Source organism: Cololabis saira, chromosome 1 (assembly GCF_033807715.1).
Source record: "Cololabis saira isolate AMF1-May2022 chromosome 1, fColSai1.1, whole genome shotgun sequence".
NCBI classification, from domain to species: Eukaryota; Metazoa; Chordata; class Actinopteri; order Beloniformes; family Belonidae; genus Cololabis; species Cololabis saira.
In genome coordinates this window covers 47273059-47345147 of record NC_084587.1, presented here as the reverse complement: position 1 = coordinate 47345147, position 72089 = coordinate 47273059, and the positions used below count along the sequence as shown (strand labels likewise).

Sequence of the window (72089 nt, the reverse complement as noted above, 5' to 3'; positions counted from 1 at the left end):
TGTAACGCGGAACCATAAATCAGCCTTAACTGGAAGTTACACGTGTCATTTGTTGATGTTTTTTCCAGGATTCTGATTGGCTGGCATGACGTTAACAGCGTTTTCATGCGGGTCCGTGTAAACAAGGATATTTTTGAAAACGTAGAGGGGAAAATATCCGTTTTTGTAAATACCCGGCTACGTGTAAACGTGGCCTCATTCTCTTTAAAACGGTTTCAGGTTCAAGTGTGAAACTGCGAGTTGTAACGGCCCCTAACAACATACAACTATGCCTTGTCTGTTACCCTTTGTGTTGTCCAGATTTCCCCATTAAGTTCTCCGTATAACTTCAAGCTGACAAGAAGTGTCTTCTTTCTTCATTTACCAGGTTGGCCATTGTTCTTCCTGAATCGATTAGTCTGGTTTCTGTTGTATTCTGTGGTTAAAAGATATAAACAAAACAAGGCACAAGAAATAATAATAATAGCATTAAAATTCAGTCATATTCCTTTTTTGACTCCTCTTTCTATACCTTTGTCTCACTTGTTTGACCCAGTCTCCTTTTTTTCTGCAGTTTCACTTCGCCTCCCTCTTCTCTCGCTCTGCACCCTTTCTCCATCGTTTTTTCTCCACTGGAATGTTTTCTCTGACGGTTGTCAGAGCAGTCAGTGAGGTGCATAGCAGCAGAGCTTTGATGATGTTCTTCTTTGCCTATCTGTGGTGCAATATGTTTTGAAACTCACCCTCCCTCTGAACACCTGCTGAGACGCTGCATGACACTGGAAAACATCCCACAATAAGGTCAAAACTCCTTTATCTTAGTTTTAGTTATGGATTTATGAACTCTCTCAGGATTAAACAAGTGATACACAGCTAAGCTAAGTCTGCCGTGCTTGCCTTTCTTTCCAGGACTACCTTTATTCACCGAGGAAAAGCATATTTAAGTGCAGACGGTATAATTTGCACAGAATGAAAATTAGAATTCAGTTTTAAAACCAAACATCCTGTTTTTCTCCCAACATTTTGTTTACGCGCATGAGTCATTGTGGTTTATGACAAAAAAAAAATGATTGAATGCTACAAATTAGGCATTTGGGTGGCTTTGCCCTGTAACTTCACTTTGTGATTAAATATGAGATACTTTAGGAGACTCGAGTGTAAGACACATGCTGAAAAGATGATGACTCACCCTGAAACCATGAGAGTCTGAATAATTATTATTTAACTTCCATGCAACATGTTAGAAATGTTGTTGTGTTTCCTCTACACTTGCCGGTGGGGCTCCTGAGTTCACGTTACTCTATAGGCTCAACTTTAGAAAAACACCACAAACAGACATACGTTACTTTCATGCATATCCGCCCACACGCAAATGCTTAGCAGCTGCATTATCACAAGCCAGAGAATGGCAACTTTAATGTGTGTGAAGAAACAGTTGATGTAAATCATCCATAATTTATTCACTGTAAATAATCAGTGAGTAGTTGCTGTTGCAGAGCGTGTCATGCACATACCCTTCTCATTAAAGAAAAGTTACACAAAACACCTCCATATGACTGGCAGGTCAGCTTGTGGGCCGGTATATTCTTGTGATAAACAAAATAAAAGTATGTCTTCTCAAATGAAATAAAAAATCATAGCTATTCTCTTTAGAAGACAGCTCTCCGTTTAACCGAGCCTTCATAGTTTTGTTCAGATGTATTTTGGGGGCAGAGTCAACAACTTGACTCCTCCTTACACGTCAAACAAAAAATTTAAAAAAAACCTTGTACTTGTCGGTCTGACAGAGAGAAAATACAGCCTCAGATGAACAAGAATACAAGATATATTAAACAGTTTTATGTTTTGTTCAACAAATACTTTGCTGAAATGTAGTTTGCAACTGTGAAAGACAAAGTCCAGTCCATGATTAGTATATATATACAGTATCTATATATGTACTATATACTATAATTACTTATACGATTAATTTGGAGAACTCTTTTTTTCTCCCACTTCGTTGAGTTTTGCAGACATTCATTTAGCTCTCTTAAGGTCATTTTACAGCATTTCAGTCCAGTTGAGGTCAGCATCATTGCAACACGTTCATTATTTTCTTGTTTAGCCATTTTTCGTAGAATTGCTGTAAACTCTTGAGATTCTTTTGTCCTGTTACATGACTAAGTTTCAGGCAAGCTTTAGTTGAAACATGCATGGAAAAAATGGAAAACACATGGACCACATGGAAAAATTTGGTCTTAGTCACCCAAAGTTTAATTAATTACAAAACTCTTGTGATTGGTTCAGATGAAACCTTTTAATATATATTTATCTACACTATATTTATACTTTTTTTAATTGGTGATTTTAATGAAAACATTATTAGCTATAAATAAAGGATCAATTAAATCTAAGTATTGGTTGCCATGTGGAAACATTCCTCGGAAATTACTTTTTGCAGTCTTATCTTTTAACATGCATTTTGTGTCAGCCATCAGATCAAGTCTATGGAGCGTTCATGCTTTCTGCAAGCCACATGTTCCTCTGGAATCCATTTTGCATGAATTTCATCATCTGTCCAAATCCGTGAAGGTCTGCGTAGACCCCTCTTGGATGGAAGCATGTGTCCATGTAGACTGAATGCCGCTAAGCAGGAGCCAGGAGGCAGAATCAACCTGTTTTGAGTAAAAGTGGTGTGGAAATGAAAGAAGGCATATTATGTTACGTTTTCTGCCGTCTAATTTTTATCTCTGGCACATCAAGAGTAGCTTTGCACCCAGCATCACTGCAAAAACATGTTTTTTTTTGTTTCAGAATGAGCAGATTTGGCTCAAGTGTTTTTTTGATTGATCAAATTCCTGGAACCTGCCGATGGGCGGAGCTAACGCACGACTCCTGTTGCCAGATGGACACAGATGTTTTCAACATATTGACGCATCATCAATGCTTCATTTTTTATGTTTTTCTGTAAATGACCTTTACGTCTCAAATCCTGGCAACCATGCAACTAAAGATGTACAGCGGCGTAAACAGCAACAGGAAGTCCAACGCTAATTACCTGCTGTTGCGTGACATTGTAAATAACGTCATCTTTCAACAGTATATGTCCGTGTTAAGAGCTATCGATGTGGAAAAAAATCCCTTAAACCTAGAAATAGAAACGCTAATGATGCTGTCACCAAGCTACTCATAGTTGCCTATCATGGTATGATATTAAAAATTGATCACTTTTTGCATGAGATGAATTTAAGTTTAATTTTGTGTTTTTCTTGCTAACTTTTAGACAAAGCACAAACGTGTGAGACAACTATGGCTCAGCTTGTGTGTCCCTTATGGTTCAGATTCACAAGCTTTTAGATCAGCAACAACCTTTAGCTTTACTCTTTCTGAAAATCCAGTGAGGTCCTGGGGCTCATCTATAAAATAGTGCTCAATGAAGTTTTGTAAAAGTTTTGTGAAGTTTTGTAAAAAAAATGTCCGTCGACGTCTGCGTCTGCATTCATTTTGGCCGATTCGACATGTATAATCCACTAGCCGTCGGCCTCTATGATCAATCTCATTGTTGGATTGCTAGCCCTTGACTAGCCAATCAGAGTTAACCAGAAATGGTGATGGTAAACTTACTAGCTAAACAGCGATGGTACAGACGCTGCACTACACTCTATCATGGCATCGGTCTTGATTTGGATTGTGTTTGATTGTGTTATATTTTCTTTATTAGTATCGTATTTTTGATCCTTCTTGACTTCTATCAGAAGTGAAAACACTGACTGATGACAGCAGCTCTGTTCAGAACTCTAGACTAGACTAAACTAGACTAGAGCCATCCATCATTTCTTCTTTCCTTTTCTTTTTGGGCGACATCACAGATTAGCGCCGCCGGCAGTTATGGGGATGTATTACGCGTCGCGCACGCACAGAACGTGCACTCCAGTCGGTGTAGGGTTGGTGTAGGAGTATTTTTTTGACGACTCAGGAGAAGGGAGATACCTTTCAGTCCGACTGCTTTTCTGGCGACAGTCGGCCGTCGGGTTGGCCAGCCTTTAGACCTTAGAAACATAACCAAAATGCTTTGATGGATCACACATGCCAGTAAGAAGTAGTAGCAGCTCCACCGCACCTTCGTGGATGTGCTCAGCCGTAAGATTGTGATTGTACAAACAAATTCTGCCCTCTATGACATCAATGAAGTTAAAAAAATGTTAAAATGTAAAAAAAAAAAAAACTCTTAAAAGAGACATTGAGACATGAGTACACTGCAACATATGTTAGCCTCGTCTTTTGAGGCTCCAATCATGTTTAAGCGGATAATTCATCTCAGCAACACTTTTACTGAGCCAAGATAATACAACAAAGCCTAAAATGACGACTTTGAAGGCCAACTTCGTTCATGTTCATGTTGTAAATAATGTTCCACTTCATGTGCATCCATGCTTGGATGAGGAAACCATGAATACATCCTAAAACTAATACATCTTGCCATTTTTCTCTGAATGTGTTAGCTGATTTTGTAATTGTGGATCGCTTGTCTCAAAGGTGACATCATTTTTCATGCAATGTTTTGCATCATTTGGTTCATCCATCATTTGGTTCAACCTGAAATCCAGATCAAGACTTGGGCTTCCATGCCCCGTGCAACGCTTTGAACTGAACAGCAGGAAGCAGCTCAAGGCTAGCAGAGCTAAATGTGGTTGAAAAACAAGTTTGAATATGACAACTCAGATCAATCCTTTCCACGGGTAAAGGAACATTTGGGTACTGCTGAGCACACACTGAATTGTTTGGTTTTGGCCACATCTAACACTGTGTGTACACAGCCACCCATCAGTCACGCTTTTCAGCTGGAGCGTGTCAGAACTGGCAGGATGTGGATATCTTAATATCACAATGGCTGCCTTTACAGGTTTTATGCTAGACTTTGAACGCCTGTCACGTCTCGCTTTTGTTTTTCTGGTGTTACCAGAGTCTGTTGCTTCTGTCCTATCCAGATCCAAACAGCGAATCAGTCATTCAACAGGGGCGATACATTTGTCTCATCAGTAAATGGATTTGCTGTCCTGCTGAGCCCGAGTCCATTTACTGTCGTCATTTTCAAATCTACATTGATCTGTAACACGTTTGGTTCAGCTCTAAATGCCTGACTGTGCCTTCATATCAAGTATTTTTCAGCATCATTTGTCTGATGCTGATTAAGGATGGCTAACAGAGTTTAAAGTTCAACATTCACATGTATTTCTCCCCCTTTCACCATCGTAAGAGAATCACTTGATATGTCAGCCATAATAACCTGACATGTTATTAATACTAATGAAATTGTTTTGGTGCTTTAATAAACATTTACTTTGACTTTTATTTCTTTGCAGTTAGTATGATCCCAAGATATACAACATGAAATAATACTGATAAGAGAAAGTATGAGATGCGTTGGGGTCATACTTAAAAAGTATGTAGAAAAACAGTTTCATTTTCCATATCGGTGCAACTTTCTCCGATTGGGTCTATTATCGTGTTGAATGGATGCGTCGAAAAGACAGTAAAATGTCAGCTGTAAAATAATGTCTGACACGAAGCGCGGTGGAGATGGTTCTGCAGATTCACACACTGGAGTGCGCTTGTTGTGTTTTATTAGTGGCGATACTGTCCTCTCCGAACGCACACACGCCGTCTGTCCGGCAAACATTTACGCAAATCAGTCTCAGTTCAGCCGAAAAACGGATTATACTACGCATCATAGACATTGTTTCTATGTTTTATTAAACTTTTAAGCCACCGAAAAACAGGATTGTAAGAGGAAAAAAAAACGCGGGCGACTGGGAAGGGAAAGTAATTATTCGTCTTCAGTTCTCACACAGCCACAGCTTATTTCGCAAATCCCTCGCTCAAGTTTCAAAAGACGATCGTGGAGTTTTGTTTTCCACTCTGTTGACAACCTTACCTGATTATTTTCACCGCTGATTTATAAAGACATTTCCCAAAGTTGAAATTAAAGTTTTTTTTTCTCAAATTGAGTGTTTTGAAAGGAATGTTCTTAACAAGCCATAACAAGCGGATGAATAGCTGGCTTCTCAAACTTTAAGGGTGTTATGCACCATGTCCAACTTCAAAGCCCGTCTTAACTCCACACTTTAATTGTATCTTCTTCAAGCCTGTCTGCCTGACCGCCATCTGATTCTGCTGACAACTGCACTCCTCTCTCTTCTCCATGCTCATCCCTGTATCTCTCCATTCCTCCTTTTCCGCCATCCTCCATCTGTCATGGCAGATACTCCTCTCTTCGTTTTCTCTTCTTTCCTGTAAAAGTCACCCCGCTACAACTCAAACACGAGCCCGAAATGACTTTTTCTGCACGAGCGTTGACATCTACGGCTCCATTCAAACAGAATGTTACTATTTCACACTTTGCCTGTTTATTTATCTATCGCTGCTTTTTTTTTTTTTTTTGCCTTTTCTCTCCGAGCCTACTAACAGACATTCACGCCTCTCTCCATATGGGCTTTAATTTGCCATTGTCCCCCAAGATATTCCTCGCTCAGGCTTGCGATAAAGGGATAATCACTTCAAAGAGAAGCTGGGGGGAGACTACCCCCTCCCTCACCGCTGAAAGGAGAAGTGGACAATACGCTAATTGAGAGGGGGAACTGATCACAGGGTCTGTTCAAAGGGACGCCTGGCCACACCAACTCCTCCCTCCGACGCACTTAATTTTATTAGTGTTTATGGTGATGCTTTAGCCAAAATTATCACTCCAACCCACCACAGTCTTTGAACTCCCAAATTTTGGGTTATTTGCAATTATCCACCCTCCACTCTGTTTTTTTCGGTGGTATTTCAGTGCAAGTATGGGATTTGTGAGGAGGAAAGAGTGATAAAATGAGAGAATTTATTGTCTGCATTGTGGGAACAGAGGCTGTGGGCTGTGATGTGATGCAAATCCAAAGGTTCTTATGAAAAAGCGACAAAAAAGGGTGAATGCAGGCCTTGTGTTTGACTGATGCAACTAATGATGCACCATCAAAGACTCCTTCAGTTCTGCAGTAATATAGCAAGCAAGGAAAAAGGAAACAAAAGAACAGAAAGAAATAAAACTTTTTTCCCCCCCAACAAATCCTTCCTTTCATTTTACTGTCAGGGTGTGAGTCCGCTATCTATTTCTGTGTGTTCTGATGACACCTCAGCTGATGGGAGAGGGGTGAATATACTTTCTCTGGCCCTTTAAAGCAGGCTCTAATTAAAGATGAGCTCCGTTTCCAATCTGTGGTGGCACACTAGATGTCTTTAATTTCTTCCAAACCACGAGCTCTCAATTAGCCTCCAGGTCACCCCGTTTTATTGGGGCTTTATAGCGCGTCCGTGGCAGCACTCTCATCCTGCATTGTGCTTTTAAAGCATTTGGGTCTCCCTGTGAAATGGTTGGGGCCTCAACAAAGGGGTCAGGGCCGGGTCAACATCAAAAAAAGAGGCTTCTTGTGGCTACTTTACAGCACCCTCTCCCTTTTGTCACTGCTGAACACAAGCGCGCACACTCAAGGGTCAACAGGTGTGGATTGGAGGGTTTAGCATCTCATATCACTTCAGAAATTGAAAGAGGCAAGAAATGTGCATTTGAGTTGTCGCTTTGGTGAAACCCACAGCTTGAGATTAAAGCAGCAAGAATAAAAACATGCACAACTTGAACAATCTGAGCCTAAACTTTAAATGTCATTAAAAGCAGACTGTGCAGAGCCTCCTGCCTGTCAGCGAAAAATTAAACTCGTTTTTCTTTAACTGTGCACTGATATGTGCAGCCTAATTCAATTTTGAGGTGGGATAATATCTTATCCCAAACATGAAATATCCCACTTTTAAGATTGCCCCGCGCTTCAAATATTACATTTCATACATCGTATATCTCAATTTTCCTTTCAAAGCTGACTTTAAAAGAGTTCGCGTGCAGATAACCCTGTGGCGACATGTTTAATAACTTTAATTGAGCTTCACTGATCAGCAGAATGCCCCTTGAACGTCACGGCGCCGACACCACTGACCCATTTTGTGCTCTATCTCGCAGGCAGTGGGCACGTCCCAGAGCAAAGCCTTGGAAGCTTTTTGTGCACTTTGAGTGCTGGATCGTTTGGATTTGAGGCAGCAATATTTGTTTTACAGAGCCCTCCAGTATAAACAGCGGCTATGAATGACTTCTTCATATTCGCACTGTTGCACGCACACATGCGCACACAAACAAGAGACACAGAGAAAGAGACAGCACTGTTTGACGCTTGGACGTTTTCTAGTCGCACCTTACAGAGTATATTTTTAAAGAGCAGACAGCATTCAGGGACTGGTTGGCAGGAAATCGGCGTAATCATCTGGACTCCTGCTGTACAAAGAAAACAAGATAAGTTGGATACTGAATACCTGCAGTGGCAAGAAAACGCATTGGAACTGTTTAAAGTGTAGTGGTTTCGGCATTAACTCACCATAAAATGTACTCTTCTTTTCATTTAAGACACAGATATAAACAACAATAGTCTGCACGTGCTGATATCAGACAATTATAATTCCCGCTGTCATTAACAAGCACACCCATTTTACATTCCTAGTGCAGGAGGGAAAAGTTAGGGATTCTGTTTCTACATCACCCCATCCCCACTAAGCTTTAGCTACCAGACAGCCAACTCAAAATGATCCTGTAAGATATTTTCGTAAACTTGGGAATTCATTTTTCCCGCCATGATGACAGGTGGTCCATGCCCTGAGACAGCAAAGGAAACCCAAAACATGACGGGGGAGAGGCACTCTAGTAGTTACAGAGGTGGGATTGGGTCCGGAGGACCCAGATAGTATTGACAATAGAGGTGAACCACTGTGGCCCCCTAAGCAAGGCCCCTAACCCCCCAACTGCTCCCTGGGTGCTAGAAAAATGTCAGCCCACTGCACCTAGTGTAGTGTAATCTGATTTGATGTGATGAGTTAAAAGCAGAGGAATAGTTTCAGTTGATTCTATGAAATAAATACTGTCAAATGAAGATGATTTGATTAGGTACTCCCTCTGCCATTTTTCGGTTGTAGGTTTGCCAGAGTTCAGTAATATAATTTGTAGAGAGCAGTGGTTTCCTCCGCGGTGTTCGGTCATGGCCACCCTGCTTGGTCAGTCACATGTGTATGGGAGAGTCATAGGCAGAGATGTTTGCCAGTTGCAGTGAATGTCTCCACGACCTTAAGCCGGGCATACACTGTGTGATTGTCGGCTCGTTTTGAAACGATTTTCCACCCGTGCGACTATTTTTTGGATCGGTTCAGATTTCGACCCAATCGTTGGTCGTGCCTCAAGCAGTATACGGGGGGTAACAACGAGAGATTAACACCTCACGACGAGCTCCCAATCACAAATCGTGTGCTCGCACACATTACAAATCATGTTTTAATAGCAGAAAAAAAAGACCGCATTTCCCACGTCTGCCCAGCCAATTCCTTGTCCAATCACGACGTTGTCTAATCTTTTTTCATTTATCGCCACACAGATTGGAACAAATTGCTAAAGGCTGATTTATGGTTCTGCGTTACACCAACGCAGAGCCTACGGCGTAGGGTACGGTGGCGGCGACCCTCACCATACGGTGCGCGTAGCCGCGGACCCTACGCCGTAGGCTACGCCGTCGATTTAACGTGGAACCATAATTCAGGCTTAAGGCAGCGCGTTTGTTTTTGCTGAGCCTCTTTGGTGTCTCCCACTTCGGGGTTCCTCCTCTTCCACTTCTTTTTGACGTTGCAGTTCCGGTACACAGAAGTCCGACGGGAGGATTATGATCGTATATTCAGTGTGAGCAGACGGGTCGCATCAGAGCATCAGAACGTACAGTGTGAGACCATTACTCGTGGGCTGCGAACTTTTGAACTCAGCGATCTAGTCGTGCAGTTTGAGATGGCGCTGAATCAAACGATTTAAAATATTGCACAGTGTATGCCCAGCTTTAGTTGTTACACGTGTTGTTCTTTGTCTCACTGAGGATTGTGCATTGCGTCTTTAGAGTCCTCTTGGCTGAAGGTCCACCTCCAGGAAGAGTTGTACCAGCACTAAACTTTCTCCATTTGTCGACACTTTGACTGTGAACCGTAGAGCAAACGTATCGAGGCATACAAAAAGGTTTATCCTGTCAGATACCATTATAAGACCCACCATATAGCCTGACATGTACCTTCCCACATATGTAATCCCACATTGGGTAAACACAGAGTGCATCAGATATGACTGGCCCGCTTGGTACTGTTGTAGTTCCTTCTATATCTTTCCTGCTATTTCTTTTTCATCATATTCAAACTGGGTATGAGCTCCAGTTTACATAAGATCTGGTTCATTTTCTCCTTTGCAATGTCTGAAGTCACTTTTTCCATTACAGTTTTGCGCAAAAAAAAATTGAATCCCTCCATTTGCGCTAAAAAGGTAACGTTAAAGGGGGTTGGTGTTTCCATTGAACCGTTTTTTTCCATTGAGCATATATCTCGTGACTCTCTGTATCTCGTCTTGCGAGACTTTTCTTCAAATCAACAAAAAAAAAATATGTCAACCTTGAAGAGGATAGACAAAAACATCGACAAATTATATTGCAGTTTGTACAGTTCTGTAGTCCCTTTTTCCTCAAACGGAGTCATATTACAGAGGAAGCCGACTAGGACATGCCCTGCCTATTCCAATCAAAGTTGGCCATAGCCACCAGTTATGTAGCTTCCACAGATGTTTACAGTGAAATATCCCATTTCAGATGCTGTTGGCATCATTCAAGATTGAAGATGCAAAGCGTTTATTGTCATATGTACAGTACGGAGCAAAACATTTTTATGTATTGTATTGAATGTATTTAATTTAAAAGAAAATAAAAAATGAAATATAAAAATAAATAGAATAAAATATATTGAATAACTATAAATAAACAATAAACTATGAATAATTAAAGTAAACTAAATCTAATCTAATTGAGCTGACGTTAGGTTCACCTACAGTAAACTGCTGCTTTCTTTGGTATCCTTGGTAGCATGTGTGTGTTTGTGCGTGTGTGTGTGTGTGTGTGTGTGTGTGTGTGTGTGTGTGTGTGTGTGTGTGTGTGTGTGTGTGTGTGTGTGTGTGTGTGTGTGTGTGTGTGTGTGTGTGTGTGTGTGTGTGTGTGTGTGTGTGTGTGTGTGTGTTTAAGTAAAAAGTAAGGAAATTTGTGTTTGGTATTATTTCTTTGTTGAAACAATGCTTCTTGGCATTAAATCTTATACCATTGTAAAGCCTGTTTATTTCCCTTTTAAATTGTGCCACGTTTGCAATGAACATGCATTTGTGGGCTGAGCAGCAGAGCTGAGTATGTGGGTTGGGCCCATGAAGAATTTGCTAAATCTTCTCTGCCAATGCAAAACCGCTTATTTTTCCATTGACTCTTGTTTGGTGTTTGGTGGATTGGATGATTGAATTTTGAAAAAACAACACATATTGGCAATTTCACAATTGATCCATTTAACAAACAGGAGCCTTGTTAGCTTGTAGAAGAACCAAACACAGCCACAAAAGCCTGCCACCTCCTCCTCATGCTGGTCACCAGCCTGGTCACACTGCTGTGGGATGGATCCCATCCTTCAACCAGCATTTGTCACAAGTCAGCCAACGTGGTTATGTTGGTCACTGTGGCAAAAACAGCACACCCAAGCTGTTCCAAAAAGTGTCACGACTGCTGGCAGGCCACCCCATCCTTTCGTCTCCCAAATTCTGGAGGAAGTCTCTGATAAACCTGCTCTGTGGGGGTGAGCGTTGTCATCTTGGAGGCTAGAGTTCAATCCCAGACTGTGGAGATATAGGATTACCACTGGTTGGAGAATCTCATCTTGATATTTCTCTGCATTGAGATTGCCTCTAATGATGACGAGCCTCACCTTCACACTGCTTCCACCAACGGATGTTACTCTTTCAGTGGAGCAATCAACATAGCGCTCTCTGCAGCTTCTCCACACTTTAACTCTACAATCCAACTGCTGTAAGCAGAATCTGGATTCATCGCTGAACATAACGTCCCTCCACATGCTCAGGTTCCAGTGCAACTGTTGCGACATTAGCGCAAATGGACCTGATGGTGAAGGGCGGCCATGGCAGGCCTCCTGGCAGCCCTATGAGATTGGAGATTGGCAGAGAGCTGTCAGACATATCGTCCTGCAAACCTTGACTAAGAATCTGTAGAAGACAGCCTACGGTACCTAACTGTTGACAGAGTGGGGAAACGGTCTTCTTGGGTTGTCGTCTTTGGGGCCTGTCTCTATGGGGCTTGGCCTTCAGTTTGGAGATGGTACAAGGGCTCACTCCAAACAATTCTGCTACTTGGTTTTGCTGAACACCAGCTTGAGGTTGCCCTATGGCACAGGCCCAATCCGGATAAGTCAAACATAGCCTGCCGCTTCTTGGAGCAGACACCTACTGACTAGGCACCTGATGGGCAGCAACTGGGGGCACCAGAAGCTCAAAACAAAAGTCAATAGCAACAGAAAAATAAGCTGTTTGGCATTGGCAGGCAGATTTGGCAAATTTTTCATAGGTGCAACCCACATGCTAAGCTCTGCTGCTCAACCCACAAATGCATGTTCCTGACAAATGTGTTACAGTTTAAAAGGAAAATAAACAGGTTTTTGAACGGTATACGTTTTTTTTGCCAAGATGCATCATTACAACAAAGAAATAATCTACCAAACACAAATATACTTGTGGTGGTATATTATGTGTTATGGAAAAACGCCCCCCCTCATCAGTGCCGTAGATGTGAAATAAAAGGGATCTGCTGGAGGCAAATAAAGCTGTCCCTGGGCAGAAGGCAGCTGTATCGTCAACATAGCTTCCAAACTCCTGTCATAAATGGTACTCCAGATGTTTAGCTTCATCAGAAGTGGCTTCACTTACTTTTTGGGATATTTTTTTTCTTTTTTCTTCCAGCACTGAATATGTAGGGTAATAGGTGCATTCAATAAGGCCACATGATATGATCACTCAGTACGTGCACATGCAGCGATTCAAACTGGTTGGAGATCATTTGCACACATCGTACTGACTTTTAAACTGCATGTGAACACCTTAAGTCAGTCAAGTAATCTGATCAGACTGGATTCATCAACCCGCTTGCAGCACCTAGATAAGCCAGTCGCAACCGCCTTGTTAATGCCATGTGTACGGAGACATGGATATTACAGTCTGCGCATGCTCGAGAATTTCCCCCGGGTGGGGTTTTCCCCCGGGGGAGGGGATTCACCTGGAAGTGAAAGGAGACGACGCAGGACGCAACCGCAACGCTGCCCAGTAGTAGCTCCCTGGGGTGTCGTGTGACTGCTTCAGGGGTGTCGTCAAAATATTTCCTATTCTGACATTTCATATATAAATACTGTATTTTCGCGACCATACGGGCGCCGTGTGAAAAGGCATAGCCGCAGTCTTGTGTCATATTTCTGTATTTAAAACACACACGGCGCACCGACCGAAACGGCACACACACAAGAACACACACACACACACACAAGCACAGGAGTGTGCGTATTTAAAAATACAGCGGGAGCAAAACTTTGTTTGATTGTAGGCTACTTTATTTCAGTTTTTACATTAATCAAACCCATTAAGTCTCATCCTCTGTTTCTGCATTAAAGAGCTCCGCTAAATCAGCTGTGCCAGTCCGAATTACTCGCTGTCAGAGTCACGTTCCGTGCCGTGCGGTGCCTCGGAAATGCACGCTTTTGCAAAAGCTCGCAAAATAATCCCAGCAGACACGTTAGCCCACGCATCAACAATCAATCTGCAAACTGTGGCATAAAAAAAACAAAATACGCCGTACCCTACGCCGTAGGCTGCGTCTATTTAACGCGGACCTAATGCCGCGTTCCATTTATCCTCGGAAGTGGGGATTTCCCAGTCCCCAGTCGGAATTTTCAACTGGAACGCCCCTCGAAGTGGGGTTTCCCACTGGGAAAGTGGGAGAGTCTTCACCACCCCCGAGTTACCATTCCAAGATGGCTGCCATTCCCAGTTCCCACTTCCGATTTCTGAGGTAAATGGAACGCGGCATAAACTCCGGAGCCGGCAGAAAGAAATCTCTAAATTTCGGAGCAAATTTCTTAACAGGCGTAGCTACAACTGTTAGATTTCATCTATTAAACCAACATCTTCCTAAATGATTTATTTCAGCCGGCGTGATTCTCAACAGAGCAGCGTCCCAGAGAGAGTTTCTCTCCCGGGGCTGACGCAGCAGCCTGAACCGGCGGACACGTCTCTTCTCGGGCTGTGAGCTGAGGTTGCTCCCCGGGAGCGGCGGCTCTTCTCATCTCCGAAAACATCGGGTCAAATTTCTTAACAGGCGTTATTTGGATAAACTGAGCCCCGGTTGCGGATCTTAAGGTTACCTTTATACCTGAAAAAATATGAAACTTAATAAAGTGCAATATTAACAGCGCTACAGCTGAAATTAAAACAGCTTTTGGCTCTCTGCTTCCTGATCAGGTTAGGGATGAAAACGAGGGGGAGTAGGAGAAATGGGACAGGCACCTGGGCCAAGTGCCCTAGATCTCAAGTGCCCTAAAATCTCCCCCTTCTTTTTTAGGGGTTAGGGAAGAAAAGAAGTGCGAGTGGAGAAAAGAAGGGCGAGTGAAGGAGAATTGGGATTGGCCCTTAGAATGCACTTTTTCCTTGTTGTTAAGCGGAGGTCAACCGGAAGTGGCTCTTTGTTGAAATGGTTACCATGGTTACCTCGGGTACAGCGCCACCTAGCGTCACGGAGTCAGCCATGCTCTGGTTACAGTGGTTTATTCAATCTGATTCAGTCTGATCTCAGAACAGCATGTGTGATCAGATAAGTTGATCCAATCTTCTGCATGTCATTATCTGATCAGATCTCCAACCACCTTGAATCGCTGCATGTGCACGTACTGACTATGTTCATATACTTTTTTATGTCATTTTATTTGTCAGATAGCTAATCTTTCGTATAATGACTTAATAGAATGTGATGAAAGCAAAACCTTTAAATTGGAAACATGTAGTCTATTAATTGTATTCATGGTGTGGAGGGAGGCAGCAGTGGGGGTCTAAATTACAATTTATAAAGGCCTTCGATCACAGAATATACTTATTGAACAATTAAAAGAGCCAGACTGGGAGACAATGTCACCCTAGAACGCGACACCAAGATTTGGGAATTAACAGACAAAGATGCCAACACAACTTTGAGGCCGCATGGGAACGGCACCGTATTAAGCTTATTTCTCTATGTCCAACTCAAGTATGAATTAATAACCACTTGGTGACCTCAGAGAAGTTGGATTTCATTAGTTGTCTTGTCCTGTACCATCATGAGAGTTTTGTGAATTTGAATCCTCTGACTTATTTAATTATATTCTCCTTTAAAGTTGATTTTCAACATCAAAGGGACAATATACCCTTTGAAGTACCATGGGATTGGATCACTGTCTAACCCACTCTTTAAGATTCTGTCACAATGACATTAGGGAAGTCATGTGAATTAAAAGACTAGAGCACAGCTCTTGCCTTTGCTCTGTGTCCAATTTCAATCAAAATGTCATGCTGTGCCATTTTCCCTGAATGTGGAACTGGCAAGTGTGTTACACTGACATCTTTGTGGCTAAAATTCTGTGACTAATATGCAAATTATTTGACAGTTACACTCCATATGATTATCAAATCAAGCCTGTAACTTAAAGAACAAGTTTTAGATCACTGAACACATTGTCCACGATTATATTATTAACTGTCTTCCGACTTATTCTGATAAATGTGTCACTTAGGGGGGGATGATAGGAGAATTAATAAAGTATAATGGTTCCAATCTCCCTCCATATCAAAATTAATAATTAAGAAAGGGGTCTTAAACAGGTGATGAACAGAATGTATTGTAAAAAAGTAATCTTTGTCAAAGATATTATTGCTTCCCCCTCAGCCACGGGGTGGTAAATCCACTCGAGGAAGTAGCAGGCAACAAAAGTATCGCTTTTGTTTGCTTTGTGTTTCTGTTGAAACTTTGTGTAGTAACAGTCGGACCGGGAGGAGAGCGCCATTGGCGCGGCGGATCAGTGGCCGGTGACGCGGCGGAGCCTCGGGGAGTCGGCTCGAGACCGCGCTCCTTTGATAAGGTCCTGGCAAACCCCTAAAACCCGCCGCGCCGGGGAAAAGTTCACTTAACGTTTATGGCCGCTTAAAAGGCGACCGTCTCCCTTAAGAAACGCATGACGGGAGACTTTATGTCATTTCGATCTGTCCTGCTTGGGTTTATTCCTAATCTCGGTCATTTGGTGCTGTTTTATTGCGAAGGACGGAGCGCTTTGTTTTGTATGTATCTTCCGGGACCAGGCCGGCGGTCTTTTCGCTTTGAAGTCCTGCCGTTAAACCTCCAGCCCGGTCGGTGCAGAAACAGCCGGGAGGACTTGTCTTGCACCGCCCGCCATGGCTTCTCCCAGCACTACCTGTAGAGGACCAGGCCACATTAAAGTAATGTGAGAGAGGGGACAGGGAGTGACTAGTTGTTGGACTACTTTCCTTTCACGTTTTCTAATTAAAGCGGCTATAGTCGGGAGCCTGCATGGATGGTAAAGCCTGAATTATGGTTCTGCGTTAAATCGACGCAGAGCCTACGGCGTAGGGTACGCGGCGACGCGCACCGTACGGCGCGCGTCGCCGCGTACCCTACGCCGTAGGCTCTGGAAAAGCTGTTCCACAGGCCCCCTCTCCCGGCCGCTTTCATGTGCTGCTGCTCCGCTTTGAAGTGGAGAAACGCGCTCTATGTTTCTTGTTTGTGGGCGAGAAATACGGTGAAATAGATAAGAAGCTTATACGTCTGCGTTTGTGTGTGTGTGTGTGTGTGTGTGTGTGTGTATATGTGTGTGTGAGAAGGAGACGGTGCAGCGTGAATGTATGAATGCGTAGCCCAGATAAAAGGCGAATATTTGTCGGGTGGTGCTTCTTCTTCTTCTCTTCTGGCTGAGGGGGAAAAAAAAAAAAAAAAAAGTGTGATGTATTCTTTCAGTCCGGGCCCCCCCTCTCCTCTCCAAATCTCCACCTCCATTCTTTTGAACCTCCTCCAGACTTTGACACCCCCAGTGATGTACATAGGCAGAGCCTGCCTGCTCTGAGGTCAGTTGTTGAATGGGACAGAGTACATTAAAGTACTGCGCTGTTTGTGCAGCCAAAATAGCGCACACGCGGAGCCGCTCACATCTCAAATAGTTGGGCTTTTTTTTGTTATTGTTGCTGTTGTTGAGCTGGACTAACGATCCGGAGAGTTTTGGGACTGTATTCGATTATTTAAATGGAGTAAGAGTTTCAACTTTTTTTTTTCCCCCGGATTTTGTCTTGGTTGGATCTGCTGTGCGATGGTATGTCTGTTTTCTACCTCATTTATAGGTTGTGTTTTAAAATGTTGAGGTTATAACAGCCCTAGTTGGGACATAATGCGGGATTTCTTTAAATACTATCGTTGCTGTTTGCTTTGAAAAGCGCTCCAGACACGAGCTTTGGCACTTTTTCTTGTTCGTGTTGGTAGTGCCGACACGTTGCTCGGCTTCTGCTCGGGAATAACACGAGTTGTAATAACACATATATGATAGTGAAGCTCGCTTCTCCCGCGGAGCTCTTTGCCTGCCTCTGATTCACGAAAACGGTCGTGTTTCAGAGCAGAATGTGTCGGTCTGTGCCTGTGTTTTTGGGACGGTGAAGACCAGCGTGGTCTCCGGCTGAAAACCAACCAGCATCCCTCCGTGATGCGGGATCGTCCGACACAGATCGGGGAATTAATTGGAGTTGAAGCCTGTGACATGGACTCGTTAGGAAAACACGTGTAAGCCAACAGTTGTGAGGAGGATACGATTTGGTTAAGAAGAGTGAGCCTTTGTGAAATGATTAGTCCTGTAAAAATGTTTTTTGATGTGGCAGATCAATCAATGCACGGGGAGGGGGGGGAGAAAGAAAGTAGGTTGCAGTTGATCTCTCATTTAGGTTATAAATAGATAAATGAAGCAGGAAAAAAAAGAAAAAAGCCTTTCATATTTCTTTTGCGAGCATAGATATGTACTTTAGTTTTCAGCAACTTGTGCTTTTTATTATTTTACCTTCTTTTCTCATAATTTTATTTCCTTTTATTTGCTATTTACTGTCTAACCGCTTTTAATGTTGATGTAAAGCACTTTGAATTGTGCTATATAAATAAACTTGCCTTGCCTTGTGAACCCGGCGAGGGCTTTTTTTTTTTTTTTTTTTTTGAAAGGGGACTGTTTACTTGATGTCTTTTTTCTTTTGAAGTTCAGCAGGAATCTGGGCTTTGATGAGATCAATACTTTGTGTGTGTTTCCAGAGTGAAGAGGAGCTGAGAAGCTCCCCCGCTGCTTTTAGAGAGTGAGGGAGGAGGAGGATTTTTAGGGGCTGCAGCCTCGCTCGGCGACTCTCACACGGTTGCGCCGGAGCCATCATGAGCAGCCTGGCTCTGCCGGAGCTCAGCGGCAGCTCCAGCTTCCGAGAAGATGCTCCCCGGCCGCCGGTGCCGGGGGAGGAGGGAGAGGGCTCCCGGCCTGCCAAAATGAGAGCCCGGAGCCACCACCACCACCAGCAAGGGAAGGAGGACTCCGCTCCGTCCTCGCTCCTGCGCGGCTCCGAGGACGGACTGGGGGAGCCGGAGGGCAGCGCGTCCCCGGACTCCCCCTTAATCCGCTGGACCAAGTCCCTGCACTTCCTCCTGGGAGACCGGGACGGGGCTCACCTCTTCAAGACCTTCCTGGAGCGGGAGAACTGCGTGGACGCGCTGGACTTCTGGTTCGCATGCAACGGGTTCCGCCAAATGGACTTAAAGGATACCAAAACGCCGCGAGTGGCCAAAGTGATCTTCAAGCGGTACGTGGAGACCAGCGGCGTGGTGGCCCAGCGGCTCAAGCCCGCCACCAAGACCTTCATAAGGGATACTATCATCAAGAAGCAGCAGGTCGACTCGGCCATGTTCGACCAGGCGCAGACGGAGATCCAGTCGTACATGGAGGAGAACGCGTACCGGATGTTCCTGACCTCTGACATATACCTCGAATACGTGCGCGCCGGCTGCGAGAACGCCGCCTACATGAGCGGCCACGGCCACGGCGGGCTGGGCTCCGGCCTCAAGCTCATGTGCGGATACCTGCCTCCCCTCGTGGAGGAAGAGGAGTGGACTTGTGCGGATCTCAAGGCCAAAACTTTGGGTTCTGTCGTGGGACTGTCTGCAAAAAACTTGAGGGCTACAGCCACCATAAGGACAGCGGCTGAAGTCCTGGAGAACAGCTACAGGTAAGAAGATAAGATAAGATAAACCTTTAATAGTCCCACAGAGGGGAAATTTACAGTTTACAGCAGCAAAGCGGATAGTGCAAAAACAAGAGGCATCAATAGAAAAAGTAAAAGTAATAACACAGTAATAATAATAACACACTATAAACAGTAAACTGGTATACAATAATAACAATAATAAGAAAGATAAATAATAAGAGGAGGAAGTAGGGCTGGGCGATATGGCCTTTTATTAATATCTCGATATTTTTAGGCCATGTCACGATACACAATATATATCTCAATATTTTGCCTTAGCCTTGAATTAACACTTTGATGCATACAATCACACCAGTATGATGATTCTATATGTCTACATTAAAACATTCTTGTTCATACTGCATTAACATGTGCTAATTTTAAACTTTCATGCAAAAAAGGGAGAAATCACAACTTAGTCAAACGCACGTGACTGACTATGTAAGTAGGTGTGCTTGTTTTATGTCTCTGAGAAGGAGAGACGAGACGAGAAAGAGTGAGAAAAGTCTGTAATTTAATGCCCGTGGCTAAAAGCAAACGCATGACAATGTATACTCGAATATTCACGATATAGTCATTTTGTACATCGCACAGAGTAGAAGCCGCGATACATTGAGTATATTCAATATATTGCCCAGCCCTAGAAGGAAGCACCTTGCACAAATGTGTACCTGTCTTATTTGCATCTCAGTGCTTAGTTTGGACATTGCCTATTGGAGTCATTAAATCTGGCCAAATATTTCAAAAATGCCTCTAGTGAGGTAAAGCCACATGATCAAAGGCTCTCTCAGAGGAAACATGCCTGTATACGTGTGCCCTCCTGCCTTGCAGTTAGTGGAAAAGTGGTGGAGAAGGCGGGGTGAGTGCAAAACATGAATGCATCTGAGCCTTCCTTTTAAGTAAATGGTGTCTTGCAGGCAAAGCCCTCTGCTGGTTTGCTCAAGTTTCCTGTGCTTTGAAACCCTTTCCTCCGGTTCAGAAATGAATTCAGACACCGAGCCTCACGACTGTCACAGCTACATCAAGCGGCGTTGGTGCTATCTTAAAGTTGTTCTGTACTTTTTTTTTTCTTTTATTCCGCCCACAAAGCCATATAGTTATTGTTTGCCGTCTCAAAGTCTCCTTAATCTTGGGGAAAATGTTAAAGCTGAGTTCAAACAACTTGTGCAGTCAGACTCAGAATCCAAGAGGAGATATTGTTCTCTTGGTCAGAGATGAAAGCAGAACTGTTTGTGGAAAGCATTTGCTTTTATCTTAACTCGTCCCACACATTGTCCAACAGCTGAAATCTTTTCAAGCCAGGCACATTTTTTTTTTTTAAACTGGATTTTATGCATGAGTCTGCTTCAAAGGAAAGCTTTTTTTTCCCGCACTAAACAACTTTGTCCACACATCTGGACTCAATTATTCCTTCGAGGTTTGATAATGCCATAATACTTCAGTTTGGTGTAAAAAAAAAAAAAAAAAAAATAGTGCAAGTTTATTGATAATTCGTACATTTCTTGTTAAGTAATCTAAACATTTAAAGATAAGCTTTCATCAAAATTATCTCCAGCATGACTTTTTTAATAACAGCGTAAAAAGGTGATTAAATGTAATAAGTCTATTTAAGCCTTCCCTTGAGGATTTTATCCTCCATGTGAGCAGATGTCAGATAACATGAGCGCTGTTGCTCATTTGCTTAAAGGTGGTCATGTTGAGTCAGGAACCAATAAGCACAGGGTTTGTTGACATGTGGGCATATCCAGCTTTCCTGGTGTGATGCCCTGCATTTTTGTTTTTCCCTAAAAGAATAGTAGAGAGGGAGAGCGCGCACCCCACACCACACCACCACCAGCATCTCTGTAGGTCAACCAGTTTCCATCTCAAACATGTGGAACTAATTTTGCCACTGCACAGATTCTTTTTTCTCCCCATCATTTTTTGAGAGCCCCTCAATCCTCAACTGTAAAGACGTTTGAACAACACAACAACAAAACATCCTCGGCTCGGTTCCGCATCTCCAGCCACAGAGTCAGGGTTTTTGCCTTCCCTGTCTATTCTATCCAACGCTTATATCTCTTCTATTGAAAGAAAAATCTGTCTGACAGGAGACTAAGCATGGTTTGGAGGGAGACGGAGAGACAAGAGGAGGGGAAGGGGGAAAAACAGGAAGGAGGGGGGGAGCATGAAAGAAAGAAAAGAGAGTAAGAGTGAGGGGGGTGCAGAGAGCCCAGCTGTGCTAAATACCTGACTCTTTGCGTGGACCTTCCAAAGGTCAGATTTGTGCTTGGGGCCTATGGCTTTAGTCATGCTGGGGTTCTCCTCAGCACTCCCGGCAGAAGGCATTCTCATAAAGAAAGGGGCCCACCTTCCCCCTTTCCCTCTCTCCTTCTCTCTCATTCCCTCTCTAAAGCTCAAGTTCCCCCTTCCTCTCCTTCCCTCCCTCTTCCTTGTCCACCCCCTTCACTACTGGAACAGGAATGCAACACAGCAGGAGAGAGCAAAAAAGACACAGAGAGACTTCAGAAAGCAAAGCAAGGGAGAGATGATGAGGGACGGGCCCCAGAACGGGCTGATGGCAGGGAGCAGTGGAAGCGGGAGAGCATGCAGGACAAAGACAGCTGAGTTTTTAGAAGACTGGAAAAGATCAGGAGTTTGATGCAAATGAAAGAGTGGCGGAAAAAGAAGGGAAATGCTGCTGTTCATTCACTCTCAGCAAGGTTGCTCGCTTCAGCCACTCCACCCATAACCCCACACCCCAAACACTCGATCCTTGAAAAGGAAAGTGAGAAAATAAAAACAGAACCTAAAGATCCATCTATAACATTGTTGTGACATCCATCTGGCCCCAAACTCTCATGAAAGTTACCCTTATGAGCAGAAATTTGCAGAGAACAAAATAAACAAGGGCAGGAAAAGGCGCAAACAAACCTTGTCCAGCTGTGACGCCTCTCTCTTCTGTCTTCACTTTAATCTGTAAAGACCATCACATTTAACACATTTCAAATGTTTCCCCGGGTCTTTTGCAGGTCCCACCGCCGAGGAGACCCTGCCAGTCCATACTTTGTCAACTCTGGCTACATCTTTGCCCCTGCCACCAGTGCCAACGACAGCGAGATCTCCAGCGATGCCACAACAGACGACTCCATGTCTATGACCGACAGCAGTGTGTAAGTGTTTACGCTTCCTATCAATCGATCAGATCCGTTACAACCCAGCCGGCTCTGGAGATAGAGCAGCAACTTTAAAAAAAAAAAAAGGACTCATTTTCGTGGAGCGGACCTTGCCAAAACTCGGCAAATTTTATTATTTCCATTGCATCTAAACGAGCCTGGACCAGATTTGAGTCAACACCTTTCCAGGAAAAAGTCTAGGAGTGTGAAGAAAAATATTTGGCCATGTAGTTCAACAGGATCAGCTTTTCTTGGCGCCGGGGGAATGCACTGTTGAGGAATAATGGTGTGTAATGTATTTTAATTATCCTCCATGGTTGACTCCAGGTAATTCTGTTAATGTGTAGTTGTTGCTGTGGCCTCCAGGGAGATAACTGGGAAAGTCATTATGACTGAAGACCTTTTGAAGTTTATTCTGATGTGTTGCAGGCTACAGAGAAGGGAGGAAAAAAATAAGAACGTCTTGATGTGGATGGGGGCGTTGCCTCATTTTCCTCAAAGTTGATATGTATCCATCCCACCCACCCTTCTGCCACAACAGACTTGTTTTTTTCATATTATCTAATCGCTTTTTCCCTTTGAAGAACTGGAGGAGTCGGGCAGGGGAAATGGCCATTCGGGCCTCAAGACAAACTCATTGAAAAATGTTGGCAGCAAATGAAAGAAGGCTTACTCACATGGTGGGTCGGTTTCCTGCCACTGGCCTCTGCAGTGTGCTGAGATCAGGTGTCTGCAAGGCTTTAACTGGGGGTTACTCAATTCTAGACCTTCGGACAAGGCATGAGGAACTCCCCTTCCCAGGCTACCCTCAAACTCCCCCCTTAAAATAACAACATGAAATCACCTTCAAATCTTCTCACTTCTACCTTCCATAAGTATTTGCTGGAGTGTTGGGGGCTCCAAGTGCAAGGGAGTGAGAAAATAAAGTGCACTGAGTATAAAGAGCTTAACTGAATCGCTTTCAGCCTATTGTTAGGTGAGGGGAGCTTAGTGGGATAAGAGGGTGGCTGGCTGCTTTGAAAATGACTTGCACTACTGAATAGGAGATCGCCATAAAGTAAAGGCCCGTGAAAGAGTCCACGGCTGTTTTCTCTTCCCCAAAAGCTGGACAAAGCGCCTAACCGTCTGCAAGAGTGGGGACCGTTCACACTGACAAGGACAGAGATAGCGAGCGGGAGGTTGGGCATCTTTGTTTGCAGCTAACTTTGGGGTTTTGGTTAGTGTACAAGTTGCTCCGGATTGTTGAGTTTCACTTTTGAAGAGTTTCTCTTGTTCCCTCCTGCGCCTGTAGGGAGGATGGCTTGTACTCCCAGGGGTGCTGTGTGTGAAACATTGATTTTTTGGGTAGTAGTCTCATTTTGCAAGAACCTTCCTGCAACACGGGGGATACCACCAACCTTAATCTGTGTTTTTTTGACGTGTGACTTGCTAGAGCTTCTCAGATGAAAAACTCATTGCAGAACAATGAGTCAAAGTCATATTCATGTAACATGTCTAACAAGGTCTTTGACACGGAGATCCTTTTTGTCCTTTTCCCGAGCTCTTCAGATTCTGACTCTTTCATTCAAGTGAACAATTTGGTAAATGTGTCCTTTTATAGTGGTTAAAAGACAAAGTGCAAATTTGAATCTCATTTCCAGGATAAAGAATAAGAAGAGAAGAATTTGGGAAGAGGAGGGGCAAGAAGGGTGGTGGAGGGGGGGGATTTTTTTCTCTTTTTGCTTATATCTTATTTATGGATTTACTTGGACACTGGGGAATGCTGCTGCACCAACTTCAAACATTACCTTATCTTACAAACCAGCCTTTTGATGTTGCTGAGATCAGAGGCTCACTGCAGAGCGCTTGCCAAACGAAGATGGCAGCGGGTGCATATGTGCATGAGTGTGAGATTTCAAAGAGGCAGCAGAAAAAGTAGCGTTTGGGCTAGGTCAGACACTTCTGAGCAGCCAAAATGGCCATGATAATTGGCCAAGCTTAAGTGGCAACTGACTGGAAAAGCTAGCAGGCAGAGTGAAAAAAAAAATGGAGGAAGAGATTCCCAGAATAAACGCCTAATTGTCCGGAGACTTTTGGTGTCCCTCGATACATCTCTAGTTTTACAGGCTGCAAAGCTAGAAAAGTCTTGAATGCTTTAGTCGTTTGCAGTTTTCCACTCAAAGCGGCAAGGTTTGCGCTGATTCCTCAGCTTATTAAATGACTAGTGTCTCAGTTGACACGGGGTGTGGTGATCTTATCAGTGCTCTGTGGTTTTGGAAACCGGCGGTAAAGTGTTTGGTGCATCTCAGCCTTTGTCTTGATGTGGTTTTGTAATGTCTTTTTACTCGTTAGTCTTGAGTTCAAGCCCTGCCTGACCTCTTTGTTGAGCAGAAACGTGCCTAGTGACTGATTACTTAGCTGTGTTGCCTCGGCGATACCATTGAACTCCCTCCTCATGGGCACCTTCCTCTCAAAGCCGTTGTTGCTGAGGTGTCAGTTACAGAAAATGGTCCAAAACTACACTGGCTCTGCAGTTAAGTTTGTTGGTTGTTACCAGGGTTGCTAAATGTGTGATATTGTTGTGCTTTGCAGAGATGGAATCCCTCCGTACAAGGTGGGCACCAAGAAGCAGCTCCAGAGAGAGATGCATCGCAGTGTTAAGATCAACGGTCAAATCACGCTACCCCACTTCCCCGTAAGTATCAGATAATGGAACAGTGTTGCTCTTAGGAGAGGCATTAGACGTTGTAATAGTTTTAGCAGTAACAAAACATGTATCAGTAAGATTATCGAATCATCTCACTGCTACGTCCCTGGAAGAGGAATTGTTGCCACAATTCTACTTCATTGAGCTTTGCACTATTTTCTGGGCCTAGATCCAGATTCTTTTCCCCCTTTTATTTTTACCTGCTGAAGTTGTTGTGGAAAGGTTTAAGGAACTGGGTCAGAACAGTCTGACACAGGTTAGGAAGCTTGAAAATAAATATGAAATTCCTTTGTTTTCATATCCAAACACACGTATGTGCTTTTTGAGGGGATGAGTGTGTTTGTGCATGCATTTGGCTGTGTTGTCTGTTCCCCTAGTTTACTCTTTTTTTCTTCTCCTTTGTACTTTCTTCTCTCACTCTCTCCTCCCCCCCCTCTCTCTCTCCTTTCCCACTTGTACTCTTTTAATGTCTCCCTACTGATTTGGAGATGGCTCTGTCTCCCATGATGCACCAGCCCCAGGCAGCGGGGGCCCCGTGCAGGGCTGGCGCTCCTTTGCCAGCATCTCTGCTTGCCTTTCTTCTTCTTCCCTTCATCGTGTCTACAAAGAGATGAGAGAAGAAAAAGAAAAAGAGTCAAAATCAAGAAAGCCAGTGTGCCAAATAACAAAAAAGTAAGAAAGGGAGAAAGAGAATCCAGTGCATATAGTTTAAGAAAAAGGAGGATAATATGACTAGAGTACCTTTGAGCTGCCCTGCATGCAGCCTGGAAATAAATTACTACTTCCCTTCAGATCTTCCCAGTATTTGACTCCTCTATCCTCTCCCTCCCTCTTTCCCTTCCTTCTCACTCTGGCACCATTGCCACTCCACAAACGCACATCTCAATCCTCTTCCTCCTCTCATGCTGTTAATTCTGTCACCCTTTCCCTTTTTCTTACCCTCTCCTCTCCTCACTCACTCCGCTCTGTCGATATCTGGCTTTTATTCGGAGATTTAAAGCTGCGTGTCCCTCCCACCCCTAGTGTGTGTTTGATGTTTGACAAGGGCCCTTTGAAGTGTGCTGACTTCAGAGGCTTCCTTGCTGATGGCTTGGTTGGGCTACAGAGGGTGCAGGCAGGGGGCCTCCCCTCCGAGCGAGACCAACTGCTACCCCGCCACCGCTACCCCCTTCCCTTCCCCTTGCCCAGCAGCTTGGCACTGCCAAGGGCAGTGGGCACGGGGACGTTCGGGGCGGTTTGGGCAGCGAGGAATGTTCAGGTTAGCTTGAGGGCAAGGGCGTGTGGATTAGGCCTTTTTGGAAAGGGTTGTACGCCTTTTTGGAACAAGACAGTGGGGGCAAGGGCAGCGGATTAATGCACCATACTGCATCCATCGGAAACGCTAAGTAGCTACGCCCGCACACACATTTTAAGTGCCCGCATCCGTGTTTTTTTCTCACCCTGCAGAGGACACACCGGCTGCCCAAGGAGATGACCCCCGTCGAGCCCTCGGCTTTTGCCGCCCAGCTCATCGCCAAGCTGGAGAAGCTGAAGCGAGAGCAGGACACAATGAGCTCGCTGGAGGAGAGGCTACAGCAGATCCAGGAGGTCAGGCATGCACCAAAAAAATCTGCCACTATCACTAACTTGAAGACATGGCTGCCACTTTAAAATTCTCCCTGGGATCCAAGTTAGTTGGAGACTGGTTCTCGGGTTAACTTGGATCCTAGACTTCACTAGAAAAGCCTTTCTCCCAGTTTCAGCATGATGAGGAACAGGGCACAGACCAAGGGATTTAAAAAGTCTGTCTTTAGGTGCTTCCTCACGTCCTCCCCTATTTCATTTGGCGGAGGAACTTTCAAACTTATGTTTCTAGACATACTTTAAGTTCTCTCAAACAGCACTTAGCGACTCTCCAGTGGCACGTTTGCTGAATATGTGTAGTGCCAGTCTCTTTGTAAGGCACAGGCACATTCTGCATTATAGATGAAGCGCACCGAAAGCCTGTTAGCGAAGATAACAGTGCGGCAAAAAGGAAGCTCACATCAAGTTATCCAGGCATTTGCTCTCTCTGACTTCAGAGGATGATAGATATAAGTTGATGTAAGCTGAGACAGAAATTCCTCTGCTGGCTGCTTTTCCCCATGTGACTATTAGTGTTTCTTCAATTGCTTAAATTTGGACTTCTTTGCAGGAGGATGAAAGGGAGGAGAGCAATGACCTGAGCAGCGGCCCGTCCCTCCACCAGCCTCTGCTGCCGCCGGGCGGCCAGGGTGAGGAGGACCCCCAGGCCATCCTGGACGAGCACCTGTCCCGGGTGCTGAAGACGCCCGGCTGCCAGTCTCCGGGCGTGGTGCGGCACTCGCCGCGCTCGCGCTCCCCGGATCAGACCGGTACGCTGGTGTCCTCCGGTCACGGAGCCTTCTTCGACGCTTACAACGGCACCGCCAAGGTTCTGGTGGCCGGCCGGCAGCCCACCAAGCACATCCACCACCATTACATCCACCACCACCACGCTGGGCCCAAGACCAAGGAGCAGATCGAGACGGAGGCGGCTCGGCGCGTGCAGTGCCTCTGCCCTCCAGGGGGCGCCAATTATTCCGACTTCACACCTGCGTGAGTTTAATTCCTAAGCTTGCATGATTGAGACTTTGTAGCGCCGTCTCTGGTGCTAACCTGCCTCTCCTTGGTCGTCCAGGCGCTGCAGCACTTTGTCCAGGCGGCCGGTCAAGGCCTGCGAGGAGGGCGTGTGTTCGCCATGCCTTCCTCTCGTCTCCACCGACCGCTCTCAGAATGTTTGGCAGTGGATCCTGGAGAGCGAGCGGCAGGGCAAGCACAAGCCACACAGGTAACTGTCGCTCAGGCAACCCTCCCTACTCCCTCCGGAGACTTGACTTCACACTAGGCCTGTGTTGAAAAAAATCAACTTCCGAATCTAATTCTCATATTAATTCCTAAAAATCGATTGGTATGTCTAAATAGGGCTGAACGATTTTTGAAAATAATCTAATTGCGATTTTTTTCCTCAATATTGCGATTGCGATTTAATATGCGATTATTTTTTTCAAGGTCCTGTTCTCATGTATTTTTCAACTACACAAGCAATAAATCAGTCTGTTTTATAATAAACAATGCCAGATTTATTTAAAGCACAGATTACAACAATAAAGAAAACAAATCTGTGCCTTTACCTCTTTAACACGTCTACACATGGGTCGTTCTCTCTGAACCCAATCGCACGACACCAAACCGGGTTAAACTTTAGCCAAAACGAGGCGTAGTTTAATAGAAAAACACAGAAAAACTCCCACAGGGAACAAAAAACCTTCCTCACAGGCAGTACTCGAGTTGTAAAAAAAAAAGAATCAGGGGGGATGGTGGATTTTATCATATGGGGACAGATAATTTGTGCTGATTACAAATAATGAAATATATAACAAATAATAGCACTGACCTGCAGAAATACTGCAGGAATGACATAGCAGCAGTTAAATGCAGCCTTCTGTAAGCTTTAAATATCCACTGGGCTTACATCAAATACATCAAAACACAACAATAAAAAACACTTTTCTGAACTTATCAATATGACTCTGTCCTTCACAGGATAAGTAACATGGATCACTGCAAAAACTCACAATCTTAACAAGAATATTTGTCTTATTTCTAGTTAAAATGTCTCATTTTAGTAAAAGAAAAATGTCATTACACTTAAAGAAAGACTCATCACTGGAAAAAACAAAAATGTTCACCCATTTCAAGTAGATTTTCACTTGAAATAAGTAGAAAAATCTCCCAGTGGAACAAGATTGTTTTGCTTGTAATAAGAAGATAAATTTTGTCCCACTGGCAGATTTTTCTACTTATTTCAAGTGAAAATGTACTTGAAACAGGTGAAAATTGTCAAATAAGTTATTTTTCTGGTGTTATTTTTCTGGTGATGACTCTAAATGTTGAAATAGCAGTAAAACCACATTCATTGATGAAATGACATAAGGGATGGAAAGGGGGGATGGCAGTTTTACAGGGGGGGATGATTTGGACCGTTTTTATTTCATCCCCCTTCAACTAGAGTACTGCTCACAGGGAACTCAGAACTTCTTCATAAATAACTCAAAAATCACAGAGAGAAAAAAAAAACACCAGCAAACTAACAAACAAACCAATAAAGCTTTCAGAGTTAACAAAACGAACCAGCAATGAACTCGCAGCCCCGCTGTTTAACCTGCTGCAGGTGTGGTTTAAGGCTGATTTATGGTTCCGCGTTAAATCGACGCAGAGCCAACGCCGTATGGTACGCGGTACGTGCACCGTACGGTGCGCGTCGCCGCGTAACCCACGGCGTAGGCTCTGCGTCGATTTAACGCGGAACCATAAATCAGGCTTCACAGCGCAACTCGCTGTGCGCCCGGCTCGTGCTCGGCGCCGCGCGCAGCTCCTCGCCGACTCCGCGCTCATATATTTAATACGTTTATAAAGCCCATATATTTATAAAGCCCCACCTGGCCGAGCCCTAACACTGAGGCCATGGTAGAAACAGTAGGTTACAGGCGGACATGCGGCACTGTTGACTTTTTTTCGCTGCCGGCAACGTGACCAGATGACGTGACCAGATGACGTCACTGGTCAAATCGCAGCCTTTGCGGTTAGAAAATCTCGTTTTATCACATCGCGATATTATCGCAAATGCAATTAATCGTTCAGCCCTATGTCTAAAGATCGATTATTATTATTTTTTCATCATTACATTCCAACTTTTGGTATTTTTTTGTTTATGCCCAAATAAGGAATGTTTTGTTGGGACACGAGAATAACTAGTGCCATGTTTTTGCCTTTAAATATGTTTAAAGGTATGAAAACATTAAAGTTTTCAGTTATAATTGCATAAATTGTCTATATTTCATTACTTTATATACTGTCTTGGGGTTACATTTGCATAAAATGCTAAAAACCAAATCCTCAAAAATTAAAAACCGAAATATACCGAAAATGGAAAAAATTTAAATGGAATGTGTTAAAAAATAAAACCGATTTCATACCATTGCTGCCCTGGATCTGTTTAGTAATTCTGCCCCACATGATGTTTCTGAAAGCAGTTCTATCAGCATTCTGGGAGCTGATTGGTCCTTACAGCATCATTAGCTGCCAATACTTGCTGTTGAATCTCAATATAATACTAGTATTAATATGTTGCATAACTACAGTCATATAATTCATGCAACAGCTCAAGAAACAGTTTTAATAACACTAACCCAAATCAATATCGGAATCGAATCTAATCAAATCTTGATAATCAATTCTGAATCTTAAGAATCGGAATGGGATCGATTCTTGACATTTGAATCGATCCCCAGCCCTGCTTCACAGCTAGCGCCCTATACCAATGTTTCTTTATTTGTTTTTATCTCAGCAGCTCTCAAGGCCTCAAAAAGCCCAACCCGCTCGACTCCAAGATCCTCCCTGCTCGAACCAACTCCTCGTGGGGCGGAGGAGGGATTGGCAACGGCGCTCAGTTCCGTGGCCATCATCCAGGCCACCCTTTCATCCAGGATCCAGCCATGCCACCTTTACCCCCACCCAACACGTTGCAGCAGCTGGAGGAGGCCTGCCGCAGGCTGGAGGAGGTTTCCAAACCACCAAAGCAAAGGTAGGAAAAATCATATTTAAAAACAAAACCAAAAAAAAGACAACAAACAAACTAACCACTTGAGTGTGTCTTCATATTTTCAGAACAAGTCATTGATCTTCTTGATTCTGAACAGGCATTCAACAGCAGCCAGCAGCCTTCAGAGGGACAGGAGCCATCCAGCTGTTGCCTTCCCCGCTGGAGGCAGCTCTCCAGCCAACCCCGGACCCCAGGCAGACGAGTACGTGCTTTTCTTTCTACTTCTACTTCTCCTAATCCCGTCTTTGTATCCCTCGTTCTTATCTCCCACTCATTTACTTCTGAGGTTCCCAAATTTAATTCCTCACTTAGATGCTTTTTCTCGGAGAATTCCCTCATTCTGCAGGCACGTGTCTTCGCCCTTTTCCTCCCAGATTTTTCTCACTTCCTTCAAAGAGAGATGTTGTGAGTCAGCATAGCTACGTCTTTGAACTCCTCTCGCTTTTTAATCATTTAAGATTAAACATGCTTTAATTTAGAATCCTAGCTTCTCCACTCATCCCCCACCACAGCCAAATGAAGATGTGGCTCTTAATAATCAGCCTCCTTTTTTACACATTTAGTGGTCGAACGTTGAGCTGCCTCCACCTGACCATTAGGCCCGAGCTCCTCCGTTTCTTAATTAACCATTCTTAAAAGATTCCCGTGCTCCACTTAGGAAGTCTGAGTCAGCCATTCACGTTTGTTTCATGTCGTGTTTGCAGGTCTAAGGAGCTGGTGGTCACCTACTTTTTCTGTGGAGAGGAGATTCCTTATCGCAGCATGATGAAGACCCACTGCCTCACCCTGGGTCACTTCAAGGAACAGCTTAGCAAGAAAGGCAACTACCGGTGAGCGTCAGCACACGAGCCACGCTACAAACCCTTTGATGGCGGTTTATCCACACCTGTCCGGATTTGGCCAGTCTTCTACTCGGCTTGTTATTGATTATTATTGGACTGGTTTGCTTGTCTGATAAGAGAGCAGTACTGGGGCCTGATGGTGGAAAAGATCGGGGGGGAAAACTGGGCTGATTTAGTGTATTCAGAGCTCACACAAAGAGAGAGGGGGTGTTTTCTGTTGTTTTTTTTTTCTTCTCTTTCTTCTCACATCTGGTACAGATTTCCATGCTAAGGCAGCCTTAATAAATATGGCTTTGAAGCTTAGACCATTTTATTTTGTGCACAGAGAGACCATAGCAATGCCTTTCGAATTCCTCCTCCGCACTATTGCATCAGGCCTTGAAATCGAACGCTGCGAGCACCTTGTTCTGTTAATGGCAGTTAGCACAGCAAACGCACCGCCCGTGACTGTCTTGATGATGGAGGCAAATTCCAAAAAGTAAAGCCCCTGCGATACGAGAGCGAGCCAGCTCAAAACGGGGCCACGGCGCAGGGTTTTTGTTTTGTCTGAGAGTGTTGTGGCGCTAACAGCCGACGAGGCCAGGACGTCAACATCGAGCCTCGGCCACATCTGCTTCGCTGGGCGAAGGGAGGAGAGGCAGCCTGCAGAGAAATCACTGCACCTCTGCTATCCCATAACTCTTCAGCGAGCTAGTGAGGAAGGGCGGGCGGGGTGTGGGGTGTGGGGGGGGGGGGGGGGGGTCTGGCTTCAATGGCAGCAGAATGTGTGGAGTTGGTTAATTTGGACATGGCAGCGGTACAGCAGAGAACAGTACTCCGCAGCGCTGCCAGACGATATTGGTGCCAGATGTTGGGAAGATCGAAAAATCCTGCCACATAAAACATGCTCCAGTGGAAAGACTCCTTCTGTCTCTCTCCCTGCAACAAAGTGATGACTTTGAACTATTTGTGAGTTGAATTTTAGCGTTTGATTCTCAGAAACATAATTCAGAAAATTACATTGAGGAAGGTGGCGCATTTTATTTAGACGGGAAATGGGTGAAAACTGCGAGATGAAATACAAAATACTTCAAATGATGCCCAGCAGAGTTTAGACAACATAAAAGTTTGCGGGGGAAGCCATAACTGTACAGAAGTACATTCAATTTAATGAAGCTCCACGTTTTTGTGTGGGAAAACAACCCCCTCCACCTTCATTTGTCTGATTACAATTAAGATTGAAAACAAGGCTGTACATTTTGTACGCCTCTCTGTGCATGTGTTGCCTGAATGACTCTACGCTGAGCTCATAAACACCAAGCTTTCCCCTCTCTTTTTTTTTTCTCCTCCATTTTTATATTCTGAAAGCAGGCACACATGGGCAGAATGAGGCATTTTTCCATTACAAAGCTTATCATTAAATCCCCTCCTGCTGATCTTTTGCTGGGTTTAAAGTAGAGAGCAGGAATCATTAGGAGCTGCAGGAGACTTCACAGTGACTGGGAGCGAGCTAACCCTGGGAGTTATCTCTCCTCGGGAGGAAGAAGCCGAGCCCGGCTAGAGCCGTGACCCGTGACCTTCAGGAGAGACGGTCGGAGGAGTCTCCATCCTCCCTCCCCGCGCCCGGGGCAGAGCCCTCCGAACCCCTGTCTCAGCCACTAGCGCAGCAGCAGCGCACGGCTCCACTCCTCCCCTGCCCGGTTATTGGAAAGCTGGCCCGAATGTTTGCACGTGTGTCTGCGAGAGAGGCACATAGTTGATGTGTGTGTTCTGCACAGGCAGCAGAGTGTGGTCTTGCAGCAACGGGCAGACTCTCAGGCACCTGAAATGTCAACCTGTGTGACAGAAAGGCCCTTCATTTGACAGCCAGTCCAATTAGAAGGCATGGAGATGCAGAGAGAGGGAGAGAGGGAGGGAGGGAGGGCACTGGAGAGCAGAAAAGGGAGGGAGGGCGCGCTTAAGACAGCCTCTAATTAACCCTTCAACTTTAATAAGACCTTGCAGGACAGATAGGCATCTGCAGGGTGACCGTGAGCAAGTGGACAGGGGAGACGAGCGCACGGATCCACGCGCAAACAGGCCGTTTGGAGCAGCTCGCATTATCACAGGGAGTGTTTAAATGAAGGGTTCAGCTCTGTTTGCGCAGCGGTGTGATGTGGAGTCGGGCGCTACCTTTGAAGTGTGCCGGGATGGCATTGAAGGCTATGACTAAGTTGTTTTGTACAGGATCCATTTCTGGCTCTTCGTTGTGTGTGTGTGTGTGTGTGTGTGTGTGTGTCTGTGTTTGATTTGGACTAAAGGGAGTTGTGCGCGAGCGTGTATATGTAAGTAGTCGTGCCGGAGCCTCAAAGCGGTTCAGAGCACGATGAAGTGTATCAGGTGCACTCCCGCTGCCTCTCTGTCAGATATCATTTGAGTTCAGTCCCGTTTTCCTTGCTTCCTTCACCCTACGCCCGACGTTTGCTAATCACAGACCTCTTGTTTTTTCTCTCCCCCCTCGCAGGTACTACTTTAAGAAGGCGAGCGACGAGTTCGAGTGCGGAGCAGTGTTCGAGGAGGTGATGGAGGACGCCACTGTGTTGCCCATGTACGAGGGCAAGGTCCTGGGCAAGGTGGAGCGGATGGACTGACGGCCAGAGCCCAGCCAGGCCTTTCCCTGCCCAACCAAAAGCTAAACTGTCCCTAAAAAACTCGAGCAATGGACTCTGTGTAAAACACTCTTTTATTATTATTATTATTAATATTATTATTATTATTATTATTTCGTAATATTAAGCTAAACAGAGTTAATATATCCAGCACAAGAGGAGTGATTGAAGGAAGATGAGCCAATGAAGTATGCCGAACTCAGAGGAGGTGCTGTGCCTCCCTGACTCTCTCTACCAACCAGCCTTAGAAACACAAGGGAACGACATGCCAGACTTCCAGGACCCCCACGGGAACGAGGACGATGGTCGGAGGCCGGCGGAGGGGGAGCCCCCGCCTCCTCTTGAACATAACCACTGAAGATGTAGATGACTGTTGTGACGTGACGCCAGAGCGATGGTGCGTCGGCACCGGCCTAGCGGACTAGCAGCGCCACCAACCTGCTCTTAACGTTACACTCCGACATTGTTACAAAAAACATCCATACGTGTGCATATACATACATGCATATATGTATATATACATGTATTATATATAGAGATGCTTTTTTGTATTGAGTTGAAAGTTTTATTTAGTATTTATTGAAAAAGAAACCCCAACCTTTCCCTCTTGGTACCCTCCCCCTTCCCGTTTCCAGCCAATGGGCAAGCTGCTTTGAATGTTGGGAGAATACTGTGGTGATACTGTTTCATGTTTTGTTTTTTTTTTGGTTTGTTTTTAATGTTTAAAGGTTGTCACACTAGCCTAACTCCTCCCATTGCCTTGTTGCCACGTCTGATCCGAACTAACAACCTTAGCGAGGGTCTTTGTCCAAGGCTCGGCCCACTATTCCGACGGTCAGTTCCCGGTCTTATATGCTGCTGATAGTTTGTAAAGTCCAGTTTTGCCACTCTTAGCACCTGCCAGCGCTCGTTGTCTCCCCCCCAACCCTCTCTCTTTTGTTTTCTTCCCTCTTTGGCGACAGAGCTCAATCTTTTTTGTTGTGCCTTTGTTTGTAAACCAGGCATTGCACAGGGATGCAGGGGAAGGGATGGGTGGGGGGGGGGTTAGAAAAACGTTCAAGACACACACGAAGAGGAGACCTAATAACGGCAGTGTTTACAGCCCGTAAACCAAAATAACTCATGGCAACAGGAATGAGTTTGGGTCACTGAGAAGGGGCTTCTTGAAGAAGTCGGCTAGCGTGTCAAAAAACACAAAACAACTACAAAAAAAAAAAAGAAAAGAAGCAAAAACGGTGAAGAAACATGGCTCCAGTATCTTTTGAATGTTGTTACGGTAACATCGTATACAGCAGAGCTCCTGCGTACATTGTAATTATGCATTCTGAAGTATGGATACGGACACATGTGATGCACACACAGAATACACAAGCACACACCAACTCCACACGACTGCTGGTGTTTTATGAGTACAGCACCTGTGCCTACATGGACGCCATACCATGTGCTACCCTGTTTCAGGGTTTTAATATATATCCCTTAGTTTTCAGAAGGGTTTTATGTTGAAAAGATATTTTTATGCTTTTAATAATGTCCTGTAATCATGTTTGTCGTTTTATTTTGTTTGTTCGTTTTGTTTTTACACCATGGCCTTTTTTTCATTCTATGTAAACTGTAAATTATACATTATATACAGAGTTTCATTTAAAGATTTACATGGACCTATAATTATTGTAATTATTGAGAGATGTAGCCTTTATTAAAGTTTTATATTTTTCAAATGAAAGTCGATGTGCCTGGACTTTGTCATGGTTCCACACAGGAATGTTTCACTTGTTTTTATTGGGTGTCTGGTGTTACGCCTTTTCATACTTTTGGCCCACAAAGATTCTGAAGTGGTTCCTTTTTTTTTTTATCCACAAAGTTTATATCCAACGGTCCTTCCTCAGCTCCAATTTCTTTGCAGCCACCGTCCATCGCTACATCCGACACAATGGAGCTTTGAAGAGACTCTTTGAAATGCTCAGGCAGACGCGACGGTGGGTTTTCATCATTTTTAAAAACCAAAAATCACTAACTTTCACCACAAACCGATCCTGCAGCAGATAATTCCTCTCTGTCTCACCGCATTCTCATTTTAGTTGGCACTTTATCTAAATATTGAGACGTTTTAGTCTCTTCATACAGGGGTGATTTATGAAGTTAACCGTGTTTACTTAAAAAAAATGTATCTTGAGTGTTGAATCTGAGTCACGTTGGAGGGCTGCAGGCTGCAGGATGTAGCTCATTGAAGCAGGAAGCCACTTTAGATGAAGATGATTAACATACACACCTTTTATTGTGGTTTATTTCATGTTCAGTGACATCACTGCTTCCAGCTCGTCGCTGTGAGGACATGCTTTACTGTAATTTACAGTCTAGATGTGGCTGATGTATATCTCTGTTGCTTTTTTCTTTTCCTCAATGCTTTATAATGTCGCTTTGGCCTGATTATGGGAACTATGAGGGTATTTTACCCAAAGAGCCAGTTAAGTTTACATTTTGTTTTAGTAGTTATGAGGCTAAATTAATGTTTTTTTGTCTCTCACATGAAAAAAGCTTCAGTCTTTCCTTTAAGTTGAGACATTTTCCCGAGATCTCAAGGTTAGATAGAGTAGTTGATCCTCGATGGATAGACTCAGCTTAACGTAAGTCAACCAACTCCTTATCCCTCCTCTGTGGGATGTTGCTCTTTAAAATTTGTGAAAAAGCTTTGCGTTATCCTCTTTCGGGGTACAGAAAGTGCTGCATGTGGAGATTCAATTCAATTCAATTTCATTTATATAGGGTCTGTTACAACACAAGTTGTCTCTAGTCGCTTTCCAGAGACCCAGAATGAGATAAATATGAAGAGACCTGGTACGTCTGCTCCCACCTGGGTTTGTGATGTCACCAGGGGTGAAAGTCCTCCGGAAGATGTGTTCTGGCTAAAGTTTCATAGATGCACAGCACCTCCAGAAATAATCATCATATTCTAAATATCTAGGCAAAATTGTCATATTTAAAGCAAAAATGTCTTTGCCAATGGGTGAAGGAAAAAATATATTGAATAGAATTTAAAAAAATAGCAAAACAGTCTAAAACAGTATCCTAATTTGCTCAAATCAAGGCTTTTTTACTTTCTTAGAAATGAGTCTTTGCATTGTGGAACATGTTTGTAGGGAGAAATAGAGCAACCGCCACTTGAAAACCCACATTCAGAATCAGTCACAGTTGCACTTTCAACAAGGAAACACATCTACTAATGTCAGATCTACTGTCTTTATTTACTGTTTCTGGGTTTCTCAAAATCATGCGTGTCTGTTTGGTGATCGTCATCTATCTAACGTGACCAAGAGCTTCTGCCGACGCACTGCCTTTAATTAATCAAACTTATTTACAGTTTACAGGTCTGTGGGGTACTTATTACAGTATCTCCAAACAAAACAATATGTTTAATGACAACTGGAAACAAAGACAAACGTTTTGGGCAAGAAATAAAACCTACTTTCACAACTGGATGTCACAGGACCCTGCATGCCTGTACAGCTCACAATGTATGAAACATTTTCAGACCTCTAGTGCTTCATAAAGAGAGACAGGCTTTTGTTATATTGGAGTTTTTGAGTTGGTAGTGACTTCAAACACCTGAATAAATGGTCTCGACCACAGAAAAAGGATTTTCTTTCATAATATGCCCTCCTTTAAATCAACGCCTATGGCAAAAGATGTCAGTCTTTCATTTCATTGGGCGGTGCCCCCAGTGACCCAGGTGCCCCAGGCTGCATCAAGTCATTTAGATGTTACTTAAATGACAAGAAATACAACCATATTAGTTTGGCCACTGCATTAAAACAATGATTTACATATTTGACACTTTATTCCCAGTACAATATGGAAAACATATCAAGTACTGAAAATGTAACATTTACCAATTCATGAACTTTAACTTTTAACTTGATGGCAGGAACATTTTCTGAAAAAACAAGCTGAGACATCGACAACAAAAGGCTGGAAAAGTAAATGGTGTTAAATAGAAACATGCGGAGGAACAAGTTGCATCTAATGGGGTTAACTGGCAACAGGTCAGTGGCATGATTGGACATGAAAAAAAAACATTGTAAGCAGGGTCACTAAGAGTCACTAATGATGCTTTTCCACTAGTACCTACTTGGCTCTACTCAACTCAGCTCAGCTCAACTCGGCCTGGTTTGTTTTCCATTACAATTCAGCACCTGGAGCAGAAGTAGGAGGTTGGAGTGAAGCTGCTGTGACGTATTTGATTGTGTGATCTAAACGAAGAAGACAACAACACTAAAGATGTAGAACCTGGAGGAGATGATAGATGTGCTGCTGGGTCTGTGACTCGTGTTCGATATCAAGTTAAAAAATGAGAGAGAGAGAAGCTTCAAGCAGCAACGCTTTAAAATGTTTTGTCTGTTTGTCTCGGCGCTGCTGAAAAGTCAGCTGGAGCCGCGAGCAACTATGAAGTGACAGAGCTCCTGGTAGATCTGGTCATTCCTTATCGCCCGTCTAGATCCCTTTTTAATTCTCTCCTCAGCACCAGGTTTATGAACATCTGCACCTCAGAGTTGGATCATGAAACAGACTTCTGCCACCATTGCCTGTCGAATAAAATCAACATGAAGCTGCCGTCAGAGTTGCTCTTTCGCTGATTTCCACATCCTGACTCAGACGTCTGACTCCAACCCCCCGACCAATCGGTGGCCTGTAGTGTGATGACGTCAGATGCAGCCGACTCAGCCGCTTAGAACCTCGACAGAATAGATACAGAAAAGTATCTACTCCGGACGATAGACTCCTAGTGGAAAAGCCCCAAACCGAGGCGAGGAGTCGAGTCGGGCAGAGTAGGTACTAGTGGAAAAGCGCCATAAGTAAAGATGGGGAGATATTCTCAGGTTAGGTCGTTTTCACACCTAATAGTCCGAGAGACTGGGTTAGACTGCAGACTGGGCTCAATTGGGGTTGCAACATTCAGCTGGTCCGAGTTCGCTTTCACACTGCACTTTGGCAAGGGAACCGAATCTTCTGAATAACCTTCCCCTCCTCGCCTAAGCTGGCGCTGCACCTAGATTTACTAAAGGAGACATACAACAATGAAGAAAACTCGCTCATCTACAGTACTGGTTAATGTTACACTACTTCCCTGCTAGTTAGTTTCCAAACGTCATTATTCTTGTGAGTACTTAACAGGTAACTGGGAAATAAACTTAGCACAAAAAGTAAGGAGATTTGTGTTTGGTAGATCATTTCCTTGTTGTAACCATGCTTCTTGGCAATAAATCTTATACCGTTTGAAAGCCTGTTTATTTCCCTTTTAAATGGTAACACGTTTGTAAGGAACATGCATTTGTGGGATGAGCAGCAGAGCTGAGGATGTGGGTTGTACCCATGAAAGATTTGCCAAATCTTCTCTGCCAATGCCAAACAACTTATATTGACTCTTGTTTTGGGCTTCCCGTACCCCCAGCTGCTGCCAATCAGTTGCCATCTGAACATGTGGAGGGACGTGTGGAGAAGACACAGAACTCTATGCTGATTGCTGCACTGATAGAGTAACATCTGTTGGTGGAAGCAGTGTTAATGTGTGGTGCAGCATCTCCCTAACCCTAACAATGAGGATCATCATTAAAGGCAATCTCAATGCAGAGAAATATCAAGATGAGATTCTCCAACCAGTGGTAATCCTATATCTCCACAGTCTGGGATTGAACTCTAGCCTCCAAGATGACAACGCTCACCCCCACAGAGCAGGTTTATCAGAGACTTCCTCCAGAATTTGGGAGACGAGAGGATGGGGTGGCCTGCCAGCAGTCCTGACACTTTTTGGAACAGCTTGGGTGTGCTGTTTTTGCCACAGTGACCAACATAACCACATTGGCTGACTTGTGACAAATGCTGGTTGAAGGATGGGATCCATCCCACAGCAGTGTGACCAGGCTGGTGACCAGCATGGGGAGGAGGTGGCAGGCTTTTGTGGCTATGTTTGGTTCTTCTACAAGCTAACAAGGCTCCTGTTTGTTAAATGGATCAATTGTGAAATTGCCAATGGCCCGGTTTCCCAGATCAGTTAAGTAGTTCTTAACAGTTAAGTAGTTCTTTCACAGGCTCCTTAAGATGGTTTGAAAGAAGTCTTTCGCTGTTAAGAACTACTTAACTGATCTGGGAAACCGGGCCAATATGTGTTGTTTTTTCAAAATTCAATCATCCAATCCACCAAACACCAAACAAGAGTCAATGGAAAAATAAGCTGTTTGGCATTGGCAGAGAAGATTTAGCAAATTCTTCATTGGTACAACCCACATTCTCAGCTCTGCTGCTCAGCCCACAAATGCATGTTTCTCACAAATGTGGCACCATTTAAAAGGGAAATAAACAGGCTTTCCAATGGCATACCATTTTCCTGCAGGAAATAATGTACCAAACACAAATTTCCTTACTGTTTGTGCTAAGTTTGTGTATAAAAAAACAGCAACATTTCCCAATCTTAGGGCATTTAACCAGGGTAGGGACAAATCCAGGGAAAACACATTTACTGGGTTTTCTTGCCAGTCAAAATGAAAATCCTAACATATGTGGCAGTGGTGCATATTCCTCCCCTCCAGCCAAAGGCTACTGGGGGAAAAACATGATATGTTTTTAGGTTAACCATGAACTTCCTTTTCTGTGGGTTGGCCTTAACCACTCAGTAATTAACAGACCCTAATTTTTTAACAATCATTTAGGCACAAGCTTTGCTGAAAATGTATCAGTAGTGTCTTCAACCACCCAAGATGACCACCAAGAGGGTTGTCATGAAAACATTGGAGAACCTCTGGTACTAGGGTCTAGGGAACAACCAGCTGGAATTTTTCTCCATGGTCTCTCAAGAGCACTCTGTGGGACGACGCTTCCCCATGAACTGCGACTGCTAGACGGAGGAGGTGATGATGTCAAGTGAGACTGCCGTAGGTCACACACCCTTGGGTGCTTGCCTTGTTCCTGGGCTAATTCGGTTAGGGTGGTAAGCAGGTCGGAGCAGCTATTCCCGGGAATGCTGCATTCTGGAGCTGGTTTAACCGTAAAGGTTCACACACCTGAGACAGCGTCAGGACCAGCATTGAGACACCCTGATTGTTGAATTGCAAATATGTGTATTTTCGGGTTGCACGGTGGCGCATAGACGTCTCACAGGTGGAAGGTCCTGGGTTCAATTCCCATCGTGTTCCCTTGGGTAGCTAATGTGAGCTACCCTCACAAAAACATGCACACAGTCCTGGGCTACACATGCCCCCTCTGGCCAGCCGGGGCGCCAGATGGGGTGGGGAGGATCCGGCCGGAATAACGTGATCCTTCCACGCGCTACGTCCGGCCGGAGAAGCCCCACCCTGTCTGGTGATAAGAAGCGGTCTGTCACTCCTCAGGTTAAGGAGGAGACCTGAGCTCAGTGCAGGGCCCTCCCGGGGTTGGTAGAGGATGGCAATGCCCAGGACTGACTTAGGTAGAGCACTGGGTGATATAATGGGGAAAGAAATTGGGATAAAAATATTTAAAAAAAAAAAGGAATTGCAGGTGTGGATGGGACCTGTGTCTTGCATCTTACTATGCTGCATTCATGACAAAAACATGGCTTTGTAGTAGAATGTAGTAGAGTCCGGATGCTGAACTGGCCTGCCTGCAACCCAGAACTCAATTGAAAACATTTGGTGCAACAACAAAGTAGACCAGGACTGTTCTGCAGCTTGAATCCGCTGTCGGTCAACAATGGGGCAGCCAGTTTTCTTGGTTCCCAAACATGTATAGACTCATATTAAAAGAAGACGTGATCCTGCAGAGGGATACTGTATATGTGGTTCTGCCATCAAGTTCAAAATGACCTTTTCCGTTTTGTCTTTTCCCGTGAACCTCCATTTGAAATGTTTTTCATGTTCTGTTGTGAATAAAATCTGTGTTTATCCAGGCATCCATCTATCATCAATGGTCCCTTCTTCCTATTCAAGGTCACAAGGATCATCTGGAGTCTACAGCACCCTAACCCAGGGGTGCACCCTGGACAAGTCACCAGTCCATCGCAGCCAGAATAGCTTTTTGACATTTGCGAATCCTTGTATTTTGTTTTAATTTGCTCTTTACGCAGTGTCACAACTTGTTTTTTTTAACTAGGACTGTACCACGCAGTGGGAATTACATTTCAAACTGTGTTAACATTTCTACCTGTTGTTAAATATGTGCAATAATTAGTGAGGGCAATTTAAATGAATGGATGAATGGATGGATGAATGAATGAATGAATGAATGAATGAATGAATGAATGACTGAATGAATGAATGAATGAATGAATGAATGAATGAATGAATGAATGAATGAATGAATGAATGAATGAATGAATGAATGAATGAGGTTCATTTTGGTTATTCACATTCAGAAATAATAAATATTTCAATTGTTTTGATTGCAACCAAAAATGGCTGAAGCAACTTGCTTAAAAAAGGCCACCCTGATTAGCATGAGAACTCAACAATCTTTTACATTTCAACAATGTTCATATAATTAAATCACTGAAATGTATCATAAAGTAAAGTATTTATAATCATTAATTAACTCACATTGTAAGTTCTTCAGTGTTTGATTCCTGACACAGACTCACACATCTCTGCCTCACGTTCGTTCTTGCCTTATTGTATTCTAATCATAGCAGACCTGTCAGGTTATATCTATATTCTTCATTTAAAAAAGGATTGAATGCTTGAGGGAATGTCCTTTTTTACAGCCCCAAACACTATAATGAACATTTTTAATTTTACTATGTCGATAAATTTGAATACATTAGATTTTTATGAAAAGGTCATATCCAGCCTTCCATGTGACCTCTATTCCATCTTATTTGTCACCAGCGAGGAGGGATTGGTAATATTCTGCTGAGTTCATAATTAATTAACGTTATTCCCTTAGTTACCTCATGCAGCCACGATGCAGGAGTGAAAAACCAAAAACCTGAAGTCTTTAAAGTCATGAATCCAAACGTAAATAGAAATCACTCAGAGCCCTTCAGTGGTTAAATGTGCACTTTCTGTGTTGAGCTGTTAAATGGCAGACATTAGGCATGGAAACGAGGGCACTGGCTAATTGGTGCTATTAAAGAGCAATGAGAGCCGGCGTTACTCCCTGAAAGTCAACACACACATTAATGAAGCACCCTGCTTCCCCGATCAGAGGGACGCGCCATGTTTGCTCCAAATATCTGGCTTTATGTCAGCAATGGGGGGGGGGGATCATTTAAAACCAGGAAATAATTCAGAGATGGGCAGCGTGGCGCTGTCTGCAGCATACCGACTCACTCACATGTATAATTCAGTTCAAATTGTTGACAGAATAACAGACTTGTAACTGGCGTAAGGCAAAGACTGAGAGGTGGCCGCATAACAAACATAACTGTCATCAATGACAAGCTTTCACTTCCCACAAAATCATTTTCTCATTTCGTTCTCCCCTGGAAGTTGTTGCTGGCAACATGGCAAGAAAAAAAAAAAGGAACACTGCCAATGCTTTTCCAATCGAGGATATACTTTAGGTTTTTTTTCCCTCTTTTTCTTGAAGCCTGTACACATCCTTTTAAAAGACATTTCTGCTGTGGAACTGTGTGTATTTTAATGCCACAAATAACAGATTCATTTTTCTAGACTCAAAGCCCGAGAGCCGCGAGACTTCAGTTCATCATCAATGCATTACATACTCCACAAACCCGAAAATCAATTCCTCTGTGGCTTTACGTCGACAATGAGGAGGGTTTAATCAGGGTGAAGCAGCTAGTTTCTGTTGAGCTGTCTGGAATGGGGCAGGTGTAACCCTCCACCCCCCTGCCGACTCTTCCCATCTCTATTTTTACAGCCTCTTGGGGCTCCGGCTTTGAAGGGAAACCTATCCAGGAAAATTGCTTGCATTTTTCCCCACTGAAGCGTTGATAGATGGACATCGACTGTCGCATTCCCTCTCGTGGCCATCAGGAGCCCCCCCCATCCCCACCCACCCACCTCTATCTTCCCTCAGTCCTTCCATGACATTCCAGTCCTAATAGGTGCTTTGTTGAGGTGCAGTGCAGGTTACATACCAGTTCTGAAGCTCCTGCTTTCACAGAAACTTGACATCCATTTGAAGCTTCTGACCTCTTAAAATTTTAATATGAAGCACACAAATCTCTTTTTCGTCAAAGTAGGGCTTTTTTTTTTTTCTTGGTGATTTCATTGGAGGTGTTTCTTTCCTGCCATCCTCCGTACGTCCCGTATACTGCCACCTTAATCGCCGTCTTTTCTCCCAATGGTGGCTTTTATTTCTGCTTCATTCTGGTAATTGGCATAGCATGGTTGGGTCTTTTGTAAACATGGCTGTGTGAGACTGGTATAAAGAGACACCAGTCACTCCCCAGGCTAAGCTAGTGTTCGACTCAGGCAGCGGCTGCTGCCTATTGTGCTGCCGAAGCCTTTGTAGATTTGCAGTGGGCCCCTTTTTAATCGCCTTCATATACGCTGCCTGTCGCCTCACTTTGCATATTTAATTGCCAGGTAAAATCATTTTGTGGACAATCCGTTTAATTATTTGATTGTACAGTAACCGTAAAGTGTGAGCGGAGGGAAGTGGAAGGGATAAAGGGGATAGAGAGAAGGAGACGGAGAGGGAGCAGCAGGCAGAGGAGAAAGAAAGGAGTCTGTTGCCAGAACAGACATCAAAGCTGTGCCTTGATGTTGATGTTGAATGGGCATTAATGGTTTCTGAAGGCAAAAGATTGCACGGGGAAAAAAAAAAAAAAAAAAAAAAAAAACGGGGAAAAAAAAGAAAAAAATAAACCCTCGTTTTACTCTGACAATCCCACCAACCATCTCAGTAAATGCATAAACACTGAAAGCCGGTGCCAGATAGAGCAGGGAACGGAGAAAGAAAGTGAGACTGAGAGAAGCCATTTACTTTGCTCACTTTCATTTCCTGTAATGACAGACGGTTGAGTAATGAAGACGATGTGGGTCAAACAGACTCATTGGAGGCTATTAGGAGGCTATTGTAATGTCAAACCTTTAAGTTAAAAGATTACAAGATTCAAATCAGTGTCTCGTTTGCTCAAAAGACCAAGAAAGCAGGTTGTCTTTCATCCATCTTTAGTAAAGCTGTTTGGATTTTGATCCAAATATTAGAAGCTCATCAAGATTGTATTTCTTTCCAAAGGCAATCTGTAATTGAAAGCGTTCAGAACTGCAGGCTTAATTTTACTCACTTCACTCATAACAAGCGGCTAGATGTTCAAAGGGACATTTCCTAGAAACATCATTTGAGTATCGTCTCTACACGTCTTAGCAACGCTATTCGCATAGGGCGCTGTGAGAGGAGCATGCGGGGTAGAGAACTTGTATTTTACACCCAACCATGATATTTTGCACATTTGGGCCCGGTTTCACAGACAAGGCTTATATCAAGCCAGGAGTAGGCCTAAGTCAGACTAGTAAAGCTAGGTTATTTAAGTGGCTTGCATGAGCGTGGCTTATATTTGTCTTAGTTAGTCCCAGACTGTGGAGTCCTGGAGTAAGCTTAAATGAGAACACCTCCTTAGCTTAAGTGGGAGCACAGTCTGTTAGCCTAATGGTGCTCACAAAAACCTGGAATGGAATTGAGGACAGTTTTGCTGAAGGGAATTTTGACACCAAACATGGCTGAAGCTAAAAGAACATGCTCAAAGAACTATACTGAGTATGAAAAAACTCTACTTAAACAAATTGTGGGAAATCATGCTGTTATTGAAAGTAAAGGGCATAGTGCTGCTGTTGAACATAAGACGAACAATGCTTGGGCTGCCATTTGCAGTGAATTCAATGCAAATAAAAATGTAACCACACTTTTGTATCCAAAAGTGTTCTTTTCCCAGAGGAAATTATTCTAACCCTGGTGGAAGAGCCAGTGCACAGTGACTGTGCACCCTCCACATCTGGCATGGCATCCCAGAGAAAAGATGCTGCCAAAACCTTCCAGCAGAGACCAAAAAGGATGTCAATGCATGAAAAGTTAGCCTTAGAAGTTCATGAGCAGAAAATGAAATATCTGAAAGAAGAGCATAACATGAAAATGAGAATTCTACAGGTCGAATTGGATATGAAATTAGAAGAGAGAGTTGTTCAAAGAAAGATGCATGAGATAGCTATGTAATGTAATGAAATACACTTGACAAGAGTGTGAGTATTGTAGTCACCACAACGTAAATTTAAGGACAGCCTTGGTTGAGTTTCTCATTTAATTTTTCAGCACACTATTGCACTGCAATATTGCACTGCAATGTGAAAGCAGCTCTGAGTGCAAGTCCTCGTTGGACTGGCATGGGCACATCTGAATCATTCTGGTCTTCCATTGGAGGGTCAGGACAATTATACTGCTTTAGGTAGTTGTGCAGAACAGTTGTAGCAATGATCACCTTGCAGCATCTTCTTGGCTCAAAACGAAGTGTATTGCATAAACACTGGAATAGATTTTTCCACACTCCAAACATACGCTTGACCATCCCTCTAGTGCGAATATGAGCTCTGTTATATCTTTGCTGCTCAGTTGTTGTGGGATGTGGCCATGGCGTGAATAAATAGGAACTCTGCGCATATGCACTGTCACCAATTATTATTCCGCTATGTTGCCGTCTCTCAAACTGAGCACACAATGAAGAGTTGTGAAAAATCCTTGAGTCATGTGTTGCTCCCTTCAAACGGGCAACAGTGTTTGAAAATTCTAAATTGGGAGTGCATACAGCCTGAACATTGATGGAAAAGCAGTTCTTACGGTTCCTGTACTCCTCAGCATCAGGAGTTGATGGACACTTGATTTCAACATGACATCCATCAATACAGCCAATCACTCCTGGGAAGTTCCCATATTCGTAGAATCGCGATTTATAGTTGGCTTGCTCAGCAGCATCAGGGAACTTAATGTACAGATTTCTCAGTTCACAAATGGCACTGCAGACATTGTGAACTATTCTACACACTGTTGCTTTGCTGACACCACACAAATCACCAGTTTCACGATGAAAGGTTCCAGATACCAAGAATCTCAAAGTGATCAGAACTTGGAGATAACTGGGTACAGGCCTTCCTCTTTCAGACATGGAGGAAAGTCTAGGCTCAAGCAAAGTAATTATCTCCAGTACATCTTCTTTGTACATACGAAAGCGGTCTCGGAAAGTTATTTCATCAAACTGATTCAATGGATTACTCCTATCCACAAGTATTTGTCTGGCTGGCCTCTGTAGCGAATATTGGTCTTCATTTAGATATTCCAAATACTCCATGCTCCCAAACCATCTGTGCTCCCTTTCACAAACAGGACTAAGCTGAAGTTAAACCTGCCTCTTTGCAGGATTAATATAAACTTCAATTTAGTCCTAGAGTAGCTCTAATCCATCATCTTGCAATTGGCTTTGTTTAATCCAGAACAGACTAAATCTATGACTATTTTAAGATATGTCTGTGCAAGTGACTTAAAGTTAAGCCAGCTCAAACAGCATTTTAGTCTGAGACTAGGCTTAAGCCTTGTCTGTGAAACCGGGCCTTGAAAGCATTTTCAGAAAGCGTTCCTGGAAACGCTGGCGACGGCCTTCTTTACACCTGGTATTTAAATCCATCCAGAGTGATCCAATTACAAGTGGACGGCTCTGAGCACATCTGTTCAGATCTGGCAAAACAGACTCAAATTTTCTCTTGGCATGTGTCTCCACATACACCTCCAGGGGTGATTTGTGATCGGCTCTCACTCCCTCACCCTGTATGCAAATTTACAGGCCTTCAGATAGCAAATGGTTTTTTTTCCTTACCTGCAGGAAGCAACAATTAGCTAAAGTGCACCTAGTAACCAGGAAAAACAAGAAAAACAGCCTTCCAGATGAATCCATAAGGTGATCACGGCCCTGCTTGTTTTGCACTTTAACTTGACACTGTTGCATCATTCCTCGTAGAAGATGTCGGTTAGTTATGTAGACGATCCATCATTGTGGACCGGGACACATCGCATTTACAGGGCTAGGAGTGAGCGGCCACAGGTTCTGTTTCACTGATCAGATCTCAGTCCATCCTCATATGTGATCAGGGGGTGTTTATCTCTATTTAAGGCTGTCTGCTTGTGATCAGATGATTATTAGGTGTAAATAGATCAAAGACTTGAACCCAGGTCCTCCAGACCCTAGCCCACCTCTGTAACCACCAGGCTCCACTACACTCTCTATTGACACTTCAAAATAAAAAAAACATCATGAAATAAGACATTTGGAGTATAAAAGTTGTGAAATGTCTGATCACAAAAGCTGCAAATAAGAAGGATCAAAACACAACTGTAGCCTATATGGCATCAGAGTGCCCACAAACTCAAGATTGGTGCCAGCGAATTACATTCTGGGGGGGACGAAGAGTTGTAAGGACATGCCATTAATCAAACTTGCTTTTGAATCATGAAAAACCAGATAATGCCGTGAATAGTCAAAAAGTGAATGCCTTATCGTAGGCTGATGTGTACCTAGGGGAAGCATCAGCAGCGTTACTGTCCACTAAGTTTGAACAGGATGATAATTTTGGATGCGTTGTGTTGCTTTGGAAGCTTTTCTCGCCTCAGAAGCTGAGGACTTTTCAAGCTTCAGCAGGAGCATCAGCTTGTCAAATTGTGACTATACAGTATAGGTGACAGCCAATCAAATCATACAGGGCGCAGGCCAGTAGAGAGAGAAAAATCATTAAAAATGTTTGCAGAGTGCAATCCATCTATTACAGGGGTGTCCAAAGTCGGTCATCGAGGGCCGGTGTCCTGCATGTTTTAGATGTGTCCTTTTTTTATCAAACCGTGATACAAGGAGCTTGGTCATCAACAGAACTGTCCAGACTTTGATGACAAGCTGGTGACGACCGTTAATTAGAATCAGGTGTGTTGATGCAGGGAAACAACTAAAACATGCACGACTGCGGCCCTCAAGGACCGACTTTGGACACCCCTGATCTATTATGACCAGCCTTTATGGTCAAATCCTCCCGCGAAGCTCAGAAATGAAGCCTGGAAAGAGGTAGCAGAGCTAAAGTGTGAATCAGGTGCTTGCGATGTAAAAACAAGTCCAGTGCAACTGGATAAAAACATGCAAAAATCGCCACTTTGCCATTAAGTATTTACCAAAAATAATTATGTGGAAAATACTATGTAGAACTTAGAATTGTTAATCAACCTAACATACATGTTTTTGGGAGTAACATCGGAGGGAGTGGGAGTACTCGGAGAAATCCCACACAAGCACAGAGAACATGCCAACTCCACCCACAAAGACTCCCGCCGGGCCGGGAAACAAACCTGCAACTTTCTTGCCGTGAGGCAAAAGTGCCTTTGGTTGACATACCAGCCCAGAAGCCTCGGGCAGGAGGATCCACCCTTCTGATCCAGGTCCTGATCCAGATTCTTCCCTCATAAAGGGGAGTTTTTCCTTGCCACTGTTTGGCTTAAGGTTTTTCTCGCACTAGGGGAGTTTTTGTTTATGTTATGTTGATGTAATAATTGCTTGAGGATTATGTTTTGGTTATCTGAAAAGTACTTAGAGACAACTTGTATTGTAATAGACGCTGTATGAATAAAATTCAATTGAATACGGTGGGCATGTTCTCATCCGCCTCTCGAGCAATATGCAAATATATCGGTACGCAGAAAAACAGGCTTCAAAATTGCTCTTGAGAAACCAATGGGTCACGTGACCTCCGTCATGCATCGTTTTATTCAGTCTACACTCTCAGATGAACACAACATCACTTTTTCATTATCTATTTAACAAGAATGACACTAAAAACAACAGAAACGATTTGGGAAATACTCAGTACCCCTTTGCTGCTTACATTGGAGTTAAGATAAGCGTTTCAGCCAGGGGCTCGTGAACATCAGCTGTTCTGGCTGCGTGCTCGTCTGGAGTACCCAGGTGTGTATTAACACAATGCCAAGAGGGAAAGACTGGAGCAGTTGTCTTAGAGCAGGCGTGTCTAAATTTCAGTCCTGGAGGACCGCTCTCCTGCACGTTTTAGATGTTACCCAATACACCTGATTCAGATGATACAGTATATGCCCATCAAGGCCTGCAGATGTCTGTTAATGACCTGTCCTACTGTATCCGGTGTCCTTGAGCAGGAAAGCATCTAAAACATGCAGGACAGTGGCCCTGTAGGACTGGACTTTGACACCCCGGTCTTATAGCTTCACACTTATCTAGAAAGAGTAATAAAACCTATATGCAAGCAACTGTGAAAAAAACAACCTTTGGAACGATATCCTGCAAAGGGATGAGACCGAAGGGGAGTTGTTTGTTGCTAATGGTTTGTGCCATGTTTGGAAAATACTTAATCTGAACTGGAGCACCTTGTTCCTACTGCCAAGCATGGCAGTGGAGAGTTGATGATTTGGGCTTGTTTTGTAGCCAGAGAATCTGGACTCACTGAACCGATCATAGGTTTCTCTGTATACCAGAAGATTCTGTCCATCAGTGAAGTCAAGACCTTAACACAATTTAAATGTTGTGATGAAACCTTTAGAGGCCTGGGGATAAGTCCAAAAACATCAATCAGCTGAAGCAATGTTTTAAAGAAAAACGGGCCAAAATTCTTCAGCAGTGAGGTTAGATAAAGTCAGGGCATGACTAATTCCTGCTAGAAGGTGATCTACAGGCTATTGAATCATGAGGGTACTTATCATTGCCCACATTATTTTGATCAGATGATTCTATGTCATTGTGTTTTTACATGAAATATTAGAAGGAAAAAAAAGGGACTGCAGGAGGGGGTACTAACTTTTGCACATTACAGATATGGAAATGATCAGCAAGGAGACGCAGATGCACAGATGGTGCGTTGTATTTCAGTGCGACAACTAATGTGAAGGAGGATCAGAACTATCTGTAAAAGCTGACATAATTAACAAGATTTTCTTCCAAACCTGAATTTGGGGAGATTCAAATATTTGAATAAACAAAGTAGAAAAGTCTAAGAAACCAGGTTTAATATTCAAAATAAATACATAGCAACTTCTTTATGGAAAGGACTAAATATTTCCTTCAGAGGAGGTGAGGGACTCGTGGATTTGCATTCTGGAAACAACCACAGATCAGCGTGACCTGTCCTGAACCTGTCACCAAAAAGTTACCTCATGTTTCGTGACATGCTCAGTGCGACTTGGCTTTTGCGTGTGAACAGTCCAAGCTAGGAGCTTAAACTGCAGCTTACCTCTGAAACTCATCCAAAACCACCTTGATCCTCTTTCGGCTGACGCTGTTGGAGATCTCTCCCGTTCCGCCTCCCTCTTCCAGTCTGGCTGTCGGAGTCTCCTCCTCTCCTGCATTTTCAGCTGCGCTTATCTTTCCAGCCCCCCTGAACTATCTTGTTTCTCAGTCATCCTCTTGTGAGGGTGATGTGCATGTGGGTGTCAGGGTGAACACTGTGTATCAGCTATCTGGAGGGAATTTCTCGAATTAACATAACCTTGACTAGCGTGCATGTCTGTTGTAAGTGCCTAACGCTGCTCTTTTTCATGACTGTACATAGAAAAAGAACTTGGAACTTGTAGAAGATGTGTGTAAGAAGTATGTAAGGAACAGGACTGCTGATAAAAATCCTTTTCTCCTATGGGACCCGCTTCTTTGTAATGATAAATGCATGGTAAACAGAGAGTCTGGATGCTTTGTTGTTATCTATTATACAAATCCAAGGGTCACGTTTCCACGAAAACTTGGGGTTTGAAAGCAATCTGTCAACAGAGAGGAGATTTCAGAGTCCGGTATTACTGTATAGGTGTCCTTCAGTGCAACCATACCTTCCCTTTCTGAATGAATATGAAGTGAATGAAGTGTGAGTGGATAGTTTTCTACCTGCGATGGACTGGCAACCTGTCAAGGGCATACCAGAAGAGAGCTGGGATAGGTTCCATCAGATCCCCATGACCCTGAATAGGAGTAAGCAGGTATAGATAATGGATGGATGGATGATGCCTCTATTACTGTTGCTCCTACACAGCTTACAATAAACCTGCATGTCAGGATTTATGACCAGTAATCCTTCTCTGACCATATTGCCTCTGTCTTCCAGTCGTGCTGCTTGACAACATGAAAACTCAGGGCTTACCTGACTCGTTATGCCACTCAACTCCCGGCACAGGCCATGGTTATATCTCGCCTCAATTTCTACCAGGTTGTGCAATAAAATGTCTACAAACGATCCAGAAGGCAGTGGCGCACCAGTTCTTAAATCTACCCTAAAGGTCATGACACACCTCTTTTCACTGAACTATACTGGTTACCTGCAGCTGCCCGAATCAAACTCAAGGACACTTCTTCACAGTGACTTTGGGGTCCACAACTGCTTAAGCCTGGTTTACGCTCCTCCATGGAGTTGATAACTTTGCAATGTAAAGCTTCTCCATCAACGGTAGCCCCCTATACAGACCATTTTTCGTTGTTGATGTGCACTTCCGAAATGTTCGGACTCTGCATCGACATGACTCAAACTGCATGGGCTGTGATTGGTCCGCTGAACTAAATCAATTATAATTTGTAATTTGCAATAAAAGCATTTGCTGTTCCACATCCATCACTTCCGACTGCAACAATGCCCTCTCCCATGGATAAGTGAAATGAGAAAGTTAACACTCAACCAATGGGTTTCACATTGGTTCATGAAAGACCCTTCTTCCCCTTGCCTTTGTCTTCACACACGTGATCTCAGTTAAGACTGTTCTATAGCGTGATTCCTCAAGATACCAGTGACTACCAGAGCAGAGCCTTCCCTGTCTACGTTCAGAAAGCTAATCTTTTCCCTTCTTTCTCTCTAACATCTTAACCCGCACCTGAATGCTGTATGATCTGCACTTATTCTACAATTATTTACTGTGGCTTGATTGCTTCCATCGTTGGAAGTTACTGTGAATTAAATCATCTGCTAAAAGTAATGTAAATGATAACTTTTCTGGAACGTCTGACCACAGTTGATGATGTTCAACAGCAGGTAAAGATGCCTCAGTTATCACCACATGGTACCTGTATTGCATTTCAGGAGATTAGAACCCCTGACCTTCACGAAATGTCTCTTTTTTTTAATCAAACGAGATGACATTGTTCGTCTCACAAATAGATGCCCTGTGCCTCCATGAATCACAAACTCAGAGGAGCGTGAGGCAGCTTTCTGGGCCTCTCAGATCTGATTTAAAAGCATTCTTTTTGGACATTTGTTCATTTATTTCGGGTGCATCCATCCGTCTCTTTCTTTTTCTCTCTACTTCTGCCAACTTTATGTCAGCTATGGATAGACATTGTCTATTTTGTCTAACAACCCCCTGTTGGGTCAAAAACCACCCCCAGGGGAAGCATGTGTTCTTGGGCAAGACACAACTTTGGGCCAAAACCACTGTCAACAAGGGGAACAATTTGGCTGGCAATGGCCATATTTACAGATTGGTGTACCACAGCTCCATTTAGCTGTGTTCTTTCGTCAGTAAAAACCACAGGTCGGTGCCTTTCTCAGATCTCCCTCAGAGTAGGAGATAGAATTATGCCATGCAGGTCCAAAGTTGGTCTATATTGGCCACTGCTTGGACCACCATTGTTTAGAAGTTCAGAACAGCAAAATGATCCGATAACACAAGTTTGTCATGGCAGAAAACTTTGTCCACATTCTTCTGTGACCAACTGGAATGCAGTCCCGCGAAAGGCTTCGCCTGTGGCCTCACTTCGGTGGGTGTGTGGTGTATTGTGAATTTTGTCTTTTCTTGTACAATTCTAAATATTGGGAGGGTCATTTCTAAAAATACAGTGATTTAGGCATAGTGGCTTTTCACTCGAATCAAACTATCTTTGGTCCATTGTACACATGAGAAGTATGTGTCAAGCTATGGCAACCTTCAGTCTTGTTAACACATTGGCACACAACTCTTTGTGGGCTGCTTGGTATGCAAACAGAGAAATGGTTTAGAGTTTGGAGTCAGAGAAGTCTTTGAAGCTAAATGTGCTCCCGTCATAAAGTTATATTTGGCACAGATGATACCAATAAACCAGCAGCGGTCATTTAAATCTCCACATGAATTAGTGGCACTGACAAATGAGGACACTAAAATACTAATACTAGCTCTGCAGTTACGTTTGCCTTTTGGTTACATGGTGACCTTTTGAAAAGGTTGCTACAAGTAATGCAAAAACTGTGGTAATAACTTTAAAAAATCGAAACACAGAGAATAAAACGAGCAAGTAATTACACAAATTAACCCAATAAAACTCAAAAGAAAAGAAACCGCTTATAGCTGATTTTTCAGCAGTCATTGTAATGAATTAGGTATAAGTATTTGCCCGGGTTTTTCTGTATTAAGTTACCATAATAGCTAATCTGATCTTCATCTAAATCATAATACCAGACAAAAACAGTGTGCTTAAGACGATAACACACATGCAATTATAGTTTCTTGTGTCTTTATTGACCACACCCATTAAACATTGACAGTGCTGACCAAGTGAAGTCACAGGCTAATTGCTTCAACCAAAGCTTTTTAAAGTTAGTTTGCGCACCTGAAGTCCAAATAATAAAATGTGTTTGGAGGTGTGGTTTAGAATTACTTGATAAAAGACACTCAAACATTTGAAGGTTGTGTAAGAAGCCTTTGCTGATGTGAACTTAACAATGACTCACAAAAAGGAACTCTCTGAACTCATGTGCGCAAAGCTGATTTCCATCAGGCTTGAAAAGGATACATAATGGTCTCAAATTGTTATAAATAAAGTCCACTCTTAACTAAATTGAATGTAAATAAAGACAGGTTTTATCCAATTTCTACTACAAGTGGGTGCCAAGTCAAGATGACTCGAGAAGCACCAGTAAACATTTCTGTTCCTGGCAAGGATGGGTGCTGATGCTCTCCAAAAGAATGCTGTTGTGCTCCTGAAGTAAGTGAAAGAGAAGCCTGACAATCGAGACACTGTTTTGTAGGCAGATGAAGTAAAAGTTGTTTTGTTCTGGAAGAATACTCAGCGCTGAGTGTGGAACAAAGAGAGCACAGCTTAAAAACATCAAAACACCAGCCCTACAGTCAAGTATGGCGGAGGCAGCATCATGACTTGGGCTTGCTTCTGCCATCATCAAAGGGAAAATGAATTCCCTAGATCAACAAAATATCGAACAGGGTTACGCCAGGCTGGTTCTCCAACATCTGAGGCTTAGCAAATGTTGGGTGATGCAGGAGGTCCGTGACCCTAAACATGGAAGTAAATCCACTACAGAATGGTTAGAAAAAAAAGAATATCTAGCAGTGGGCCACTCGGAGCCCAGTGCAAGAGGGGCCTTAACGCCTTCGTGATGCTGTGTTGTGAACAGCTCTCTTGATCCATCACCCTCAGCTCCTGACATTAGGTGAGGGCAGGAACATCAATCGAACAGTAAATATAGAGCCTCTTCTGTCACCATAACCGACTGGAACCGAGTCCACATTACAGCAGACTGTCGACTGCAGTCTCCATTCTAACCACATCGTGATGAAACCAACAAGACAATATCCTTTAAAACATTACAGATGGAATCCTGAAGACACCAAACCGAAGAACATCTGCCTCGTGGCTGCATCAAGTCATTTTGTGACAAAGAACAGCTTTGATCGTGTCGGCTTCCCATCCGGCACAAGTCCAACTCACTGTTGGGAATATGGACAAAATTCTGTTTTTTTGAATTAAATCAAAACACAACTAAATGTATTATATAAACTATAGTTCATGGTCGCTGTTGTGACCAGAGAATAAACAGGCTTTATCATCTGCTACACTGGCTCCACTACAAAATAAAAGTTAATGCTGAAGGGTTGAAAAAAACAGCATTTGTCTGACATTCAAGGATTTCATGTTTATCTTCTCCAAAATAAAAGCTGTCAATGTGTGGACTCCCCCACTTTTCCATTGTGCAGCAGATTGCAGCTGGCGATCTGACAGTCGCTTCAAGATGAAGTTGTTATTGCAGTAACACCTACACATTCTCATTGTGCCAATCATCCAGCTGTTTTGTTCTGCACTTTAAAAATGAACACTGTATTGATATATAGAGTAAAAAGAAGAAGGAGAAAATTAAGTAAATGCAAACAAGCGGTTTGAAAAGGCAGCTTGTGTTCAATGTTCTCGACAAAGAAGCTCCAGCAGCGACCAAACATTGTTGTCCATACATGTTGTCTCGCTTGGGTGTGGCTGCCACAGACAGTATTGAACTGAGCTTGTTTTTAGAAACTGGGGAATTTCTCTGCGCTTTTATCCGAAGACAACCATAGTGCTTCAGCATTGTGCCTCACACATACCTTCAGGTCCGCAGTCCATTCCCCAGACAGCTGTGGGAAATGTGGCGAGGCCACTCTGGCTTTGGATGCCTCCCAGGCACCACAGGGATAAAAAAACTCGCCTCCATCATGTGACACCATCATGTGACTCCTGCAGGACTGCAGCCCAGCGAGGAAGGAGGGGATTATCACATACAGAATGATAAACCAGAAACTTTATTGCACTTGATTTATGCTTTAGTACTTTACATATATTTTCAATTAGATCTCTATCCCTTGTGTTCCCCCTCTCCTCATTCATTTGCAGAGGCGGCTAAAGTACTCACACTCTCTACTTAAGCAGAAGTACTGATTCGCTTTCTATACTCAAGCGAAAGTTTGAAAGTACAGAGTCTTTAATGTAGAAAAGTCAAAAGTAAATATTATGTTTTGCCATCATTGATAAACACATCTTTCGATATGTCTGCAAAATTAAAAGAATGAGACACAGAAATCAGGAAATTCTTCTTTCATTACCCTGCACGGTGCTGGTACAGGGAACCGAATCACCGGACAGATTCAGTTGGCTGCAACTTAAAAAGACACACAGTTTTCGCCCCGAATCATTCTTGGAGGCAACAACGTCAAACTCTTATTTTTAATGTGCCGATGGATCTGAGTGAATCTCCTGCCGTCCGACTAAACGATGCTCCCTGGATTACCTCCAAGTCGCCCTCCAAGTTAGCCTGTTTTGATCATGCAGGGAGCAGAAAGTACAGGCTTTTGTGTTTATAAGGAGTAAAAATAATAAAAAGTCTTATCCAAAGTACAGATACTTGAAAGATCTACTTAAGCACAGCACCAACGTATTTTGACTTCATTACTTCCCACCCCTGGTCATTGGTGATTTATATCATCCAAGACGAGTTAGGGCTCACTAACAGATTACACATGCCTGAGTGAGGCCCAGAAAACCACCTGGGTTGCGGGCCCTCCAGCCTCACTGTTTCCCATCTGAGACGCTCTGCCTGGCAAAGCTCGGGGCTTAGCCACCATTGTTTACTCTTCACCCACAGAGCCCCGCACCTGTTAGAAATTGAGCTGTGCATAATCCAGCTGCAAGCCATTTCATCTAACACCCAACAAGATAACTACCCCCGAAGCACAAACGATTAGGCTAATTGGCATTGATGATGGGAAGGGACTAAGTTGCATGAGAACGTAGAAAGTTGTGGGTCTGAAAGGAAATCTGTTCAAAACAAGAGAGTAGTTTCTCGATGGAGATTTGAGTGGCACTGTCTTTTCTTGTTTTTGTCCTTCATCTCATGTGCCACTCACTGATGTCCCCCCCGTCCCCCCATGCTGTCGCCAGCTTGTCCTCCTCTTTTTTTTACTTTTCACACAGGCAATTAAATCAGCCTCCCAACCCCTCCAACGGGCTTTGTTCTTGTTTTTTGTTGTTTTCCTGTTCCCCAGCTTTTCTCCTCTCCCTGCCTTTATTGCGGGTTTGCTTCTTGGGTGAGGAGGTCGAGGCTGGGGGCGGAAAAGACAGAAGGGAGTAGGGTGGGAGGGTTGCATTTTCCAGCTTTATGACTAACCACATGTGTTTCTGGATTCTAGTATTTATATGTTTCTCATCGGAGAGCGAGTGATGGAAGAGGATGCCGGGAGAAGAAAGACAGCATATGGTTCTTGTTTGTTGAATTAAAGTCAGAGCCGGACTGTTTGTTTCCCCCCGATGAGCAGAGGGAAATGCACTCTAATCATCGCTAACTTGACTCCTCCCAGGCACTGGTTTGGCTTTTCACCGAATTCACATATTTACGTAAATATGTAAACAAAACCTTTTTTTTTTTTTCCATTTTGAGACAATCATATTACGGAAGAAAAAAAAAACAACAATTTCTTTTGTTAGAAGTAGACAGATTGCAGGTTTGCACCCCTGAAGGGTGTTTATCTAATTTAAGTTTTCTAACAGACTAAATATGTTTGCTGATTAAAACGTAAAACGCACAAATTTTCCTCCCCGGCCTCAAACTCGCTGGATCACACCCCCTGCTGTAAATCTCCCTCTCGCCTTGGGCACCTCAACTGCTGGCACTGGTCTCACCGTTTTAAAGCGTTCATGGGAACCAGAACCAGGTGCGTTGCCCCTTTTCCCTTCCTCTTTTGTCTCAGAGGAGTACCCACACAAGGCAGCGGTGGTCCAACTGCCCTGTAGGGATAACAGTGGGAGTTGAGGCAACATTCCATTCTCCTTTGCACACCTTTGGCTCGTAATCTGCCCGGGATCAGACTTTACATACTGTACGCTGTCGAAGTCTAATCATCTGAGATCCTTTCCACAGACTGTGGGAGGCAGCGCCTTTGTACGCCTAGTTTCAAATGGAACTCCACCCCTTGAATTAGTGATTTAAGTTGCTACTTAGTGGTACAATAGAACTTGGAAAGCTGAATGATTTGCCCTTCGCCTGTATTTTGCTTAATCTGCTGTTATTTACTTTAAGATTTAAAGGGGACATATAATGAAAAAAGAAAAAAAAGCTGTTTTTTTGGGACTTGAGTGACTTTATTTGGGTGTGTTAAGTCTCTGCCAGTTAAATAAACTGACACAACACAACCATGCCACTTTGTTTGGGGTGGTCTAGGTTTAAAACTGTTTTAATTTACTGAGGCATCTAGATGTGCAGCGTACTATGACATCAGTACCAGATCCATGAGCGTCACAGCAGAATAATCCAGCCTCCCTCTCTTTATCGTCACATAGCTTTAAAATCAACTTTAAAAGAGGCACACCTCTCAGAAGAAGATGGTGAGTCAAATGTTTGAATCCTCCAAAAAACTGGCTGGTATGAACCATGAGCTGTGTTAAAAGCACGAGCCCAGCAACTGGTTGGAACGTGCTGGCTATTTTAGGTTGTCTTAGCGCTCAGAGCTGTTATCTTATACTCACTCTAATCAAATCTGTTCATCCATCCTGCTTTCTGATGCCATAAATGAGGAACCTAACCCCACTGAAATGACATCTAAAGCAAGTTCGGCCAGAGTTATCCAGCTACAGCTCACATCCAGCTCCACAGGGACTCTTGACTAGCTGACCCCTGGCTTGCATGATGTGCAGAAATTACCTGAGGCTCCAGCTGAAGTCTGGCCAAAGGAAGCGAGTTGACGATTGGGTAGCGGTCCAGTTGGTCGGTCGCTCAGCTGGAAGAACCAGCTGTTCCAGCTGCTGTGAGGGCCAGCGGCTGATGAGATAAGACTATCCTCAGAAATGTGTCTGCTACCTGCTGCTTAGCTAACGTAATGCAGCAATGAGTAATGATTAAGTAGCGTTATAGCACAACTAGATCGTCTTAATGAGCCTTAAAACAGCTGGAAACAAGATTTTTGATGACTTCAGATTGACTGGCTACATCAACTCCACTGCTGCCAGAGATGTGGAAATTTGCAAAAAGTGTTGCCATTACATTTTTGTGATAAACTGGATTATCAAATTGCCTGATAAATCACCTCCCGAAAGCATAAAAAAGTGTTTTCTTTAGAGCCATTTCGATTGCAGGACTTCTTTTTTAACATTCTTTTTTAATAATCTTTGTGTGCTTCTTCAAAACAATGGCAATGGCCTCTGCTTATCACATGAGACAAACAGCAACAGGTGGTGTATCTATCTTACAGCGGAGAGGTTCCATTCGTGGACGTAGAAGCGTCAGACACATTCGGACATCAGCACAGATAACGACGAGAGAAACATGGACAAAGAAAACACCGGCCCACAACCAAAAACAGTCGTATTCAGAACAGCATGGAGGCACGAAAGCAAAAGATGGCACTGTTTGGATACAGGACGAAGTTCGGTGCGGTTCTTGGACTGAAGCAGCCTCCCGCATGTCCTTCAGAGCAACAGCAGGACCACCAGAGGCAGCCGAGGTGTCATGTTTTTTTTATGTTATTGACATCGTGCCGTTTTGAATGAGTTCTATATAAATGACCTCATATTCTTTTTTCTTCCGACAGCATAAAATCACCAGCGTGCTGCAGTGCTTTCTCTGATTGACATCACCATGTTGCTGTCCATCCGAGACTGTACGGTCCAGCAAGGCCGAAGAAAAGAACCAGATGGGGACCTAACCCCAAACTGATGGCATTCATATCCGGTCTGTTTACCAGAGCAGTGCAGTCTGCAGTTGGTGCCGCGGCTGATTGCTGGTCTGCATCAGTAAAACCAGTGTCCCGTGACCACTACCAGTCTATTATGGGCTACCTTTGCTTTGATGACAAGGACACCCGAGCAAAACATCTGAAAACGTACCGATCTGGAGACGTTTCACCCGCAACTGCATTGCAAGTTTCAACCCAGGTGTTATGGGATGTCCCTAGGTTTTAATGTGTAGTCCAGGCAGCTCAGTGTGTGAGGGATGCGCGTGGCCGAGGCGCACGTGACAGTACGAACGAGAGAAAGAGAGAAGAGGACGTGTGTTGTTATGTACCGGGGAATGAATGAAGGAGACGGTGACTGGAGCAGAGAGAGAGAGGTATAGCGTGTGGTTTGTAACTGTGCAGATGAAGAATAAAGCTCCCTCTCTTCAGCAAAACGACCTGCGATTTGATGTGCCATCACCTTAACAAGTGGGGAGTTAGCCCTGAAGGAGAAACTGCCTTCGGCCTCAGAGAAGATGCATCTCCCCTGTGTTTCTCTACTATGGTTAGGAGAGCGAAGCAGGAAACTTCTTTATTTCACTCACACCGGCAAACAGATTGATTCAGGGTGACACCACTCTTCTCAGAACCATAAACAAAGTTCATCAAGAACTTCCACCTCCAGCAAAGGACAGGGCACCGCAGGAACCGTTGTATCTCTACAGCAGTGAATGCCTATGTGCTGTAGAATCCGTGCATGGGGTCCACAGACAAGTTCTTGTGTCATCTGCCCCCGGAACAACGTTTGGGCTTCATGCAGATTAAAGTAATGGAGAAAGAGTACATATGAACTGATATACATTATGTGAACTGTGCAAACGAAACAGACTGTCTAACACACAATAAGACTGTGTAAATTAAACACAAGACAAATACACACGCCAAATGAAAGCAGAGTACGGATGGACGACTCCTCCCCTATAGACGCTGTATTTATTTTATGCTTATATTTTATCTTGTACATTGTTGGGGGGATTGGGGGGGTTGCAAATTTGGAATATTATGTCATTTTGGTTTGTGACTGTTGTCATATTTACTATTTACGGCCCGAGCACTGACAGTGCGAAGGCCCTATTGTATCTGTAGGAAATTTTTTTGTTTTTCTCGTTTTTCTTCTGACGAAATGAGGGCCTTTTTGCCCCCCTTTTGTTCCCCAAAAGTCACCAAATTTTGCACGCAAGCCAGGCCTGGCGAAAAATTTGATATTTAATGGTTTGCATTAATGGGCGTGGCCTAATGGCTTAACAGCGCCCCTTAGAAAACTTTGTGCCTCAAGCCCCACAATACAGTTTGACGTACATGCACGAAAATCGGTACACACCTGTATCATGTCGCAACTTAAAGAAAAGTCTCTTGGTGCCATGGCCGAAACCGAACAGGAAGTCGGCCAATTTGAATTTATCGTGTAATTTTGGCGCAATTTATGCCATTTCTTCAGCCGCTTCTTCGCCCGAACCGTAACGTGCACCAGGTGTGTTATACATCAAAATGTGCGTCTCGATCCTGCGACGATGCGCATTACTTTTCTCAGTCAAAAGCGTTACCATGGCGACGATTAGGGATGGGAATCAAGAACCGGTTCTTGTTGAGAACCGGTTCCCAGTGTTTCAATTCCTTGGAATCGTTTGCCTTTTTCCCAAACGATTCCCTTATCGATTCCAGTGGGCGTGAATGACGTCACCAAGCACGTTGCGCCACGTGCGCATTCGCGCCCAGCAGGAAAACACGGGGACAAAGCGGCATAAACGCTGGGAAGTTTGGTTACATTTTACCAAAAAGGATGACAACAGGGCGACAATTCTTGCAATGTGGACATTTCAACAAAGGGGGGAAACTGTTAGGACTCGGCCGGCTGGGTTTTCCTCCGCAACCTGGTCGCGCTGGGAGCGCGGAGTCAGCCTGCGTGTGGTAAGGCTGATTTATGGTTCCGCGTTACACCAACGCAGAGCCTACGGCGTAGGGTACGCGGCAACACGCACCGTACGGCGCGCGTCGCCGCGTACCCTACGCTGTAGGCTCTGCGTCGATTTAACGCGGAACCATAAATCATGCTTTAGAAGAGCTGCGCCACGCGGACGTGCCGGGCCGCTCCGGCGGACAGCGGAGCTCCTGACACAGCTGCAGCTGATCAGCTCATCTATGGAGAAGTTAAAGAGCTTCTACCACTAGCTTCTCCTTTCATCAGCAGGGAAGATAATCAGGCCAGAATAGATGAATGTCACCAGCAGTGACTAAGTTTGTGGTGTTGAACATGTTACTGGACATTCTTGTGTAATTGCTACAAAATAATTTGTTGTTTTTCGTTAATTTCTACAGAAGAATATTTATTTTATTATTATTATTATTTTATATTAAATACATATTTTACTGTATATTACAAATCAATTTTGTGGGGACCCCCTGGCACCATCGAGGAGCCCAAGGCTGGGGGCATCTTAAGACCTCATTATATTTCTTTTGTTCAAAGATATAAAAGTTTTATATCTTTGAACAAAAAAGATCAGAGAAACAAAGAAATTGAAACAAAGAAACAATTTTAGTATCAACTTTGTTTTATTAAAACAAAGTTGATACTAAAATTGTTTCTTCTCCTTTTTTCCAAATGAGAATCGATAAGAGAACCGATAAAGAATCGAATCGATAAGCAGAAGCGATAAGAGAATCGGAATCGAAAAAATCTTATCAATTCCCATCCCTAGCGACGATAGATGCCAAAAAGCGTGCCCCCCCTTCATCTGATTGGTCCATATTTGATAGTCCCTATTTTCTGGCATAACTTTTGAATGGTTTGACATAGAGAGTCGTGGGTGGTGTCATCGGACTCGGCTTTGAGTACTTGACCTTGATTGGCATGAATTAGCCCTACCCCTTCTTCTGATTGGTTGATATGTGATAGTTCCTCCTTTCTGCCATAACTTTTGAAAGGTTTGATATAGAGAGTCGTGGCTGGTTTCATCCGCTAAATGTCCAGCCCTGAAGACTCTACATGCAAGTCATACAAGTGCTTCCACTGCAGCACGCCTGAACGTGCACAAGGGTGCGAGGGCCCGTTCATCGCTGCTTGCAGCTTTAACTCATCTTTAATCTTTTTAATTTGTAGCACTGTGACAAAAGAATTTCCTGCAAGGCATAAATAAACTACTTTCAATTCAATTCAATTCAACATCCATATGCGTCTGAAACGTAGCACATAAATGTGTAATTTATCCAGTTTTCACTTTGTATTTATGCCTACTGATACTAGGGAGGAATCTTTTTACGTAAATTCTCATATGATTTAGGGACGCCGGTCCCATGTTCACCAAAAGTGCAGACTGTACTTATTCCTGCTGTAAATTCAGACATTTTAACATGGAGATTGAGTGACTCGTGAACTGCCCATGTTGCTATTTTTGCGATGGCAACAATTTAGCAAGCCAGATGTTGCCCTTCGCTCTAAACATGGCTATGTCCTTAGTAAACTGTGTCAGATTTTGAAAAAAAAGGTTTTAAGACTGAACAACCTTGAATCAACCCAGATTTGCTGGTTGTAAATTCAAGCTCTATTCTGTCTGTTTTTGCATCATTCTTTATTTGGATCAGTAGCTCCGTTGCCTTAAAATGATTTGTCACAGTGTGATGATTAAACATCCAAGTGTAGAAATAAATACAGTGAACTCAAAGCAGTGGTTTTTGATTTTTAGGAAGTGGCTCTAAATAATTTAACTGTAGATGGTTTTGATGTTTGTCTGAAAAGCACTTTTATCCCGATCATTAAATCAAGTTGAATTATCTCAGCAAAAAGTTGTCCCGTTTCATCAGTCCACAGCAAAGGCTGTCGCTTTTATTAGTAAGATCTCCACGGGTGTGGAGGAGAAGCTGGAGTCTGCAGAGCTGTGGACAAGTGTTGACGGGCTTGTTGCGGCCCGTTGGGCTGCACCTGCCTTTGTTGACAGCCTCAGTAAACACTGTTCAAAAAGAGAGAGCGCTACATTTCACAGACTAAAGTGAAGCAAAAGCTACATGGCAGCATCCCTGGACTTTGTTGGCAAGAAGGAATCTGGACAGTTCTAATTATTTAAATAGAAAGAAAGATTTAAAATATTCAAATCTTTTCTGATTTTAAAAAGAGTGAGTCCTCAGGAATAAGCAAAGTAATCTTAAGATTTAAGAAATTCTGAGGCTTATAGCTCAGAGGAGAGAAAAAAATGGAAAGTTTGACGTGTAGATATATCAATAATCTGGTGAAAACAGAGAGAAAACGTGAGGAATTAGCTGAACTGCACATAAACAAAACCTTTCAGAATAAAACAGGACATTTACAAGTTTACAAGTTGGTCCTGTAGTGAATGTTACGGTCATAATTCACCTTTGTTATTAAGTGTGGTTCTACACACTGTTCATTATAAAAGCAGCATGTTGTTCTTCATTCAATGCCCAATTAATATGTTGCATGTAACTTACTGTCCGTAGTTATTTCATGTAACTATGACTGTTCAGGGATCGTGGTCCCTTTAAATGTTGTGATGACGTTGAGCCCGATGTCAGTTGGGTGGCGGGACAGTGCCATTTTGTTGAGTGGTTAGTCTGAGGTATTACAATAAACAACACACGTTTTCGTATGTGATCGTCTGCTCGATTTTCTTTAATTTCCACAGTCCCTATTTTGCGGACCATTAAGTGCACCGCATTATCAGGTGCAATATCAGTGACCGGGTCTATTTTAATCCATCAGGCACACCGGGTTTTAAGAAGCATGATCAGACATATATAAAGCGAAACAAAATAGTCTGGTAAATCGAACTTTATTCAACTCATTCAAAATAACTCAGAATATTGTTCAGTTGTAACAAATACAGAAAAATACGCTCACATTTTAAATCATTCGTCTTCCACGAATCCACAAATAAAAAGTGGAGGAGGTAAGCGTCGTACTACGTCCTGTTCTCTGATTTGTTCATCGTTCCCAGAGATAGCCGACACCTGAAGTTAGTGTGAGGTTGGAACAATGTCGTATTCAAATATTTGTTTATAATTGGATTATTATATAGAAATGAATATTGGGCTTATGTTAAAAACCTAACGTTGGTTTGACTGATTATATCAAGGTAACATGGACTAGATGTTGGATGATGGTTGCTTGCCACTTATCTAACGTTGTCTGATGTTACAACCCGTATCCAACCAAGGACAGCATGTGTCAGCTGAACAGTCCCACCATCAATAAAGCGGAGCGGCTTCATTGCTACCAAAGTGGGCCCCGGATTATAGGGCATACTGACGTTTTTTTTTAGAAAAATTAAGGATTTTAAGTGCGCCCTATAGTGCGGAAAATACGGTATACAGCAGGGGTAGGCAATTCCGGTCCTCGAGGGCCGGTGTCCTGCATGTTTTAGATGTTTCCCTGCTTTAACACACCTGATTCTAATTAATCATCGTCATCAGCTTGTCATCCAGGGCTGCACAATTCTGTTAATGACACAGGTTCTTTTATCACGGTGTGCTGAAGCAGGGAAACATCTAAGACATGCAGGACACCGGCCCTCGAGGACCGGAATTGCCTACCCCTGGTATACAGTAATCCCTCATTTTTCGCGGGGGTTACGTTCCAAAAAGAACCCGTGATACTGTAGGTGAAATCCGCGAAGAAGCAACCTTTTCTTTTTTTTTTTTACAATTATTTTACAAGGCTTCAAATTGTGGAGATCAGCACCGCCCCACCACGACCCGAGTAATTGGATTTGAATGGGAGAAAATTAAAAATGAATATTAAAAAAAAATACAATAAGTACAGTAAGACAAATTGTGACTGCGTATTTCACTGCTCTTCTGACTGTGCTGCTGCATCCTGACTCTGCCCGTGGTGCAGGTGTGTGTTTTTTCGAGAGAATAACATATGGCGCTTTTCCACTAGTACCTACTCAGCGCGCCTCTATTCGCCACGCCCCCGTCTTGCGCTTTTCCACTACGGGCTGAGGCGGGTGGAGACGTGGCGAGTAGATACTTTTTCTGGATCTATTTTGCCGAGGTTCTGAGCGTGCTGAGTCGGCCCATATCTGATGTCATCACACTACACGTCACCAATTGGTAGGGGGGCGGGGCCGTCAGATGTTTGAATCAGGAAGCGGGAGTCAGCGATAAAACAACTCGCGGCTCGCGGCGATTTTATTATACAGCGCAAACGTCTGTTTGGTGATCCAACTCTGAGGTGCAGATGTTCATAAACCTGGTGGCTGAGGAGAGAATTAAAAAGGGATGTAGACGGGTAAGGAACGATCAGATCTACCAGGAGCTCTGTTTCTTCTCAGCCGCTCGCGGCTCCCAGCTGATTTCTCATCAGCACTGACACAAACAAACGTGTTGCGCAATCGAGTATGTCACAGCAGCTTCACCCCAACCCGCCTGGGTGTCTAAAAACAAACGAGGACGAGGCGGGTCGAGGCGTGCCGAGTCGAGGCGTGCTGGGTAGGTACTAGTGGAAAAGCGCCAATAGTTACGGGTAGTTGTTGTCACTCTTTTTTCTTCTGGGTAACAATTCATCATAGGGTCCCGTTCTTGAGCTTGGCCATTATCAGCATTGTTGCTAAGCGACCAACGTTATTGACACAGGAAGTGAAGAAGCGGGGAGACTGTTTACCCAATCAGAATGCAGAACACAATGCACAATGCAAATCCGTGAAGCAGTGAGACTGTGAAAGGTGAACCGCGTTATAGTGAGGGATTACTGTATAACAAAAGACAAAAAGCAATCCAATGCAAAGCCTTCAGCTATAACTTTTTGGATGAAATTGAAAACGATATTCATCAGTGTTTCTTAGTGGGCTTTACATTAAAACAAGTTTTGCTGTATTACTACACAGGCTGCAATGGAGAAAACTAACCAAGGACCTTGAGAAAAAGTTGCCTGTCTTTCAGTCACTGCCATTTCAATAGAAAACATCATGAGGCCAATGAAGAATGTGAGCATCGTGGAGAAATATTGTTTCGTCTGGACATCCTCAGTGGCAGACTGTGGGGTCCCAGGGATCTGAAGGTCATTTGTCCTCGTCAACGGCCTGAGGGAGAAAATGGGCTGGTGAGATCTTGGTGATCAGGTTTGAGGTGTTGGTGGGTCAAGTCAGGTCAGAGGAGCAGATCCCTATGAATATGACGCAGTTAACCTACACCTCTGCCATATGTATACAGGTAAATACCATTTAGAGAAGATGACAATATGGGAAAAGTTCCCTTTACTAAATATGCACACATCAACAACTTTGTTCAGGCTGTTGTCTGATTCAGTGAGGATTAACCATCTTTGACGACTAGACTTGGAAGGATGAGCACCAAATGAGTCACAAACATCTTTCAGGAGGGTGGCCTGTCACTTACAGTATCAACACATGCAAAAAAAAAGAGCAAGCAAATTATTTATTCATGTGCTGATTTGATGGTTGTTTTTGTCCTTGTTGTCACACTTCCAATTCAAATGTCAAAGAACTATTTGGGCCGCGTCAAACATGATCCACATAGAGACGGAGAGGACGTCGTCTTTAGCCTTCGCTGCAAACGTTTTTTCACGCAGCTTTCAGGAGAAGCTTAGATGTTCCTGCTCTTGATCTTACATCCCACTCGGGAGATTTCGAAGTGGAAAATAAAAGTGAGTCAGAGCGTGTGTCGTGAGTGGAGGTGGAAGGTCATGTGGGACAGCGGATGGGTGGAAGCGAGGAAAGTAGAAGAGAAGGATATTCAGCTTTGCTTTATTTGCCAGAGTGTAGGCTGATGTAAACAAATACTGAGCTTATGCAAGCTTTTGATCTTCTGAACCGTGAAATCTTCTTGGTGAAAACAGGAAAATTAGGCCTCACTGTAGGGAAGGAGGAGGGGCGCAGCAGGCAAAGGCTCATGGGAAAAGATATTTAGTGTAAGATCTGGAGTTCCAAGCTATTAAATGAACGTTCCCCTTCTGACTTAATTTGATACAGCTTAACACTGTTTTCCCAAATGTTTAACCCCCAGGAACTCATAAGGATTGCTATTGGTGGAATTATTGTTCCCTCATCAAAGTGGTTGAGTTGTAATCAAGTCCTTTGTAGTTTAATTGTCTTTATTCAATGATGGATCCTTATGGCAAGAAGACCATTCAGCTGGGGCAAACTGTGGAAAACAAGGCACCAATAAGTAGATGATTAGTACAGTTTCACTTTAGATGAGGCTCAGAATGATAGGGAAATCTAAGCTGAGGCGCTATTCCTTTTATATGTGGATCTCATTGAGCAAAGCTGATTTTCATCAGACGGCCACATTCCCAGACTCAATTTTGTTGACTCTGCAATAGTGGCTCAAGGGGATGGGGGGTGGCGAGGGGGAGAGGATGGGTGATAAAAGAGGAAGGAGGGGGGCTACTTGAAAGACAGAAAAGAGGGAATCAGTTTCTTTGCCCACGAGCTGCACTTTTAAAATTCTTTCCCCTCACATAGCTCCCTGGTAGGATATGTGAGTTTGGTACAGAGGTGAGCAAGCCTCCCTCCCTCCCCTCCTGTAAAGCTTGTGCCCAAGAGCTATCCATTTGAACTTCAGTGAGAGGCAGTCTTCTTGTGAGGACTTGAAACAGGCATCTTTGGGAGGCTGTTAGAAGTGCCCAGGCATGCCTTCTTTATCTGATGTGATGTGAAACTCACTTTTGCTTGATGAATCCATACATAGATACAAACCAGTTGCCTTGGCTGGAAGAGAGCAAGATCAGGTGCAAAGAGGGGAAGATGGAAAGACAACAAGACCGACATTATTGGTACACCACACCTGTTACAGAGCGCTGCTGAGCTAGGAGACGAAGCCCACCAATTTTCAGATTCACCACAATCAACAAATGACATGAAAAGGCAATTGTGACCTCCACAGTTGCCTTTTTCTAAACATTGCAGACATAGTTTGATTTTACTTGTTTCCACATGTGCATCTTCACTTTCATGGTGTTCATTTCTCCCTTCAAGGTAATATGAGTTGATGAACGGGGGGATAATTCTACTGTGACCTGGGTCTGTGATGTCACATTACCCCTCAGATCTGAACGTCTGACTGAATTACATCTTTTCAGACTCAAGTTGCCCCATAATCAGAATGTAGTTGTACACCAAAGGTAATGATTTGGTAGTTTCTCAGACACCTAAATGTATATTGAATGACCTCTTTAATTTATGATTCATGACATTTAATGGTTCAGATAAACAGAGACAACTGTCTATTTGAAATATTACTGTCCCATGCAAAATAATCTGAATCCTTGTAGATGAAAAGAAAGAGCATGCACACACACACATACACACATGCACACACACACATACACGCATGCACACGCACACACATACACGCACGTGCGCATGCATACTGTACATCCATCCATTTTCTTCCGCTTATCCGTTCCCGGGTCGTGGGGGCAGCAGCCTCAACAGAGATGCCCAGACTTCCTTCACCCCAGACACTTCCTCCAGCTCTTCCAAGGGGAGTCCGAGGCGTTCCCAGGCCAGCCGAGAGACATAGTCTCTCCAGCGTGTCCTGTGTCTTCCCCGGGGTCTCCTCCCGGAGGGACATGCCTGGAACACCTCCCTAGGGAGGCGTCCAGTAGGCATGTGATACAGATACCCAAGCCACCTCAGCTGACTCCTGTCAATGTGAAGGAGCAGCGGCTCGACTCCGAGCTCCTCCCGGGTGACCGAACTCCTCACCCTATCTCTAAGGGAGCGTCCAGCCGCCCTGCGGAGGAAACTCATCTCGGCCACTTGTATCCGCGATCTTGTCTGTACGGTCATTACCCGAAGTTCATGACCATAGGTGATGGTGGGAGCGTAGATCGACCGGTAAATCGAGAGCTTCGCCTTTCGACTCTTTCTTCAGCACGACGGTCCGGTACACCGACCGCATAACTGCGGATGCTGCACCAATCTGTCTGTCAATCTCACGCTCCATCGTTCCCTCAATCGTGAACAAAACCAGAGATATTTGAACTCTTCCACCTGAGGCAGGACTTCTCCATCCACCCGGAGAAGGCACGCCACCCTTTCCCGGTGGAGAACCATGGCCTCGGTTGTGGAGGTGCTGATTCTCATCCCCAATGCTTTGCACTTACCTTCATAGGCTTCAAACCACCCCTGCACATGCTGAAGGTCCCGGTTTGATGAAGCCAACAGGACAACATCATCTGCAAAAAGCAGAGACGACATTCTGAGGTTCCCAAACCGGATCCCCTCCAGCCCCTGGCTGCGCCTACAAATCCTGTCCATAAAAATTATGAACAGAACCGATGAGAACGGGCAGCCCTGCCGGAGTCTACTGCCGGCAATGTGAACCAAACCCCTGCTCCGATCATACAGAGAGCGAACAGCCCTTAACAGAGGTCCCCGGACCCCATACTCACTGAGCACCCCCCACAGAATGGCACGAGGGACACGGCAAATGTCTTCTCCAGATCCACAAAGCACATGTGGATTGGTTGGACAAATTCCCTTGAACCCTCGAGCACCCTGCGGAGGGTATAGAGCTGGTCCAGTGTTCCGCGACCGGGACGAAAACCGCATGTTCCTCCTGAATCCGAAGTTCGACTATCGGCCGTAATCTCCTCTCCAGTACCTTGGCGTAGACTATCCCGGGGAGGCTGAGAAGTGTGATCCCCCTATAGTTGGAACACATTCTCCGGCCCCCCTTTTTAAAAAGGGATCACCAGCCCGGTTTACCACTCGAGCGGCACCGTCCCCTTCTTCCATGCAATGTTGCACAGGCGTATTAACCAAGACAGCCCTACCACATCCAGAGACTTGAGGACTTTGCGTCCACAACTTCAAGCTGCCGCATCCACAGTAGAGGCAGTAAACATCATCCACTCGGACTCAATGTCCCCAGCCTCCCCCGGGATCTGAGAGAAGTTCTCTCAGAGATGAGAGTTGAAGAATTCCTTGACAGGGGGCTCAGCCAGACATTCCCAACAGACCCTCACAATTCATTGGGGTCTGCCCGGTCTGTCCAACTTCCTCCTCCGCCAGCGTATCCAACTCACCACCAGGTGGTGATCAGTTGACAGCTCAGCCCCTCTCTTTACCCGAGTGTCCAAGACATATGGCCGAAGATAAGATGAAACAACCACAACATTGATCATTGTTGCACTAATGGACACCCTTATGCTTGAACATGGTGTTCATTTGTACGCATTGAAGTCCCCCAGTAGAACAATGGTGGGAATTGAACCCAGGACCTTTTAGCTGTGAGATGGCTTCACTACCAGCTGTGCCACCAGTGGCCCCATGCTCTCAGTCGGGCCCGTCACCTAGGACCTGCCAGTCCCCTACCAGGGGCCTAATGCCCCAGACAAGATAGCTCCTAGGATCATTCGAGCAACACAAACCCCGCCACTACAATAAGGTGGCTGTTGAAGGAGGGGTGCACGCACACATGCGCGCACAAATCAA

General features: G+C 43.9%; 1 protein-coding gene across 2 annotated transcripts; it reads left to right on the top strand.

The window, feature by feature from the left end:
- The first annotated feature begins 16931 nt into the window (after positions 1–16931).
- On the top strand, positions 16932–35947 carry LOC133446717 (axin-2-like). 2 transcript variants are annotated; one of them, XM_061724739.1, is made up of 11 exons: positions 16932–17322; positions 18297–19252; positions 22282–22422; positions 24997–25099; positions 26558–26698; positions 27285–27706; positions 27789–27938; positions 30501–30734; positions 30850–30954; positions 31457–31582; positions 34077–35947. In XM_061724739.1, exons 2-11 carry the CDS (start codon positions 18411–18413, stop codon positions 34201–34203), a joined length of 2391 nt encoding a protein of 796 aa, XP_061580723.1. In that variant the 5' UTR covers positions 16932–17322; positions 18297–18410; the 3' UTR covers positions 34204–35947. The 2 variants fall into 2 exon arrangements, with proteins under 2 accessions (XP_061580723.1, XP_061580714.1); XM_061724730.1 differs by having other exon boundaries at positions 16935–17322; positions 30498–30734.
- The last annotated feature ends 36142 nt before the right edge of the window (positions 35948–72089 follow it).

Bases quoted from the DNA above. Each gene is read 5' to 3' on its own strand.
- LOC133446717 (XM_061724730.1), top strand. From the start codon at position 18,411: ATGAGCAGCCTGGCTCTGCCGGAGCTCAGCGGCAGCTCCAGCTTCCGA. The intron at 26,699-27,284 runs GTCAGGCATGCA...ACTTCTTTGCAG, and splicing joins GGCTACAGCAGATCCAGGAG to GAGGATGAAAGGGAGGAGAG. The intron at 30,735-30,849 runs GTAGGAAAAATC...GATTCTGAACAG, and splicing joins TCCAAACCACCAAAGCAAAG to GCATTCAACAGCAGCCAGCA.